General features: G+C 35.6%; 1 long non-coding RNA gene and 1 pseudogene across 1 annotated transcript; both read right to left on the bottom strand.

Moving 5' to 3' along the window:
• Positions 1-16,901: 16,901 nt before the first annotated feature.
• Positions 16,902-18,474, bottom strand: LOC137016967 (uncharacterized). Its single transcript, XR_010894528.1, has 3 exons — positions 18,285-18,474; positions 17,300-17,344; positions 16,902-17,183 (listed from the first exon to the last, which is right to left on the bottom strand). It is a non-coding gene; the product is annotated as an uncharacterized lncRNA (long non-coding RNA).
• A 15,568-nt stretch (positions 18,475-34,042) lies between these two features.
• LOC137018209 (5S ribosomal RNA) lies at positions 34,043-34,159 on the bottom strand (annotated as a pseudogene).
• Positions 34,160-61,134: the final 26,975 nt, after the last annotated feature.

Here is a 61,134-nt window from a genome sequence, read left to right as displayed (position 1 = left end):
CCAAGACCTGGTCACCTCATCGTGTACTTCCGGGAAGAAAGGCATTGGGGCGGGACGCTGGATTTGACCAGCGCGACCCCCCGCCAAGTACCAATCGTCCAACCGAGATGGGCCGGGACAGGGTGGAGGGTTCCACTCAAGCCCGACGCACAAGGTGGCCCGGGAGAGCACAGCCGTGAGCTCGGGATCCGACTCGGGCAACGCTACCGTCCCGGGCGGCAGCGCGTCCGAATCCTCCCCCGAGGACTCAGGCTCACCTTCCGATGCAGCGATCAACATCCGATCCGCCGCCAGCACACCAAAGGTAACGGCTGGACAGTCCGTAGAGGGCCCAGCGGAAACCAACGTTGGCACGATGGGTTGCGGTGCTGATGAGGCGGCAGGGGCCCGAGGAGCGTTTCCGCTCGGCGGGGAAGCCCTGACCGTAATCCTCCGGTCACCCTTCCTATACAGCGCCGTACCGTCATTCCGGTTCCCGGGGCCGGAAAAAACGGTCGTACGCGGCATAGGAGAGGGGACCCCCGCTTCCTGAGACTTCAGGAAGGAGAGTCTCGACCTCAGCATCGCGATAGTCATGTTCCCGCAATGGGAACATGAACCATCCACAAAAGCTGCTTCAGCGTGCAGAATGCCCAAACACGAGATGCAACGATTGTGCCCATCAGCAGGGACCAGGGAACGACCGCACCCATTAACGCACAGACGAAATGACATACTGTCAGGGTTCGTCTGTAAAGCTCTTTTAGAAGGGGAAGTCAACTCACTCGTGCTGAAGCACCCAGGGAGCGACGCGATGTGTCAGGTACACCACTCCCTGACACATCGAGGAACTGGCCCAAATCGCTACACACACACACTCTTTGTGTTGCTGTGAAAACAGCAGTTTTAGAGCTTATAGCTCAGCTCCTCGGACACTCGCGACCTCGCTGAACGTGCCCTCTTCACCAGCACTGAAGCTCGCTGTAATCCTCTTCTGAGGCAATGTTTTAGAATAAAACAAACGAAGAAAGGAGTCTTCTAAAACAGGACACCAGTGAATGGCTCCGAATCGAAAGACAGAGTGCGATTGCATCTGCTTCCTATTTATATACACCTGTCGGGGGCGGTGCGCATTATGCAAATATCGCACGCCAATTCCATTGGCTTGTTTTAGTTTACACGAAGATGATAGGGCTCTCTAAGCGATATCCCCAATTCGTCGGTCACTACTGACGTACGTCGAACGTGACCGACTGAAAGGGAATAAACATTTTTGGCTCTTGGCCTGTGATGTTGAAGATGTTCATCCATTAGGGAATACAAGTGGAAAGATAAATATGATTAATCATCTTCTGTTTCTTCTCAGAGAAGGATTCGGTGTTAGTATTAAATAAACAAAAAAACTAAAAAGATAAACTAACCAGTTGTGTAATATTACATTAAAATTAGACAAGTTTATACAGTGCCTTATGGTGGGGTAAGTTAAAATGCTGGCTCAAATTACCCCACAGCATTTGGCTCACTTTGCAGCCATTTTGGAAAAAAAAAAAAAATATCTAGCTAAATAATTGGCATGATTTTATAGATTGCTAAATCACCATAGATGCATTTGCAAAGATTGCATTGCTGTAACAGCATTACATCTGTTTAAATTTACCCTGATAAACCAAAAACTATTTTTAAAGCAAATGGCGTCTTCCACTCCTCCCACGTGCTTCACAGAGGGGCAGAAATTGTGGGTGGTTCCAAAGATGTAAGGTCACATGACAATATGGCTAAGCTAATGGAGAATGGAAACACATTTCTGACAATGATGGCGTTTCCAGGTGCAATTTTCCTGCTCCTGGGTACCAAAATAAAGGGGGCCTATATATATATATATATATATATATATATATATATATATATATATATATATATATGCTATATAATAAGCTTGTATTTCCCATCATTCACAAATCTTGAAAGTTTCTGTATAATAACTAATGCTGTAAATGTGCAGGTTCCTATCATTAAAACTTACTTATATTTTGTTAATTTAACATAAATTGGCTGTAATTTTTGCTATTTCTACTTAATTTAGAGATTGATCAAAGAAGTTGTCAGATTGGATTTGTAAAATAAAAATTAAAACTGCAAATATACAAACATCTGTTTTTGAATTAATGCACTTTTTGCATTTTTATAAATCATTTCTTAGTTATTGTACAAAATATATATATATATATATATATATATATATATATATATATATATATATATATATATATATATATATATTTTTTTTTTTTTAAAGTAACTTACAGTAGACAGAATTATTATAAAATAACTTTATAGAAACCCTAAATTTACAGAGTTTAACCAGAAAGTTAGTTTAATATACTGTATTTTTATATGGTTGTTTTCTGTAATTTAAGGGAATCCAAACTTTGCTGCCAGGCTTTTTTTCAGGTTTTTTTAGTGTACATAAAAAGATTCAAGAATGAGCGCATGTATTTCTATAAACACATTTAGATGTCCGCATCAATAGAAATTTACAAAAGTGATTTTATACACATAGAAAGCACATTAAATGCAAGTAAAATGTCTACGTTTAAGGTCTCAAATAAGTTTTAGGGGAATAAAATGGCAAAATGTTTTTCAAATAATGTTCCATCGTCATTTAGTGTAATATTTTGTAAAAATTAAAACAACTTATTCTGACCTGTACATATTAAAAAGAATAAGTGAGCATTGCATTTTAAATTAGTAAACAATTATTTGGTAAAACCTTGGATAGTGGCAAAGTTTAAAAATGTAAAATTACTAGTAATTATAATTTGGGATAAAAGTAATTAGTCAAGTCACCTTTATTTATATAGCGCGTTTTACAATGCAGATGGTGTCAAAGCAGCTTTACATTGATAACTGGTATATAATTTTTTCTCTTAAAGAATAGTGTCAATGCAGGCAGATCAAAGCACTGTTGAATAAATGTCAAGAATACTGTTGAATATCAAATGTCAAGTCAAATGTCAATTAGTCTTTAATATGGCATGAATAGATTTATGTTGTAAATATCCCTGACAAGACTGTTATACTGAATGACATTTTAGTGGGTGTCTGTAAAAAAAAAAAAAAAAAAAGGTTTCTGTAAATCATGGTAAAAAATTAAACAACCCATTCTGATGTACTGAAAACAACAACTAAAAGATTATATATATATATATATATACACACACACACACTAGATTTTTAGTTGTTTTTTATTATTAGCTATTATATGCATTTATGACACTTTTTCAGTATTTCATAAATAGTAGAAGGTTTTTGTCAAACCGCACACTTAAGTGTCGAGATAAGCGGAGACTAGCGGAGCGTCAAAAGAGTCACATGGTGTTTTTCACTTTCCTTCAAGAATACTGTTTGATAAAATTATTAACCTGCTAATCATAAAAAAAAAAAACTTTTCAAGATCAGAGCCAAACTATATTTACATTATTAAATATATTTCATAACTTAAGCGAATCCTTTGCCACAATAACTGAAGAAAGAAGAATAAATGAAACTTCACCTGGAGCGGCTGATTTGGAGAAGCGCGTTCTCGTGCAGCTTTTAGTTCACGAGCTCACCTCTCATTTAGTGTAATGCTGTTCTCGAAGGCTCGAACCCGAGACTCGGAGTCGGCTCGATAATCTGCCGGTACCGAGAAGAACAGAGGAGGAGGAGGAGGAGGGGGAATGCCGGAAGAAATGGGGCGGTGCTGCAATACTCTCGCAAGGATGATTGGCAGGACTAAATGATTATGATTGCCCAGCTAGAAATTTTTTTTCTAAAAATGTTCTGAGAACATTATCATGTATTGTTGATGTATCATTATCAACAAATGTTTAGCGATAACATTCTTAGAACATTATTCCCTAACGTTCTTATAATGTTTTTAGCAGGTAGTTTTATTTTAATTCCCAGAATGTTCTCCTTAAAGGTAGGATAACATTCTCTAAAACATTCTAAAACTGTTTAGTCATAACATTGTTAGAACATTATTTCCCAATGTTTTTATAAAGTTTGTAGTGGGAAATTTTATTTTTGTTCTTAGAATGTTCTTCTAAAAAGGTAAGATAACATTCTCTACAAAACACTCTAAAAACGTTTTGCGATGACCTTCTATAAATGTTTAGTCATAACATTAGAACATTATCCCCTAACATTCTTATAGTTATTTAACAGGAAGTTTTATTTTTGTTCCCAGAATGTTCTCCTAAATATTCAAAAAAGAAAAAAGAAAGAAAGAAAAAGCTTAGCTATAACATTGTTAAAACATACAATTTTATTAATCTCAAAAATAAAACAAAATCTAACAGGTCTATAAATGGCATCCACATAAATTATTGGCTTTAGAAACAGTAAATGTCCAACATCACATGTTGAAGAACTCTAAAGTCCAGTGTGTAATCCTGCGTCTGACTGCTGTGTTTGCTCTGAGTGCTCAACACTGTCTTTGCTTGACCTGGTCCTTGAAGAAAAATAATACAGTCGTCCGTATTAATGTTCTAGTTTTCTTGTCTTAGTTTTCCAGCTGCTCTGCCAGTTAGCAGCATTGAGCCGTCTATGTGTGTAGAGCATCTGTGTGTAGAGTTTTTCCTCAGAGCCTATAACAGAGGAGCATACAACAGTGTAAACACAAAATACATATTACATTTTAAGATCGCAAACAATATTGATATTCAATAGATATAATACTTTAAGTATCTAATCTGTTTGCTATTTAAAACACATCTACTTAATCCATTTAGTTAATAACACAACTACAAACTTTGATGTTGGCTTGAAAAGCATGAACCTCGAACCGAGACTCGAACTCGAGTCAACTTGTGCAGAGCTGCAGCAGAACGCTGCCAACAATTCTATTGCTACAACATAGCTAGTTTTCATCAGTTATTTTGTCTATGGATCGTTACATCTCTTACAGATTTCTGCTTTTCTTTTCATTTAGATACAGATAAAGTAGCACTGTATTTGAATGCATCAGCGAGAGCAACTGTGTGTGTGAATTAATCCTACCAGTGTAGCATCTCTTTGCTAATAGTGAAGTTGTAGGTTTTAGTTACTTTAAAAGCAGAAAGAAAAATATAAGCCATAACTTTCAGTTTCTACACTGTTTTGTTATTTTTAAGTTATAGGACAGTTGACCAGTTTCTGTGCTCCTGGAGGTTTCCGTTTGCAATCTGCACGTTATATATGAGCTACAGTTTGTGCGCATGGACGCTTGTTTCCACTATGGAATAAGAACAAATATAAACTGCTGACATTTTCTCGCAATTGGGAGTTACAATGTCAATGTCATTGTGCAATGTTTTTTTTTCTCACAATTGCTTTTTTTTTTTGGCTGACTTTTCTCAGAATTGTGAGATAAAAAGTTGCAACTGCAAGTTCTCAATACTGTGTCACTACCTGATGATCCACGACTGTTTGTGTGTTTTGTGATGGTTGTTCATGAGTCTCTTGTTTGTTCTGAGCAGTTAAACTGAGCTCTGTTCTTCAGAAAAATCCTCCAGCTCCTGCAGATTCATCAGTTTTCAGCATCTTCTGCATATTTGAACCCTTTCCAGCAGTGACTGTATGATTTTGAGATTCATCTTTTCACACTGAGAACAACTAAGGTACTTAAACTCAACTATTAAAAAAGTTTCAAACATTCACTGATGCTCCAGAAGGAAAACCCGATGCATTAAGAGTCAGGGGTCTGGGAATATTGGGCAGTTTTAACTGTTAAAACTGTTAAACAAGGGACTCATGAACAATCATCACCAAAAAAAAAAAAAAAAAAAAAAAACATCCGGGTAACGACACAGTATTAAGAACCAAAGGTTCCCAAAATTTTGAACAGGGTTATTTTCATAAATTCAGCTATTTATTTTCTTGTGGACTATATGTAAACATCTTTTTATGTAAAATATCTTACTCAGGACAGTACTAAATAAAAAATAACATGCAATTTGTATGATCGCTCTTATTCTGTTAAAATTATTCACATTTTCACAAATTCTGCAAAGGGTTGCCCAACTTAACACTGACAACTGTTAAGTCTGATCAGTTACAAATGATAGCACTGAACTGTTTGGTGCTTGAAAATGACACCAAGCTTTATTAACCCAAGCCATCCTAGGTGTATATGAAGTAAAATATCTAGCTTTGGCCAGACCACTAGATATTTTACTTCATAACTTGTTAAATATGGATATTTTTCTTACACAAATGCATCGCTTCACACTTCAGAAGGCCTTCATTAACCGCACATTGTTTGTCATTAAAGTGCATATTGCAGGTTAAACATTTTTTTTTAGATGAATATATAACCTTGTACAAAAATACCATATAAAAGGGTACTGCAGGGTTTAAACATGTTTTGCAGGACATAAGGGCATGAATTTAGTAGATAAAGTGACAGTCTCTGTAAAAAATGCTTTTTTTTTCAGCGTCGCGTCATATTACGTCACTCAAGGGAGTCGATCGCCGAGCTCTGTGTTGATTCAGTGCAGAGTAGGCTGGTATTCAGTGACAGCGGTCGTGAATTAGTGTGTTTTCGGTAGTTTTTGTATTCTATTTATCATCGTCATGGTAAATTATTGTGTTTGTGGAGGTTGCACAAACTTCAGCCTGTCAGGACATCGAGTCCAGAGGTTTAATAACAAGGACGCTGCTATCTTCTGTGCCGGGGTGTGTTTTGTGAAGGTGAAGAGACGGGACTTCACTTCTGCATCTGCTTCGATAAACACGTTTATTATAGACCGGAGGATTATCATCCTGGCGATATGATGGAGTTCAACATTGTAATACTTCTGTAAATGATTATATTAAATGAATAACTTACACTATGCTTCTTCACCATTTTTACTTGAATCAATTTCAACACTGATGAATACAAATTATGTACACATACAGTCTCACACTTACACAAAACAGTTTTGAATTATGTGCTGGTAATGTAAATACTCCAATTTCATTCATGCCATGTATATACTGTAAACATATATACATTCAAGTTCACACAACTACATAATCATGGCGTCATATACATCCTCACACTATCAGTGAATGGGCACGGAATAAACTCATAACACAGAATTAATGAATAAAGGATAACATTACATGAAACACATACACTACGGACCCACTTTATATTAAGTGGTCTTAACTACTATGTACTTACATGTAAATTAATCATTTGATGCAATGCACTTATTGTGTACATACATGTTTTTACATTGTACTTATATTTTAAAAACACCTGCATGTAATTACATCTGTAATTAATTTCTGTAATTACATTTATACACTGTTGACCCATCCCTTACACCTTACCCCTACCCTTAAACCTACCCATACCACCAAACCTGTCCCTAACCTTACCCGTATCCACCTCAATAGCTGCAAATGTGTTTTGCAATTCAATATGAACCCAATAAGTACATTGTACTTATTTTTTGATGTAAGTACATAGTAGTTAAGGCCACTTAATATAAAGTGGGACCAACACTACTATGTTCGGCCGCCGGCGGGAGACATGATCACGGATCCGTCAGAGATGCAGCTTGATGAACACGTGAATTGTGCACCGTAAATCTTTATTATTATTATTATTATTATTATTATTATTATTATTATTTTATTATTTCATTTGATAACTACCAAATCAGTCGTGATGAGAAACCACTATATCACGTAACTTAAGTGTGGACGGATATTAACGCGTGTGACATAGGCTAGGCCTGATCAAGGTTTATTAGATTCTGTTAGTAATCAATAACGTTACTCCTAGATGACCAATAGCTTTGCTATTGCCTGAATCATGATAATAATCTGTACAATATTGTGATCTGAGCACATATCGTTAGCTAAGCTAACATCGGTCGCTGCCCTGTTCTCCACTGCTTCTCCTCACACAACAGCTCAATTTGTCTATTTTGACCATTATTTTGTCTAATCCTGGTCTGTCCCTGCTCTCTTAAACACATAGCAGGCTAATTGTATGGCTGTGGTTTGTGATACGAGTATGAATAAAAATTTACAATTTCCTCAGCGTCCGAACTGTCATTGCGATCCATTGTTTTCCTATTGTTTATATTGATCGCACTCCCTTGAGTTACGTCACTTCCGATTTGGCATTTTTCAGATGTGGAAGTAAAATTCTCTCACAAAAAAACGACTCCAGAAGCCTATGTAGCGTTTTTATATGTGTTTTTTCAAGAACATCTATTCAATACATTATTTTTCTATACATTGAATCACTGATGCTCTAACCTGCAATATGCCCTTTAAGTGCTGCTGTTTTGTGCTGTAGAAGACGTGGATCAACTTGCCAGATGGCATTCTGGATTTTTGCGTTCGCGTACGGTGGCTCTGAATTGTCAAAACGTCTCTCAAAATGCATGCCACGGATGCAAAAAATGCAGAAAATCGAACCTGATCTGAATATTTTTTTGACGGACGAAAGTTTCGGAGGCAGTGTGCAAACGCAATTGACGTAACGTGAGGTCGAATTTATTTTTTTATTTTAAGTTTCACATGCAAATTTTGGACTCAGTGTGCAAAGGCCTTTAAGCTTGGGCTAATTTTCATTTGAAAGTGAACTAATCCTTTAAGGGTTAAAAAATTTAGTCTCGGAGGAAAACATAATAATAATATTATTAATGATAATAATAATAATAATAATAATGTTCAAATAGGTTAACAATATGTTGCATTTCATAAACCAACATAATTTTGTTCTTGAAAATATTAGTAAATAATTACTACAAACTGTTTCTAAAGGACATTTTATTAAGATTTACAACAAAACTTACAAAACCACTTACCCATATCCTCCCATTCACTTCTGCAGGTACATTTTTGCCAGATTGTGTCCTTCACAATGGCTGTCTGTCAGCCCCAAAGTACCTAAAAAAAATTAAAACATATCTTTCCCATTTCAACATATCTTTATGAATTACCTAAATATTATTATTTAAGTTCAAAAGAAATAATCAGATTAACACTTTTAAGTAGCAAATGCACAGTATCCGTATTCATATAGAACACAATATTGCATAACGACGGATTGACGGAAGACTTTTTGTTGCATCATCAGTGTCCATATTTAAGTAGGCCGTTTGGATTCTGGATGAAAACAAATCTAAAAGTTAGCTGTTATTCTAAAGCAGTATACACCCACAATTAATGTAATTGTCATGATAAGAAAGATCTAACGGATTTTAGTGTATACGTAAAGGATAAACGAAAGATGTAAACTGAAAAAGACATTTAAAAACTTACATTCCAGTATTTATTGTTGAGGGCAGAGTTCCGTTGACCAGGAGACAGTTGTGTTGTTCGGGCCACAAACTGTCCCAGCGGGTAAAACATCCTCCATCACAACTCTATATCTGCCGCGACTCTGTTTGTGAACGAGTCCGTACTCGCTTTTTCCGTCAAAAAGACAATCAGACCAGGGACATTTTGCGCCAATTTCTTCAACTACCATTCGCGCTGTTCGTCAATTTCAAATGTTCCTACGTCACGAGAAAAGCACGCTGTGATTGGTGGATTTACGCGTCGATTTGCCATGGCCCAATCAGCGCCTCTCGTCTCCTGTAAACACCCAGTAGATTGTCATATTTTAAAATAAGCACTTTTTAACGAGGCTGAGTTGAAAATGTTCTCTAACCTTGTAATCAAATATAAACTGTAGCTACATTTGTTTGTTGCAAATTTACAGAAAATGCCATTGAGATGTTAATATTGTTAATAAAGATATTAAAGGGATAATTCACCCAAAAATAAAAATGTCATTATTTACACACCCTCAAGTTGTTCCAAACCTGTATAAATGTATTTGTCCTGTTCAACACAAAATAAGATATTCTGAAGAATGTGGGAAACTGAACAGTTCTGGGGCACCATTGACTTCCATAGTATTAGTCCCAAAGCAACCTTGGTTACAAACATTCCTCAAAATATCTTCTTTGTACAACAGAAACTTGAGGTAGGTAAATGATGACAGAATTTAATTTTTTTTGGGGTGAACTATCCCTTTAATATTGCTTGCCAACTGAAAACAAAGTTTCCCCATTTAGGCTACAGTTAATACAATCTTTTTAAAACAAATGACATTAATTATACATAAATTTCCCTTAGTAAAAAGTAAATTGAGTAAGACAGTGTAAAAGGTGCGAGTGTGGATTAGTAATCTGGTCCCCAGGTATCAAGGAGAAAAAATGTTGGCCCTCGTCAACATCAAAGTTGCCCATCCCTGCCCTATGGTAAACACGTTCACGCAACAGTTCAGCCAAATATGAGACTTTCCCTTCCCCCAGAATTCATCTCACTTCTGCAGTCAAGCCAGTGTTCAGCTAAAATAATGCATTTCATCTTTTGTTTCTTATTATATTTTGTATCGTGTTATATGTTGTTTCTTTTGAGTTCAGCCCAATGCTGTTTCACACAATGGTGTTAAAACATGATGCCAGCCAGACCTAGAACCAAAACAGAAGTGCCAGATGTAATGATGATCTGGCCCAAACTTCATCACAATCTGGAATAATATCCACATTTTACAAATGTTGTTTTGATAATGTTACTCCTTTATTATGGAACATTGTGGCAATATTGTATATTCTCCATTCTTACATAAACCAAGCTAACCATGTCTTGAACATTGGGGGGAAGTTTCTTTCTTTCTTTCTTTTTCTTTTTTCTTTTAATAAAGCGTAAAGAAACAAAACAGTGAAGGAAATTGTTGCTAATACAATGCTATATCAGTTATGTACAATAATAATTGAAGACTTCAGATGCAAAAGCCTTTAAGTGCCATTTGAAATTTTCTTATATAAAACAAGCATGTTTATCAAGCTTATTACACTTTAATGGCAATGAAAAGGACCTATTAATTGCCATTAAAGTGAAATTTACTGAACCTAAACATACAAGCTTGACAAAAATGCTAATTTAAGAAGAAAATTTCAGATGCCACTTGCACAGGCTTTTGCATCTGAACTCTTCAATTGTAGAAAAAAAGAAAACATTAAATTGTGCAGAAATTAATTTCAATAGTACATTGAGAACTCAAGTTTAATAATACAATATAATGTTAGTTCTGAGATTGTTCAATTTAAGGAATGAATAATAGTGAATATTTATAAAAAATTAGTGAATATTTACAACTTTGAATAATCTGTTACCTCAATAACATCCTCAATAACATCCTCAAAATGTTGCAGGTGAAATGTTCTAGTTTTGTTAATATGTCAATTTACACAGAACATTTCATCACCTCAAACCTCAATCATGTTCTTATAGTGTTTTCCTAATGTTGCTGAGAGAATGTTCTTCCTTTGTTTTATTGAAACATTGTGCGAATGTTATATTTACAACATTATATAATATGTTACCTCAATAACATCCTCAAAATGATGCAGGTGAAATGTTCTATCATGGTTAATACGTCACATTAGAAGAACATTTTATACAGAACATTTCATCACCTCAAACCTCAATCATGTTCTTATAGCGTTCTCCTAATGTTGCTGAGAGAATGTTCTTCCTTTGTTTTATTGAAACATTGTGCGAATGTTTTATTGACAACATTATATAATATGTTACCTCAATAACATCCTCAAAATGTCGCAGGTTAAATGTTCTAGATTTGTTAATACGTCACATTAGAAGAACATTTTACACAGAACATTTCATCGCCTCAAACCTCAATCATGTTCTTATAGTGTTTTCCTAATGTTGCTGAGAGAATGTTCTTCATGTGTTTTATTGAAACATTGTGCGAATGTTATATTTACAACATTATATAATATGTTACCTCAATAACATCCTCAAAACATCCTCAAAATGTTGCAGGTGAAATGTTCTATCGTGGTTAATACGTCACATTAGAAGAACATTTTATACAGAACATTTCATCACCTCAAACCACAGTGTTGTTCTTATAGCGTTTTCCTAATGTTGCTGAGAGAATGTTCTTCATTTGTTTTATTGAAACATTGTGCGAATGTTATATTTACAACATTATATAATGTTACCTCAATAACATCCTCAAAACATCCTCAAAATGTTGCAGGTAAAATGTTCTATCGTGGTTAATACGTCACATTAGAAGAACATTTTATACAGAACATTTCATCACCTCAAACCACAGTGTTGTTCTTATAGCGTTTTCCTAATGTTGCTGAGAGAATGTTCTTCCTTTGTTTTATTGAAACATTGTGCGAATGTTTTATTGACAACATTATATAATGTTACCTCAATAACATCCTCAAAATGTCGCAGGTTAAATGTTCTAGATTTGTTAATACGTCACATTAGAAGAACATTTTACACAGAACATTTCATCGCCTCAAACCTCAATCATGTTCTTATAGTGTTTTCCTAATGTTGCTGAGAGAATGTTCTTCCTTTGTTTTATTGAAACATTGTGCGAATGTTATATTTACAATATTATATAATATGTTACCTCAATAACATCCTCAAAACATCCTCAAAATGTTCAGGTAAAATGTTCTATCGTGGTTAATACGTCACATTAGAAGAACATTTTATACAGAACATTTCATCACCTCAAACCACAGTGTTGTTCTTATAGCGTTTTCCTAATGTTGCTGAGAGAATGTTCTTCCTTTGTTTTATTGAAACATTGTGCGAATGTTATATTGACAACATTATATAATGTTACCTCAACAACATCCTCAAGACATCCTCAAAATGTTGCAGGGAAAATGTTCTAGATTTGTTTGCACTTAACATTATAGGAACATTTTCTGAATTTAAAAACATTCTTAAAACATTTTTGGAACATTGCATTCAAATGTTTTCTTTAAAACATTAAAAAACCTTTACAGAATGTTAGCCAAAGTTCTGAGAACGTTCCCTGCTAGCTGGGTGATTGCACCAAATGCAAAAATGTGAATGCATAATAAACTGTCAAACTGTGGTTTTCCTGTAGCTGTCCAGAGCGTTCTGAAGTGATATTTTCATTTTCATGTCATCAACACCTGTAAGTAATCACGAACAGGACAGCTATAAATCTCTCATCATGTGAAAGTAGGTCATCACATAAACTCCGTCATTAAAATTCAATGGAGTGTTTGAAACATTAGCTTTCTCAAACAAACGAAAAAAAAAAAAAAAAAAAAATCAAAAAGGAATAGGCCTATAATAAGATAAAAACACAGAAGGTCGCTGGAGCTTCAACAAGCTTCATTATTCATCAATTACACACATCGTTTCTCCAAGATCTGCATCTCCATGATCGATCACTGAAATCTTTTACCGAGACCTGTTTCATCTGAGAGTTTGAAGTGATGGAGAACTGAAACACGTTTCTGTCGATCATGGTGTTTCCAGATGCTCATCTTTTCCAGCTCCAGTTTTCCCTGATCCAGGGCCTGGTGTATAAACGTTGCGCACGCACAAAAAAGACACTGAAATGTGCTTATGCAATTTTCCACCCACATATCGGGGTTTATAAAAAAATGAATAAACTTGACATAAATGTGAAAACTGCCTACACTTAATGCGTTCACACTCTTCTATTGGAGTGGGCGAAGTCATGAAGTAAACTGAATTATTTAAACTCCGTTTACATTTTGATAACAAAAAAAGACGTGCAAACGTGCAAATCAAAAAGTTTTATTTTTTAAATGTTTTATCAGATAATTGTATTCACACTTAAAAAAAATATCCTTAAACATATTTAGAGGTGAATTAAGTTTGGTTTCTTGCCATGAATTAAAAAACTTCAGCCAAACACATGATACATTTTTTAAACGTATACTTTTCAAGATGTTTCATTTAAACATGAAACAAGTTTATATTATAATGAAGGAATGTGTGACATAGGCTATCTGTAAACTGAGCCAAAACACCTTGTTTGGTAACATTTGGGTGTTTGGGACAGCACATATTTATCTTTAATTCAATACACAATAAATCATATAGAATTTTGCGTTGGTTGCTAAAGTACAAATAAAAACAGATTCCAGTTAAATGTGCACAAAATAACTGATCTTACAATCTGTCAGTCAGTCATATTTATTTATTTAAAAACTTCAGCTGTTGGTCAAAGTTATCTTCAGAGTTTAAGCAAATAGAGTAATTAAAATTAGGACACAATCACAGACAACTATGTACAAAATATTAACAATGCACCTGCTTCTGACCATATAAAATAATAAATAAGAGATGAGTTTTAAGTAGAGACTTAAATTCTTCATATTGATGCAGTTTTAATGTAAAGTGACAGATTATTAAAGAATGACAAGAATTATGGTAAAAAGAAACGAAGGGAGCTGTTGTCGAGGAGGGAAGTTTTCAGCTGTTTAAGGAGTGTGAGATTTGACTCATCAGCACATGTGAGAGTCCAAGAAACGAAGAAGATGATCTTGCGAGACTGACAAATGATATTCATGGTTATATTCAAATCAAGTGGTTTATTTTGTTTAAAAATCTCATGAATGTGAAGGTGGTGAGGGGGACTTTTACCACACGGGGAAAATACACACAGATACAAATGCTTCAGCTAAATAATGTTTTTGATGATGTCTAAGGTAATACTTTTTCAAAACAATCACTTTATAAAAGTTTGCCTTACTTTGTTTATTTTGATAAATTAAATAGCCTAATTCATTTTTGTTCAATAAATATACTGTCATTAAAATATAAAAAACAAAAATATAGAAACAAAATTTTAAAAAGTAAAGATTCTGAAAGCATTAAGGAGATCCCATAATACTTTAATATAGATTTACATTATACAATAAATATATTTTATTATATGATATTATTAATATCATATTTTTAAATATGACGGTTTGATTATAAATAGGGTTTGATGCATGATATTTCCATCTGAATATAATCACATCATGTAAACAAATAAGTCAGTCAGCTGATTATTATCATGTTAATTATTGTGCATTTTACCCCAAACACCATACATTTACATATTCTACTGTTATTGAAAAACTGCCGCTTTAATTACCTTGAACAAAACGGAAAAACATTAAGATCTTAATTGGTCTCAAAGTATAGGCAATGATTATAGCAATTCTCATTTGGTACTCAAGTCTACATTAATATATATATATATATATATATATATATATATATATATATATATATATATATATATATATATATATATATATATATATATATATATACATAAGACCTCAGAATCATCTTTGCGCTGCTGCCCGCGATCACATCAAGATCAGACAAATTTCCACTACATATGCTATTTTAGTTCCCTCACTCTACAACTAATTCTTTAAACTTAATGGTATTCAGAACAGAACAAGAATGAAAAATATAATATATAAACGTCAAGTAAAAAATAATTAATTTAAAGGTAAACTGAAACAGAAAACGCGTTATATCCTACCTCTCTCATTTGGCACAAATCCAAATGTTTCCATATTCACGATGTATTGGATTCTAAACTATATGTATTATTTAAAGGCTTTGATTATACACAGACTATTTAAAATGAGCAGTGCAACTTTTTATATATTTGGTTGACTGTATGTTATTTTGACAATGAACAGACTGCGATGTTTCGCGTGAGGCGCCGGCGCGATAACTTGAATTTTCTTATAAAAATGGCAAAAAAAAAAAGAAAGAAAAAGAAAAGAGATTTATGCTCATAAGAATAACAACATTCGAATCTGTGAAGGGTTAACTAGGCTTATTATTTTTGTACACTCATAATAAAAACAAAACATTGTTTGTAAAATAAAGAAAACAAAAACAATTTTCTGCATCTCGGTTTCCTGTCCGTGAAATTTCTTCTCAAAAATAAAGCAAAACTCAGGATATAGTCTATTACTTGTAGCAGTTTTTCTTTCATTTATTTTGTTAATATGTTAATTATTTAAGTGAAATATATAGCATAAGGCTGTTTATTCCTTTTATATTCCGTTCACACTTCTGAAAAAAGCCCAGCTTCAGGAGGCGTGCTGTGGTTAGAGATAAAGAGACACAGCACGGGTCTGCAAGATGAACATCATTATAAATAAAAAGGGAACAAAAACGTGCGTGTTGTTATTGAGCTAGGTAAAAGCATTGTAAGCTTAAATTGATCCTAAATTGATCGTAGCTCCATTTCGATCAACTTAGGTTTACGATGCTTTTGGGAAACGCTGCCCTGGACAATGACATCCCTTTTTTTCTCCAGTGCTGATATAGATAAATTAACTAATTGTTGATTCTTACAACTGAATGAATCTATACTGAATTTACTTAAGCTGGACAAAATTATTCACCAGTTATCACTGTAAAGCTGCTTTGACACAATCTGTATTGTAAAAACCGCTATAAATAAAGGTGACTTGACTTGATTTACAGGTGCTGGTCATATAATTAGAATATCATCAAAAAGTTGATTTATTTCACTAATTCCATTCAAAAAGTGAAACTTGTATATTATATTCATTCATTACACACAGACTGATATATTTCAAATGTTTATTTCTTTTAATTTTGATGATTATAACTGACAACTAAGGAAAATCCCAAATTCAGTATCTCAGAAAATTAACATATTAGTTAAGACCAATACAAAGAAAGGATTTTTAGAAATCTTGGCCAACTGAACAGTATGAACATGAAAAGTATGAGCATGTACAGCACTCAATACTCCTTTTGCCTGAATTACTGCAGCAATGCAGCGTGGCATGGAGTCGATCAGTCTGTGGCGCTGCTCAGGTGTTATGAGAGCCCAGGTTGCTCTGATAGTGGCCTTCAGCTCTTCTGCATTGTTGGGTCTGGCATATTTGCGTAAAAAAAAAAAAAAAAAAAAAAAAAAAAAAAAACCGAAATTTGCTGTCTTGATGCTGTTTCCATCCAGTTGGCCTTTTAACGATAAAATGGTGTGCGTGATGGCGTCATCCCTAAAAAATGCATTGTCTCACACCTTTCTTATATTGCTGAAAAATAAAATCTGTCGGAGCCATATATCGCAAATTTGTAGCTTTATTTTGCATCCCAAATATTTGTAAAATATACAGAATAATGAGACAATTGAAATTCGCCAGTACTGCTTATTTATATAAGGCGCGAGTGCATATTAAAAATCACCCGTGATGTTGATTTAATGCTGTTGATCATCATCTGGACACTGAATCGTTTCAGATTCCTGCAGTGAACGAGGATCAGCAGATACGACCTTCACCAGATCCCTGCATGAAACACATTCAGATTAATCTAATTCAGCTATATTTTACATTATCATTTATCTAATTCATCTCTGAAATGAAAATCAGTTCAAGTCTTTTTCTCAGTTTGATTCATTCACCTGTTTTGGATCATCCTCACGCTGACAGATGAACCGTGCTTCCGTCTGAAAACATCAGAATATTGTTAAGAAGGATTCATCCAATCGGAGTGCTGTTTACTGAATGACGTCACGTGTCAGTGCCTCACGGTCAGCAAGAGAGTCAAGAATGCTCCGATGCAGAATTTATGTCCTTTTACTTGAGTAGTGAACTTATGTGAGCGAGTTAATAACCAGAATGTAAGTTGTTTATTACTCATATTATCCTGTGATCTGTTCGATGTGTTTGAAGGAGGATTTGTGTACTTTATTGATTTACCACGAGTTCGTTTGTTCGCCATCGCGGCAATCCAATTAGCGCATATAGTGTTAAAGTTCACTTGTTATACCTAAAGTCTGAGGATCATTACAGTGCGAGTAATATCTCTGGATGGTGATTTATATTTGTGTATATTACGTTATCTCTAGTGTCTTTATCTGCCTGTACTGACACGTTAAAATGGCGTCTTTCATATCTAATGCCATGTGTGGGCTTTCATTATCTTGTGGACAAATTACTGCAACAACTTTAATCATGTAACCTGGATTGTTGCCTATGTGAATTATTGATTTAGCTGTATATCTAATATTTATTGTTGTTCTTTGATATTTTCAGACTACTACTGGTTTCTATGTGGTTTTGTTTTGGAACCTTCAGAAAAGTCGATTTTTCCTTTTAACCTTTTTTTTTTTTACTTTTTTTTTTTTTTTTAACAACATTTTGAAGGTTTTTTTAATAGAAAATGTGAAAATAACTCAATTTTTTAAAAAAAAAATGCTCATTGCGACTCATTTTGCCAGCACAGGTCACATAAATTCATAGAAACCTGTTGTGACAGGTTATATAGACATAAAATAATCTAGTAAAATGAATGAAAATGTGATTGATGATGACCTGAGCTCTTGTGAACTAGAGTCAGACGTGAAGACTGAAGAACAATGTTAGGAAAGATCAGTCTGGACTCACCTGAAGATCCTTTTACGCAGCATGAAACAGATGATGATGATGAAGATGATGATGAAGACAGGAAACAGCCACCACAACTGATCTACACAAGTGATCAAATATCAAATCATCTGATCAATAACAATGATGAATCAATATTGAAGTTGAAAGGATTTAAAGCTCTTGATGTTTTACCTGAGAGCTGGAGAGATGGAGTCACTTCATCCACAACATCTTTAAAACACACAATGATCACAAATATCAGACAATATGATATAAAACAAAGACCTGTTCACATTCAACTGGATTGAGTCTGAATCAGATCTGAATCAGTGCTTTATTAGTGAATCAGACAAACGTTTATCAGCTGAAACTCACCTGAGTTTGGAGTCGCTGCAGTTTCATTCCTCACTGAAAAACACATTCACAATCATCATGATTCCTTACAGAAGATCCACTTCAACACAGAGTTTGATCTGAATCAGGACAGATTCACTTCAGTTTGATCTGAATCAGGGCAGATTCACTTCAACACAGTTTGATCTGAATCAGGACAGATTCACTTCAACACAGAGTTTGATCTGAATCAGGACAGATTCACTTCAACACAGAGTTTGGTCTGAATCAGAACAGATTCACTTCAACACAGAGTTTGATCTGAATCAGGACAGATTCACTTCAACACAGAGTTTGATCTGAATCAGGACAGATTCAATTCAACACAGAGTTTGATCTGAAAAAGGACAGATTCAATTCAACACATAGTTTGATCTGAATCAGGACAGATTCACTTCAACAGAGTTTGATCTGAATCAAGACAGATTCACTTCAGCACAGAGTCTGATCTGAATCAGGACAGATTAACTTCAATACAGAGTTTGATCTGAATCAGGACAGTTTGATGTGTTTTACTGAAGTGTCTCTCACCTCTGAACATGGTCTCCATTCTCAACTGAAATGAAAGAAAGAAGCATCAGAGAAGCTTTTATAGAGTTCATGAAGGATTAAATATGAAAACAGATGAATGAGGAGAGAGATTGAGTTGATTTACTCGTGATTCATCACAGATGATCTCATGATTCAGATTCACACAGTCAGAAGTGACGAGACGATCAGATGATACAGATGTCGCAGGATCACTCAGTTTGTGTGGATCTGATGGATGTGCTAACAGATGCCCGTCCTGAACAAATCAAACACAAGACAATCAGATAATGTCTTTGTGTAACTGTGTGTGTGTGTGTGTGTGTGTGTTTCATAGTGTAGTTTGAGGACAGAAACACACATTTACCTCTGAATACCAGCTCTGCTCACAGTCATCACTGGTTTGATTCAGTATATTAGACAGAAGTATGTATTCAAACCCTCCTTCAGTCTGAATCTCTCCACATTTTCTGTTGAATGTGTTCATGCTTCAGTGCTGAAAACAAGAGAAATGTTTTAACCAAAGAGCTAAATGACTGCAATATTTTAATATTGTATGACAAGTGTTGAAGAACAAACATTAATGCAAATGTGGAAAAGATGTAGTGGTCTGCATTTAAACCAAATAACTCTTAAAATATGTTTTCAACAAATAACAATCTTTTTCTCTCACAAAGCACCACATTTTAGAATAAAGTCCTATTAAATCTAACAAAACAATGACATTAAGAATATGAGATTAATGTGTGTATGTATGACACAAGCGAGCGCTACTGATGAATTAACTAATGAAATACTGTAACTAATGAAAGAATAGACCTTTTCTGAAAAATCTAGAAAAAATTAACAATAACAAAAAAAAAAAAATGCAAATACAAATACTATAAATATCACGAAAAATGATATTCGAACTCGCATTAAGTTCTTTTTACATTCAATAGTCCTAAAGCAGATAATCAGCAGCTGATTATCATTGTCATTCTTTGTATGTTGTTCCAGCCGCGACTCCACAGAAACACAAACTGTTTGTAAAATATAATCGTCCCATATCGCCGCTGCGGCTGGTTAAGTAAATTTCAAATCTCTGGTTCAACTGAGTCTTGTGTGTTCTTGCCGACACGCCAGTGCGGATACAAATCCACATCCTCCAACACAAATACAGTCCTTACCCAATACTCCTGAATACTTATTATTCGATACTATGAATTGTAGAAACTCTGATTAACACGCAAAATATACATTTTGTCGCGTGACGTGAGAATTTGCAAAGTCATGTCCGTGGACTCCGTCCATTCTTTTAGTATAGTGGATTTTTGTCCACATTTTGTTTAGATATAATATTGATTACTTGGGACTGTCGGTGTTGTATGATGTTACCCAATGAAGTGTTACCCAATAAAAGGTAATACAGTGGACAATAGCAAACATAGCTGGTATTTTATGCACATATTCCTACAGATGTCAAGAGTTTTTTACAAACAATTTAAAAGAATACTATTTGTAAGAAAAAAAAAAGTAGTTGATCATTAGCTGAGAAGTCATTGAGAACAGTGTTTGACAGCTATAGACTCACTGTAATCAAATTATACGTTAATATACGCAAATTATATGTCAAATTATTTCTGTTATATATATATATATATATATATATATATATATATATATATATATATATATATATATATATATATATATATATATATGTCAGATTTAAAGTTAAGAATTGTGTGACCCAGGAAAATGCCAAGAAAAAAAAAAAAGTTATTTTAAATGTTAGATGGCTTTGAAGTGAGCTAGTTGGCTCTAGTTTTTTTGTCCCCCAAAACTTTTAATTTAACACTTCACATGGACATTGGGTCTCATTATCGGTCATGTTTGTATTTTTGGGAAAAGGAAAACTTTTTTCTTCACACTTTCAAATGCCAAATCCTAATTATAGAATGACCCATAAATGCATAAATGCATAAATACACAAACGGCTTCCGTTGTGCAAGGAAGTGAGTCAGAGTCCTTCCTGTGAGTCTGTGATTGAGAAATTCAGTTTATGGTTTAATTTGTCATTTTCATTCTCATGTCATGAACAGGTCTAATTGTTCGAGAAGACAACAGCACATGTCCATAATACAAACATAATGAAAAAAAGATCGGATATTAAATAAAAGCAGATTTTACTCATTTACTAAAAACTTGAAGAATTAATTTGAAACATTTGCTATGGTTACAAAATGTTCAGTGATATTTTCCAAAGATTTTTTTCTCTATATAGATCTGATATGGCTGCTAGTAAGTTGTCATGCTGCATATGTGGAAACTTTTAACCCACGCGTGTGACAACTAGCCCCGCGCTCGCTCCCTACACTATTGTCTAATGAAAGGCCGTAGTTCAGGTCAGGATCCACACGTTCCCGTTTTGCATTACTGGAAATAAACTGCATAATAAAATAAACTCTCTAAAATCCATACAAAAGCCGCCCCTTGAGAAAAGCACACAGTTTCATCAAATGCTAGCGAGTCACGAACAACCAGACTAATGAACACCGGCACAGCCTCACTACATTATTATTATTATTCACACATTACTTCCAGTTTATTTAATATGCATTAGTATTGCTCTGTTTACTTTATATGCCATTGCTCACCTCCTGTTAATAACATCATCTTATTTCCAGTTAGTATGTCACTTAACGGACACTTGTGATAAGCATATCAGCTCCCATGTGCAAGTGACAAATAAACGCTATTGATTTGACTACAGATCCAGATTCATGAGATTTGATCACACCAGAGTTAAACATCGATGCCATTTTTGCATTTTGCATGTATATTAGCTACACGTCTCAAAGCAGAGCGCATTACACATCGCTTACCTGTGATCGGATCTGAGGTGAAGTGATGTGTGTCGATGTCAGCAGAATGATGAAGATATGAATGAGTCGCGGCCCCTCAGCGCATCGTCTTGCGGTTTTCTCAGTCCTACATCTATTCATAGCACGAGTTGCTTTCTTTTTTTCTCTCTTGTGCAGCTGTGAGGTGAAGTCAGCTAAAATGGGCCACGTTTTGGTGAATGACTTATAATACCATCAGATAAGCTATGCATGCGATCTAATGATATTTTTTATAAATTAGCATGGGACTCGTATGTTTTTTTTTTATTTGAAAAAGAATAAATTGTATGTGTCTTATGCTTGTCAACTATCTGTCAAACGTGTTAACTAGAACAGTTATAGGTCTTAACGTTGTACACTGAAAAAAATATGCGTTGGATTTACTTAAAATAGGTGCATCTCAATAAATTAGAATGTCGTGGAAAAGTTCATTTATTTCAGTAATTAAACTCAGATTGTGGAACTTGTGTTTTAAATAAATTGAATGCACACAGACCGAAGTATTTTAAATCTTTGGTTCTTTTAATTGTGATGATTTTGGCTCACATTTAACAAAAACCCACCAATTCACTATCTGAAAAAATTCATAAGATCAATAAAAAAGGATATTTTAAACAGAAATATCAGGCTTCTGAAAAATATGTTCATTTCTATGCACTCAATACTTAGTTGGGGCTCCTTTTGCCTGAATTACTGCAGCAATGCGGCGTGGCATGGAGGCGATCAGCCTGTGGCTCTGCTCAGGTGTAATGAAGCCCAGGTTGCTCTGATAATGCAGCTCATCTGCATTGTTGGGTCTCTCATCTTCCTCTCACAGATTCTCTATGGGCTTCAGGTCAGGCGAGTTTGCTGGCCAATCAAGCACAGTAACACCATGGTCAAATACGAATACGTTAAATACGAATTAAATACTGTTTAAAGGAAAAGACTGAGATTTATTCTAAAACACGATGCTTTTTTACCAATGTAAAGTGACGGCACAGTGTCTCATATTTTCCTAATGTTACGTAGGCTACAGTTAAACGTGGAATCACGTGGATGGGAATATAATTCATATTAAAAAATGCATATTCATATACGCACAATCATCGCTGACTGGGTTTATAAAGGCAATGTTGCGCAGTTTCTGGCGTACGCTGGGTTTTAGGTGTGTACCATGGTGCCACGGGTAACTTTTTAGGTCTGGTACAAATATGATATACAAAAATACAGAGGCTACAGATCCATGTGGCTTGTCTGTATGGGCAAAATATACATCCAAAAACAGACCTCTAAATAAGCTGAAACAATAATAAATTGTAAATGTGTTCAGCATTCTTCAACAAATATTTTTCGGATTTTCTAGAAAAAAAAAATTCTGAAACTCATTTTGCATGTGCTCTGTGGAGATCCCTCTCTGCATGACAAAAGACAAGCTTTTGAATCATACTTGGTAAAGTTTTTCTACAAAAACTCATTTTTGAGGTATATATATATATATATATATATATATATATATATATATATATATATATATATATATATATATATATATATATATATATATATATATTTTTTTTTTTTTTTAATCTACAGTATTTACCTCATACTGTCTTAACCATTAATGTCTATGAAATTAAATCGGTCTTGTTTTTATGACCATTCTGTTGTCTAACATTTGATATTTTTGTCAAATATTGGCTTTGTTGTTTCTAGCTAGCAGGGTAACCTGTCAGGGGGTGGTAAAGTCGGGGGCAGTTATTATAACACTTCATTAAAATGAACCCATCGAAACAGTGTCCAGCTTAGAAAGGACATCAAAATAGATTGATAGATTCCAATAATTTAAGAAAAGTGTTTTTTCCTCTCAATCCGGGGATCCAGGCCCTGTACACTCTCTGTTGTAATGGATATTAAATAGTTTTAACTATATCTATATTCTCTGGAGTTTATTGAGGTCATTGGTATTTATATGAAGGTATTACATGTGTGGTTACGCGTAAAAGACAGACAGTAGCTTATTACTACAGTAAATTAATGCATATTTAATATTATTAATACAAAGAGTCAGGGGCGGATCTAGAAAAGAAAAATTACAGCTTATTTCTGCATTTTCGGGCAAAATGATCGCCCCCCATTCACTGCATGGTTTCGTCCTGTCCCGTTTTCGTTCCCAACCCAGAGCCGTTAAATGGCTCTTGCCACAACAAATTCATACAATATCCCCGCATTATTTGCAGCTTGTAGCCTATTTTTGTCTCATTTTTCCCGGAGGGGAAGCAATATTAGCTAATCATCCTTTGTTTGACTGTACAGTCTCTCGTATGAATATGAATAAAATGAGCAGAGATGTTCTTCTCAACATGTTTATATAAGCAGGATTGCCACACCCGCAAAATGGCCGGTGACTTTTTTTTTTTTTTTTTTTTTTACAGGCCCAAACTATTTTTATCCGCTCACCGTGAAACAAAAACAGTCAGTTATGACACTAATATTTTAGATACTAGTGAAAATTCACAATCCTCTATTCCAACTTCAATACCATGGCTTAAACTACTAGCTTAACTACTATAATAATGTATAATAATACTATAAAATATAGTAATACTATAACTAACTACCATAATTTAATAATTCTATATATTTTTAAAGACAAGTAGTAAAAAAAGAGCAAATATTTAAATTGCAAGCAATAACAAAAATAAATACTCACCATCATATGGGTTTCATATCATAGCTTGTTTTCTGTGAAAAAAACTTGTATAGGACCAGTTTCACAGACAGGGCTTGTTATATTAGGGTAATTAAGTAGCTTTTTATAAATTTTCACTTGAAAAAAACATTACTGGTGTGCATCTCGAGACAAAACAATGGCTCTGACATATATTAAGATGTGTTAGTACATTTCTTTTAGGTAAAACAGCTCAAAGATGCATTTAGTCTGGGAATAGCTTAAGTAAGCAAGCACATTTTATTTATATAGCACTTTTCTAAACAAGTTAATGCAATACAAAGTGCTTGACAAGGAACCAATAGACACAGCAATTAATAAAATTAAAAAGAACAATTAAAAAGTAAAATAGACCCATTTAAATACATAATAAGAATAGAATTTATAAAAATCAAAATATTAAATATAAAATACAACATTAAAAACAAAGAAAAACACAAAGTATAAAAAAGTTGTATAAGATTTTATAGGAAGGCCAGATTAAAAAAAGATTTGTTTTTAATTTAGATTTAAAGCTATTAATGTTTTCAGCACATCTTATGTTCTCTGGAAGGTTGTTCCAGAGGTGAGGAGCACAACAGCTAAAAGCAGCATCACCGAATGTTTTAGTTCTACTATGAGGTACATTCAGAAGAAAAGAATCAGAAGATCTAAGAGTCCTTCTCGGTTCATATACTGTAATCATATTTGAAACATAGTCTGGAGAAAGTTTGTGCAATGCCTTATAAACTAATAAAACTAATAATTAAAATCTATAACCAGTGTAATGATGTTAATACTGGTATAATATGATGTCTCTTTTTGCCTTTTGTCAATATTCGAGCAGCAGTGTTTTGGATTAGTTGTAATTAGTTAATTGTATTCTTTGGTAGACCAGTGAGAAGGGCATTACAATAATCAAGCCTGCTAGTTATTTTCACAGTTCCCTTGTCTCCCGGACTCCATTTCCCATCATCCTCCTGTCTCCACACCTGCACTCACTTCCCTCGTCATCTCCTCAGCTTCACGGATTACCCTCACCTGTTCCTGATCGTCAGCACACCCTTTATAACGGACTCACTCCCTTCACTCCCTGTCGGATCTTGTTGTTGTTTAAATGTACCCGTGTGTCATCTCCTGCGTTTCTTTATTAAATACCTTAAAGGGGTGGTTGAATGCGATTTCACTTTTTTAACCCTAGTTAGTGTGTAATGTTGCTGCTTGAGCATAAACAGTATCTGCAAAGTTACAGCGCTGAAAGTTCAATGCAAACGGAGATATTGTCTTTTAAAGTTATGGCAGTTTAATGCCTACAAAAACGGCTGGTTTGGACTACAACGAGCTTCTTCCCGGGTTGGTGACATCATAAACCGTGCAAAACACGCCCCCGGGAACACGCAACAAAGTGGGCGAGGCCATGTCGCGCGGCATAATGGAAGCGGAAGAGTTGTTTACACCGAACGCGAGCGGCGCGATGCGTCAAAAGATATAGAACCCATTATTATCTGTGATATTTTCTACACTGATGCGGCGCTGAAGACAGCTTCCACAATCTACACGAGTTCAATGCTGGATTTGCACAAAGGCTTTTACTGAAAGATGGAGCAGTTCCCACTTTAAAAACAGAAGCTGCTGTTTATTGGCTTCAAACTGTATGTACGTTTTATTTTTTGTTTTAAACGTAATGTTATAGTTCTGTTGCTATTTTTAATGCATCAAGGACATATACAAAGAGCAACTCGTTTTTGTTAGCCAGTAAGCTAAGTTCTAGTGCAACAAACACCAACAAACGTCTATGTTCATAGACAAACAGTTGTTCATGCTATAAATTAAACGCCGCCTTTACAAAAATGCGACTACTCAGTCATGTATTCGGCTACAGTAAAGCTTTAATCGGGATAAAACTGTATATTGAAAGCTAACAAACAGCAGTGACAGCATCTAAACACTTTGACACAAATACTGAATGAAATACCATTCATAAACGTCCTTTAAAAGACACGATTGTAGAGGTTCTGCTTTACTCTCTTCATCTGGGTCTGATTCGGCTCAATTTGATACAGCAATATAGACGCCATTATTTACATTTCCAGCTTAGCGCGTAACTACGAATGGTAAGGGGCGTGGCGTTTCCAGGCGCTTCAGCGAATCATGATACACTGGGCCAGCTACAAACCTGCTGACCAATCTGAGCACACTGCGTATTTAGGAGGGAGTGGCTTAATAGAAGCAGGAAGTCAAACGAGTTGTTCATATGACAGTGGAAACAGAGGTGTAGAATAAAGGTAAAATATATGAAAAATACAGCGTTTTCAAAAAAACGAAGCATTAAGACATGTTAAACTGTGCCCCCAAAACACAATCAAGCCTAGAAAAAAAACACTGAACCACCCCTTTCACTGTGGATATCCGTTTACGTCTTGTCTCTACTACACCAGCGTACTGTAACAGAAGATCCGACCAAACTGCTGGATATCCACAAGTGGAAAATGGGTATTTACCTGCTACCTGTGCCCCCGAAGACCCTCCAGGCGGAGGACCGGCTATGCCGTCTGCGGCAGAATGGCGGACCGTTGGAGAGGTATGTGGAGGAGTTTCTGGAGGTCTCCTATTTGGTGGGTTGGACTGATGCCTGCCTCAATGCTGTTTTTCTGATGGGACTGGACAAGGACGTGATTCGCTATTGTGAACCTTCCTGTGTTTTCTCCCTAGTTGATTCCATAAATTTGATTCTCTTTTTAAATGGTTCCAATTTCGAAGTAAACGAAGTTGAAAAGAACCAGTGTGTTCCTTGTCCAGCCCCATCGGAAACTCACCAGGCATCACCAGCTCACCACACCCCGGAGCCCTGCACATACTGCTTCAACGGTACCGTCCATGCCAGCGCTTCAGTCTCCGCCGAGCCAGCTCCAGCCTCCAGCGAGCCCGCTCCAGTACCAGAGGGGCTGTTAATTGTTTATGAGGGCATGTCTTGGACTCCGGATCCAGGCCCCTCTCCTGCCGCCGCGGAGTCAGTAGCTCCAGCCGCCGCCGAGCCAGTAGCTCCAGCCGCCGCCGAGCCAGTAGCTCGATAGCAAGTAGCTCCTGGTTGCCGATGTCGTAGTTCCTCTCCGCCGGGTTGAGTTTGTGGGAGAAGGCGGCACATGGATGGAGTCTACTTGGTTTCCCCTGCTGCTGGGACAAGACCGCTCCCACTCCTGTGGCTGAAGCGTCAAACTCAAAGACGAAAGGGAGTTCTGGATCAGGGTGAACAAGCGGCCGTGAAGGCGTGTTTCAGGTCCTCGAATGCTTGCTTTGCTGCCGGGTGCCAGGACAGAGACTTGGGCTTGACGCGGAGCATGTTGGTGAGTGGAGAAGTGATGGTACTGTAGTTCTTGATGAATCTGCGGTAGAAATTGGCGAATCCTAAGAATCGTTGCAGTTCTTTTACAGTTTTGGGAAGTGGCCAGTCCGTGATGGCAGATACCTTCCCCTCGTCCATGCGGACGCCACTGCGGTCAATGGTGTATCCCAAGAACTGCACTGAGGGCTGGTGGAAAGTACATTTTTCTGCCTTTAGGAACAGACTGTGGTCCCTCAGGCATTGGAGGACCTCCGCAATGTGTCGGCGATGTTCGACCTGGCTCCGGGAGTAGATGAGTATATCATCGATATAGACAATCACGAACTTGTGGAGAAACTCCAGGAGCACCTCATGCATAAAATCCTGAAATACGGAGGGGGCGTTGACGAGTCCATACGGCATGACGCAATATTCACAGTGTCCAGTAGGGGTCACAAAAGCCGTCTTCCATTCGTCCCCCTCACATATTCGGTTGTATGCGCTGCGGAGGTCCAACTTAGTGAACACAGTGGCGCCGCGGATATGTTCCAGCGCAGATGGGACGAGGGGAAGCGGATACCGAAATTTGACTGTGATCTTGTTTAGTGCTCTGTAATCAATGCAAGGCCGCAAGCCTCCGTCCTTCTTGGCAACAAAGAAGAAGCTGGATGCAGCAGGGGAAGTAGATGGGCGGATGTAACCTTGTGATAGAGCCTCAGTGATGTATTCTTCCATGGCCTTCTCCTCCGGGATGGACAGGGAATATAGTTTCCCTCTGGGCACTGGCTCACCAGGTATGAGATCGATTGCACAGTCCCATGGCCGATGGGGAGGCAGCTTGGAGGCTTTCTTCAGACAGAAGACGTCACTGAAGTGGGAATAACAGTCGGGTATGTCGATAGATCGTTTTTCTACTGGACTTTCAATGGATTTCTACTGGACTTTCCAGCTGACCCAGAGTCGATGAAGGCATTAACTGGAATGCAAAAGTCAGCAGCAGTAAGGTTGGCGATAATAGTGCGTGGATTTTTATGATTTATTGCAGGAAGGATGACACTCACTATAGATCGCACAGGGCAAGTGGGGCATTCAGCTCTGAAATGCCCAGGATGACCACAATACAAGCAGAGACCCTGGGTCAGCCTCCTCTGTCGCTCAGCGGATGAAAGGCGGGATCGCTCAATCTGCATTTCTTGGCTGGCTGGTTCTGGAGAACTGACGGATTCAGGCTGGCGGAGGAAAGATGGAAATAGTTGCTGGTCTTGGTGCTCTTCGATGCACAGCTGCATACGAGTGGTGAATCTTATGGAGAGCTGGATGAACTTCTCAAGGCTGGTGGATTCCTCGTATGCAGCGAGATACAACTGCACGCATGGATCCAGACCCTGACGATATCTGGAGATCAGAGCCTGTTCATTCCAACCACTTGCAGCCGCTAGGGTTCTGAACTGTAAAGCATAATCAGACACAGATAAAACACCTTGCCTAAGTTTACACAGTCTCACACCTATGGAGGAATCCCATGATGGTTTCCCAAAAACCTCTTTGAAATGATTCACAAAACTGGAGAAACAAAGTTGTCATAAGAAGAAGGTTTTAGGACAACTTTGATTAAAGGTTTTGATCCGCTTTAAAAGAGATTCTCTCTGTCAGCCTGACTATTTCCCTACATTTATGACATGTAAACCCCTTGTCGCTGACAGAGAAAGCTATACTATGCATGTGACAAGCTGAACACAATACAATACTAGGAGAGGATGACATGACTCACTGTGTTTGTAGACTGATCCGACTTACCACAGCTGATGATGAACAGGCTTTATAGGCTTTGCACTTTGCTACTATTCACAATTATTGTCTTGCAGCTTGATACCTGCACCAAAATTACTTAAACTTAAAAAGGTAAGTACATAACACCAGCACTTCTTTAAACACAGTACTGCACACTTTAAAAGTCTCTTTTCAGCAAATGGCGTAGAGAATAGTACAGTCGTGAATTAAAGTGGGCCAGTCTAAGGCATGAAACTCCAGGGCTGAAAGAGTCCCACTCCAGCCCTGCTTATATTGCTAAAAAAAAAAAAAAAAAATCTGCTTGAGCCATTATCATACATAATTTTGCATATATCGCAAATTTGTAACTTTATTTTGCATGCCAAATATTTGTAAAATGCACAGAGTAATGAGACAACTGAAATTTGCCAGAAGCCCACTGCTTATTTAGGCCTATTCAAGGCGCTGTAAGGCGAGTGCATATGAATAATGAGTCATGATGTTGATTTAAAGCATCAGATCATTCCTGCTGTGAACCAGGATCATCAGAGTCGAATTTCACCAGATCCCTGCATGAAACACATTCAGATTCAGGTAAGATTCATCTGTAGCTGTAGGTTACTTCATTTATCTAATTCATCGCTGAAAATCAGTTCAAGTTTTTTTCTCAGTTTGATTAACTCACCTGTCCTGGATCATCCTCACGCTGACAGACGAACCGCGCTTCCATCTGAAAACAACAGCATTTTGTAAGAAGGATTCATCCAATCAGAGTGCTGTTTACTGAATGACGTCACGTCAGTGATTGCCTCGCAGTCAGCAAGAGACAAGAATGCTCTGATGCAGAATTTATCTCCTTTTACTTGAGTAGTGAACTTCTGTGAGCGAGTTAATGACTAGATTTGTGTACTTTATTGATTTACCACAAGCTCATTTGTTGGCTATTGCGGCAATCCAATTCTTTGATATTTTCAGACCACTACTCACTGTTACCACTCCTGGTTTTAACTGAATTACCAGTAAACTTCAAACTCTGGTTCAACTGAGTCTTATGTGTTCATGCCGACACACCAGTGCGGATATAAATCCGGCTCCTCCAACACAAATACAGTCCTTATCCAGTACTCTAGAATACTTATTATTGGATACTATGGTTATAGGTGATTTTGTTTTGGAACCTTCAGAAAACTTTAGATTTTTCTCAAAATTGACTTTGCTGACTCTATAGACTTTGATAGATTTTATGTTGGTCTCAGCATTGAAGGAAAGTGGACAGAGGCTCCTTTGTCTTCTGTGGAAGCTATCTGTTAACATATGGTTTTCTTTATGTACCGGAACCATTTCCATATAAGGAACAAGGCTCTACTAGGATAGAATGGGAGACAGGGAATGGTCCCTTGCAAGGAACTCCTGGATAGTTAACCGGGAGATGACCATATTTAGACTTGTTTTTCTATATGTATCACATTCCTATACCATGAGCTATATGATGTATTCTTTCTCTCATTGGCTGAACCTATACTACACCCCTTGTACTCTTTCTATATATTCTCTCTTTTCTTATCAATAAAATGAGATTATATTCTCCCTCAGCGCTGAGTGTTTGCTCATTCAATTGCAAATTAAGAGGTCTGGGATGAGGCACGAATTAGGAGCAAAAACCTAACAGACTTCAAACAGGTGTAGCTCAGTTTTTTTTTTTTTTTTTTTTTTTTTTTCTTCAACTCATTCAACATTTTGAAGGTTTTTTTTTAATAGAAAATGTGAAAATAACAATAAATCATTTTTGAAAATATGCTCATTGCAACTCGTTTTGCCAGCACGGGTCACATATATAAATTCATAGAAACCTGTTCCACAATATGACAGATTTATGAAATAATCTAATAAAATGAATGAAAATGTGATTGATGATGACCAGAGCTCTTGTGAACTAGTGTCAGACGTAAAGACTGAAGAACAATGTTAGGAAAGATCAGCCTGGACTCACCTGAAGATCCTTTTACGCAGCATGAAACAGATGAAGATGGTGAAGATAATGACAAGAACAGAAATCCACCACAACTGATCTATAGATGCCATAGACAATAAAATCATGAATACATAAACCAGTGAAATAATCTGATCACTAACAATGATGAATCAATATTAGAGTTAAAAGGGTTTAAAGCTCTTGATGTTTTACCTGAGAGCTTGAGAGACAGAGTCACTTCATCCAGAACATCTGTAAAACACAAAATTATCACAAATATCAGATATAATATGACAGAAAACAAAGGCCTGTTCATATTCAAACTGGATTGAGTCTGAATCAGTGTTTTATTAGTGAATTAGACAAACATTCATCAGCTGAATCTAACCTGAGTTTGGAGTCACTGCAGTTTCATTCCTCACTGAAAAACACATTCGCAATCATTGTGATTCACTCACAGAAGATTCACTTCAACACAGAGTTTGATCTGAATCAGGACAGATTCACTTTAACAGAGTTTGATCTGAATCAGGACAGATTCACTTCAACACAGAGTCTGATCTGAATCAGGGCAGATTCACTTCAACGCAGAGTTTGATCTGAATCAGCACAGATTCACTTCAGCACAGAGTCTGATCTGAATCAGGACAGATTCACTTCAACGCAGAGTTTGATCTGAATCAGGACAGATTCACTTCAGCACAGACTCTGATCTGAATCAGGACAGATTCACTTCAACGCAGAGTTTGATCTGAATCAGGACAGATTCACTTCAACACAGTTTGATCTGAATCAGGACAGATTCACTTTAACAGAGTTTGATCTGAATCGGGACAGATTCACTTCAACACAGTTTGATCTGAATCAGGACAGATTCACTTCAACGGTTTGATCTGAATCAGGACAGATTCACTTCAACACAGAGTTTGATCTGAATCAGGACAGATTCACTTCAACAGAGTTTGATCTGAATCAGGACAGAGTCTGATCTGAATCAGGACAGATTCACTTCAACAGAGTTTGATCTGAATCAGGACAGATTCACTTCAACACAGAGTTTGATCTGAATCAGGACAGATTCACTTCAACAGAGTTTGATCTGAATCAGGACAGAGTCTGATCTGAATCAGGACAGATTCACTTCAACAGAGTTTGATCTGTATCAGGACAGATTGATGTGTTTTACTGAAGTGTCTCTCACCTCTGAACACGGTCTCCATTCTCAACTGAAATGAAAGACAGAAGAGTTAGATTTATTCATGGTCAACTTTCATATTTAAGTTCATGAAGGATTAAATATGAAAACAGATGAATTATTAAGTTGATTTACTTCATCAGTAGAATGACAGATCATCTCATAATTCAGATTCACACAGTCAGAAGTGACGAGACGATCAGATGATACAGATGTCGCAGGATACATCAGTTTGTGTGGATCTGATGGATCTGCTAACAGACGCCCGTCCTGAACAAATCAATCACAAGACAATCAGATCATGTCTTTGTGTAAGTGTGTGTGTGTGTGTGTGTGTGTGTCATGGTGTAGTTTGAGGACAGAAACACACACTCACCTCTGAATACCAGCTCTGCTCACAGTCGTCACTGGTTTGATTCAGTATATTAGACAGAAGTCTGTATTCAAACCCTTCTTTAGTCTGAATCTCTCCACATTTTCTGTTGAATGTGTTCATGCTTCAGTGCTGAAAACAAGAGAAATGTTTTAACCAAAGAACCAAATGACTGCAATATGAATGAATGAATGAGGCATTTATATAGCGCTTTCATATGTACTACTGTACACCCAAAGCACTTTACAATCATATCAGGGGTCTCTCCTCATCCACCACCAGTGTGCAGCATCCACTTGGATGATGCGACGGCAGCCACAGTACAACGGCGCCAGTGCGCTCACCACACACCAGCTGTAGGTGGAGAGGAGAGAGTGAAAGAGCCAATTCAATGGATGGGGATTATTAGGAGGCCGTGATTGGTACGGGCCTATGGAGGGAATTTGGCCAGGACACCGGGGTTACACCCCTACTCTTTACGAGAAGTGCCATGGGATTTTTAATGACCACAGAGAGTCAGGACCTCGGTTTAACGTCTCATCCGAAGGACGGTGCTTGTTACAGTACAGTGTCCCCGTCACTATACTGGGCCGTTAGGACCCACACAGACCACAGGGTGAGCACCCCCTGCTGGCCTTACCAACACCTCTTCCAGCAGCTACCTGGTTTTCCCAGGAGGTCTCCCATCCAGGTACTAACCAGGCTCAGCCCTGCTTAGCTTCAGTGGGCAACCGGTCTTGGGCTGCAGGGTGATATGGCTGCTGGCATTAATATATGTTAATATATTAATATTGTATGACAAGTGTTGAAGAACAAACATTAATGCAAATGTGGAAAAGCTGCTGTAGTGATGTGCATTTAAACCAGTGAAAATAACTCTTACAATATGATGTTTTCAACAAATAACCTCAATTTCAATCTTTTCCTCTCACAAAGCATCACATTTTAGAAGAAAGTCATATTAAATGTAACAAAACTATGACATAAAATATTAATAATAATGACATTATTTGTATATGTTCGACACAAGAGTGTAGACCTCTACTGCAAAATATGTAAAAACTTTAACGATAACAAAAAAAAAAAAAAAAGCAAATACAAACACTTGTGTTAGTTACAAATGAGTGAACCTTAATAAATTAAACAAAACATTCATAATAAATTGTCCAACAAACAGGTACAGTAGAAGAAATACTAGTTTTCTCTGTCTTATAATATCCTGATATCTGAAACTATCAAAGCATTAAGACTGATGCTGAGCATAAAAGTGCAGCAACTTTATATGGGGGTAGGATTGCAGCAAAATTCTAAATAAATAGATTATGATCCACAAATAAATGTAAAGATATTCACAAAAAATAGTCGTATCCACAAATGAATAGAATGAGATCCACAATTAACTATATGTTAGGAGTTTCACAAAATAGACCCTAGTGGTCAGAACAGTGTAAATGCAACAAAACTCAGGCCAAACATGCATAAAAACACCTTTTACAAATCTATTGCAAACGTTTTATTGAAAGTAAAATCAATCAAATGCAATTAACTAATAAGATTAAATATAGAGTGTCTGTTCTTTTATCAATTTTCAGGGCTTGTTTCTCTGTTCTATGGCTCAAGCTAAACAGGCCAATTAGAGCTCTTAATAACTACCATTATTCATTTTAATTACATTGAACCCTGCGGTACACCACAAGAGAGTTGAGTAGGTGATGAAGAGAAGTTACCTATTCTAACAGTGAAGCTTCTATTCGTCAAATAAGATTTAAACCAACTGAGGACAGAATGCCCACAGAACTTTCCAGAACAGTTATATTCATATTATTCCACAGAAGAGTTTTATGTGGTGAGAAATTGTGGATGTAACACAATTTCCATGCAAGAAGAGCTTGCTGATGGAAATTAGTTTAACCGGGAGTTTATTATAATTACATTTTAAGATAAAAGGTAGGCCTCCAATTTTATTAAATATATAATTAGAAATAAAAAACCATAAAGAATTTGGATTTATTAGACATCTTTTAAGCCAGTTTATTTTAAACACATTAATAATGTTATGAAAATTTAGCACTTCTAGTCCTCCATCACTTCTACAGTTGGAAATTACTGCTTTTTTAAGTTTATGAGACTTGTTTTTTTTTTGATTTTCCTACGCCTACGACGAAGAGAGAGCTTAGGCGTTTTTTAGGCATGACCGGCTACTATAGAAGTTTCTGTAGGAACTTTTCAGATGTGGCGAATCCTCTTACAGGTTTACTCCGTAAAGGGATCTCTTTTGAGTGGACTCCTACATGTCAGTTTGCCTTTGAGGCATTGAAGACTCTGTTGTGTAGCGCACCTGTACTTTCTGCCCCACGCTTTGACAAAGCGTTCAAGTTAGATGTTGATGCCAGCGGCACAGGTGCTGGTGCAGTTTTAATTCAGACTGATGATGCTGGAATAGACCACCCGATTAGTTTTTTTTCCAAGAAATTTCTCAAACACCAACTAAATTATAGTACTATAGAGAAGGAAGCTCTCGCGTTGTTACTTGCAATTCAACATTTTGAAGTGTACATTGGGTCCAGTGCACAACCAGTTTCTGTGTATACTGACCACAATCCTTTGGTTTTCCTTCAACGCATGTCAAATGCAAATCACAGGCTCATGCGTTGGGCACTAATTTGTCAAGGGTTTAATCTGAGTATCCAGCACAAAAGAGGGGTTGAAAATGTGATTGCTGACACTCTTTCACGTATCCATTCCTAAAAACCTATGGTTTTTATTTTTAAGGGTGAGGGTGTTACGTCCAATGTCTTGTTTAAGTGTTTTTGTGCAGGAGAAGGTGTGGCCTGCGCAGAGGTCCTGATTGGTCTGGGCCCAATTGACTGATTCCTGCTCCCGTGATATAAGGACCACCCCAAACACCTTATGGGGCCGACTTTGTGCCATTTTGTTTGTTGCTTTGCTTTGTGTTCTTTTGTGTTTATGTGTGCTTTGTAGAATTTGTTACTTTGTAATTTTTAGTTACTTTGTAATTTTCTTTGATGCTTTTTTTCTTTTTTCTTTTTTGTTTGTTTGTTTTAGGAAATTTAGAGGGTATTTAAATTAGTTACTTTTGTTTGTTATTTTGGCCTGGTCCACTCCTGAATTTAATCCCTTTGTTTGTTTATTTTCATTATATTGTGTTAATAAATCTACCTTTGTTGAAAACTTTATCATCGAGTGAGCACACATTCATTTATGTTACTGCTGGCCCTAGATGGTCGTAACAATATAAAGTCAAGGAAAGTTTTATTGACACCTTTAGCAGTAACATCAGTCACATATAAAGAAAGTGAAGGACACACGAAGTGAGAGAGACCTTCTGCTTTAGAGAGAAGAACCCTACCATAGAGAGATAAATCTCTTTGTAACCAAAGATTAAAAATATTTTGGGTTTTCTTAATCCGACAAGAAAAGTTGCTGTCTGGCTACTAAATTTTTAGTTAAATAAATACCTAAATACTTTATTGTGTCTTTGACTGGAATACCATCAATTAACGTGTTGTCGCAATCATGCAGAGACATTATCTCACATTTGGACATATTTAAAGCTGCAGTAGGTAACTTTTGTAAAAATTTATTTTTTACATATTTGTTAAACCTGTCATTATGTCCTGACAGTAGAATATGAGACAGATAATCTGTGAAAAAAATCAAGCTCCTCTGGCTCCTCCCAGTGGTCCTATTGCCATTTGCAGAAACACACCGCTCCCGGTAAGAAACAACCAATCAGAGCCAGGAGGAGTGTCTTAGCAGTGTCAATCAAGCTCGTGCGCGCGCTGATCACACTCCTGTCATGCAGCACAGCCATAGTGCACAGCGCGTACAGGCGTTCAAATTCAAGATTACTGATGTGCCGCAGCTTTGCTTATGGAGGACAAACAATCCAGTTTCGTACGTATAATACGCCATAAAGTGCGTATCATATATGCACGCGAAAAACTGCAAGGTTACAAACTCGTACTATTGATACGCATATGCAGTTTTAAGATTTTTTCAGGCGAGAATGTGCTGGTTTAAAGCTCAAATTTGTGGTTTATTGATAAAGATTGCGCCTTTCTGAAAATTTGATCTGACGTTGTCGGAGTTGTGAGATCCAGGCGATCACCGGACTCTCAGCGCTCATGTGCCCAGCCGAGAGCAGCCTTACCTCGGCTAGTCCTTCTGACGTTTGCCGCTGGCTCCGTTTTGGCTGAGGGCAACATGACGTTTCATTAATGTATTTATGGCTATTTAACTTTTGTATATTAAAGCGCTGATTTTGTACGCTTGACTGAATTGTTTGCTTTATTTCTTATTGTATATTTTTATACCTTTAATAATGGCTATTATTGATCATTAAAACTGACATTTAACAAAAAGAGAAGGTTGTTTTATGTTATAGCCTATTTCATGTCATTACAGTGAAGATAATCAGAGTATGCACAAATAGTACTACATTTTACGAAAAGAGGCAGGGTTGTTTAATATTTCGTTTTGTTATAAATATATTCAGACATTGCAGAAAATCAATCACCAGTTGCCTGAGGCTATTAATATGTTTTTGTTTGTTTCTTTAAATAAAATGAAAAGAGGCAGAGTGGTTTAATAACAAATTTTGTTTTATTCTTGGCTAAACTATACATACAGAGATAACCGGAGAAGCCAGCGCGAGCTGAGTGACGTTATCAAGTACGCTGCTATTCCATTTGAAGATTCACCGGACTTGTGTTCTCCCGTCCACGGGAGTTCGTTCTCCGGAGTCGAACTTGCCAAGTCCTAACTACCAAGGACAAGAGTCCGAACTTAGTGAACTTGGTTTTGTCAAAACTCTAGCCGCATAACATACAGATAAAATGTCACGCACTGTGGAAAGCAACTATTGAAACTTACTAATTCACTGGCTTGTCATGTTGCTGAAATAATGTACTTATTTAGCATTACATATCGATAGAATAATTACTTGCATACTGTAACGGTAGTTACCGTTATATTATCTTACTATCTAGTTATTACTTATAGAAATAGTGCAACGTCATATAGTTACATTACATGTATTGCAAAATACGTAATGTTTTGAGGACCAAGTTTGAAGTCAAAGTATGGGCAGGCCATAGTCATGTAAATCATATTGTTGATGTTTCGTCCGTACCAGTGAATGTGCTATAACTGTTTATCCGCCGTCACTTATCTGCGCGTTCACAGCAGGCTCCGTTGTGATGGGGGAGGAGCTGTGGAGGGAGGGCTGTAGCGCAGCAGAGAGCAAGGGGGAGTGACCTGTGAGTTGTGCTTGTTCAAATTTTCAGGCTAAGTCAACGTTTTCTAAAAACTCCCTACTGCAGCTTTAACTTTAAACCAGAAGCACACGAGAACTTTTTAACTATCTGAATGCCATTAGAGATTTGACTTTTATCTTTTAAAAAAAGAGTGGTGTCATCAGCCAGCTGCGAAATTTTGATTTCCCTATTGAAGATGGAGATACCTTTTAAGTTCTGATTGTGCATAATACTCAATGATAATAGCTCAGTAACCAAAATAAATAAAAAGGTGAAATCGGGCAACCCTGTCTGACACCACACATTATAGCAAATCTTTGGGAGGTGTGCATATTGACTATGATGGAACTACTTATTCCTTTATAAAACATTTCAATCATGTTAACAAAAGAGTCCCCAAAACCAAACAGTTTGAGAGATTGCAGGAGAAATCCATGTTCAATGGTGTCGAAAGCCTTGTAAAAATCTAAGAAAAGAATAATGGCTTTAGAGTGCACAAAATCAGCATAATCCAGTAAATCTAAAACAAGTCTTATATTATTGCTAATATGCCTACCTTTGACAAAACCTGACTGCGTTTCCGCAATAATTTGATTGAGCTTAAGTTTCAATCTATCCAAGATCTTATAATCAACTGTTAAGAGTGTAATTGGTCGCCAATTATCAATTAAGAGAGAATCTTTTTCAGTATTTGGAATAAGAGAAATTATACCCCGTTTCATTGATGTAGTCATTTCCTTCTGAGCAACATGCAACATGCATTCATTCTTCTTACATGCAAAGCAGAGGGGATTTTATCAAGTCCCAAAAATGGACATAAAATTTAACAGAAAATCCGCCAACACCGGGGGATTTCCCCTTCTTCATAGAGAAGAGAGCAGATCTAATTTCCCAATTGTTAAAGTAGACTCACAAAGGTCTTTAAAGTCATTATCAGTGGAAGGAAATATTTTTTAATTGTAATTTTTTTTTTTTTTTTAATTGTCATAAAAGCTTGTGATAAAATTAGAAATTAGGTTAGAATCAGTGCATTTAACACCATTAATATTTAGAGCTGTCAATTATATTTAGAGCTGTCAATGAATTCCTCCTGCAATTAAATAATAACTGGAATTAGTCTCTCCTTCCTCTAGCCATTTGGCTTTTGACCTAATAAAGACCCCTCTAGCCAAATCCAAGTAAGCTTGATTAATTTGTAAACTTAATTCTCTCAAAAGCAGTTCTTCCTCCTGAGTTAATGCTTTTTGCAGCAAAGCATTTATTTTATTTAGGAGTTCATGTATTTTTTAATTTGTAGAGGCTTTTAAATCTTTACTTCTTCTAATGGCGATCTGCCTAGCCTTATATTTAAAAATTCCCATTTCGCTTTATAACCATCACTAAAATTATTAGAAAATATATCCGAAAACAAGGTCTTAATACCATCATTGAAAGAAGCATCTTTTAGGAGAGAAATATTAAATTTCCAATAACCACGTAACTTTGGGGTTTTATCAGTGTTGCTACACAATTTTAGATTTATTTGTTTATGATCTGAGAGGGGCGCAAAGGAGTGAGAAACATCTATAACAAATTGAAGAGCTGAGGAAGAGATCAAGAAGAGGTCAATTCTCAATTGGATACTATTAGACCAGGTAAATTCCTGCATCTCGGGGTGAAAAAAACGCCATGTATCTGTAAGAGAAAATTCTGCGCATAATGATAAAATGTTAATATCCAAATGCAATTGTTGCTTCTGGGAGGAAATCTGTCAAAGGTATCATCTACACATTCATTAAAATCCCCACCCAAAATCACATAAGAGTCTGGGTACTTAGTAAGTACTTCTTTCAATTTAGAGGTTATCTGAGGAATTACACCCGTAAATATTACAAATAGTAAAGATTTAGTTATCCTGCTGAAGCTATAAGATAATCCACCTGCCTTCGTCAGAAGACTCCACTCCTAGTATGTGCCCTTTAAACTTGTGCAACAAAATGGAGACTCCAGCAGAATGACTAGAGCCATGGCTACAGTAAATTATATTTCACCCATTGATTTTTCAAAAATTTTACAGCCATTTCGCACGAGTGTGTTTCCTGAAGAAGAATTATACCCAACTCACTGCTTTTACAAACTAAAAAAAAACAGCTTTCCTCTTTACTGCGTCACGTAAACCCCTTACATTTAAGGATATAACAGAAAAAGAATTAAACTTAAAATCCATTAAAGACAGAAAACAATTCTATGCCTCTTATATCTGAACAAATACAAACAAATTCTATTTTTTTGAAATAGGAACAATATGCCCAGGGGAATAATAGGAGCGAACAGTAGCCTAAGAGTCAATTAGATAAATTGACAAAAACATATTTTGTTTGAAAAATATGGCTTCTTTTTAAAATAAATTTTAATTTTTAATATAAAAATACTCATGTGGCTCAATTTTCCCCAGGTTAGGGGTAAGTTGATCTGAGTCAGTGGGTAAATTGCACCATCTGACCATCAAACTGAATCTGAATCAAACCCATGTGACATTGGAAAGATAATTTACCTCTTTTAAAAACTAAATTAATCATCAAATTTCCTTTTCTTAAAGCTCAAACAACATTAAACCAACCAAATGAAGGTGAAATTTCAATATCTTCAATTGTTTGCATTTCTGAATCAAAATGTCAAACACCAAAGCTGTAACAGAGTTTGTTCTGTGAAATTAAATAAAAACTAAATCACAGTGAATGCATAAATATCACTGAAACTAATAAACATTTTAGGGTCTTGGTCTGCGATGTTGAAGATGTTCAACAAGTGTACAAGTGGAAAGATAAATATGATTAATCATCTTCTGGTTCTTCTCAGAGAAGGATTTGCTGTTAGTACCAAATAAACTCAAAAAATAAAAAGATAAACTAGCCAGTTGTGTAATATCACATTGAAATTACACCAGTTTATACTTCAGAGATTTAATCTAAATTCATTGCCTTATGGTGGGGTAAGTTAAAATGCTGGCTAAATTTATCCCACAGCATTTGACTCAATTTGCCCCATAGCAGCCATTTTGGAAGAAAATAGCTAGCTAAATAATTTGCATGATTTTACACATTGCTAAATCACCAATATAGATCATATACATTACATCTGTTTAAGTTTACGCTGATAAACCAAAAACCATTTTTAAAGTTCATGGTGTCCTCCACTCCTCCAACATGCTTCTTTCACAGTGTGGCAGAAATGGTGGGTGGTTCCAAGTTATAAGATCACAGACGATACGGCTGAGATAATGGAGGATTGACACCTTTCTACTGAGAATGGTGTTTCCAGGTGCTTTACACACATACAGGGGTGCCGCTAAGGGGAGGAAGTTAGGACAATTCTAAGGGCCCATGCACTTTAGGTAATCTGTTAGAATAGATTTTTTACTAAAGATTTATATTACAGCTGTGGCATGTTGTAGCTATAGTTTCTAACTGTGTTGATAGGTTTTATTACAAATGCTATTAAAAGAAAGAAAGATAAAATGGTCTTACCTGTAATTATATCCTTATTGTAACAAATGCTATAGTTAACAATTACAACAACTGTTATTTTAAGGCAGAGTACAAGTTAGAAAGAGCTTTAAAATATGGACCTTTTGAATTTTTGACTAAACAATTGTTTTTTTATAAGAATGTATGAATATGAACATTTGATTACTGTATTTTTCTATTACATTTGAATAATAATCATCTGCTAGGGCTAGCTACAGAGGTCTCTGACTAAATACTGATACCTAGTGGTCACAAGCAATAGCAAAAGTAATAGGTCATGATTATTAAATTGCAGACAAAGATTTTGGATAGCTAGGTGGACTTGTTTGGTGTGGAATGGCTGCGGTAGGGGCCCAACCTCATATTCTTTCATAGGGCCCAAAATTACTAATGACGTCCCTGCACACATACACACACACATTTATATATATATATATATATATATATATATATATATATATATATATATATATGTGTGTGTGTGTGTGTGTGTGTGTGTGTTCCTTTTATTAAATTCTGTAGGCTACTTATTAAATTTACTTATAAAATGTGTATATTTTATTAAATTCTGTAGGCTATTATTAAATTTACTTATACAATTTGTATATTTTATTAAATTCTGTAGGCTACTTATTAAATTTACTTATACAATTTGTATATTTTATTAAATTTTGTAGGCTACTTATGTTTTGTTAATTTAACGTAAATTGGCTGTAAATATTCCTATTTCCTTATTGCTAGTACTTAACTTAGAGATTGGTCAAAGAAGTTCTGAGATTGGATCTGTAAAATAAAAATTAAAACTGTAAACATACAAATGTCTGTTTTTGAATGAACGAACTTGTTGCATTTTTATAAATCGTTTGTTAGTTATTGTTCATGGAAAAACTATATTTTAAAAGTAACTTACTGTAGACAGAAAGAATTATAAAATAACTTTATGAAACCTTAAATTTACAGTTTAACCTGAAAGTTAGTTGTTTTTTTATGTAATTTGACATTATCATTTTTAATTTAAGGGAATCCAAACTTTGCTGCAAGACTTTTTTCAGTTTTTAGTGTACATAAAAAGACTGAAGAATTAGTGCATGTATTTCTATACATGCTTTAACGTTATTAATCTAGAAGGAATCACATGAGTAACCTGAATCTCTAGAAGACATCAATACATCAAAATGTGCAATAGCTTATAAAGGAAAAATAATGTAACAATCAATCCTCAATTTTAATAAACACATATGAGTGTTGTCATTATACACACACCTCTGCATCAACATACATTTACAAAAGTGATTTCATATACATAGAAAGCACATTAAATGCAAGTAAAACATCTTTTATAAGGTTTCCAGTAGGTTTTAGGGGAATAAAATGTCAAAATGTGGGTGAAATGTTCCATTGCTCATTCAGTGTAACACTTTTATTTATGTAATATTTTTAAACTACATACTTATTTCGACCTGTAATATGCACATGGCATGCAGGGGGAAAAAAAAGTGTGATCACGATTTGGCCTACAATTATTATTTATTTATTTATTGTTTTTTGATGCATGTCATGGTCAGGGCTCCATAGATAGTGGCACAGTTTAAAAAAAAATAAAATTACAAGTAATTAGCAAATGGGGTAAAAGTAATTCGTTTTTAATATCACACACACACACACATATACATATATATATACATATACACATATATACATATACACATATACATATATACATATATACACGTATATATATATATACATACATACATACATACATACATATACACACACACACACACACACACACACACACACCTATACACACAAATATACACACACAAATATATACACACACACACATAGTGTGTTATTACTATAATTATTATTGGTCATTATATGCATTTAAGACACTTTTTAAGTATTTCATAAAGAGTAGTAGAGGGTTTTGTCAAACCGCGCAGACGTTTCGAGCGGAAGAGAAGCCACATGGTGTTTTTTTTTTTTTTTTGCCAAACAATATTTACATGTAGATATTATATTTCATACCTTAAGCGGCTCCTTCGCCACAGTTACAGAAGAGAGAAGAAAGAAACCGCAGAAGCTTCACCTTTACCTGAAGCGGCTGATTTGGAGAAGCGCGTTCTCGAGCAGCTTTTGCTTCACGAGCTCGCCTCTCATTCAGTCTAATGCTGAACGAACTTGACTTGCTGTCCTCGAAGACTCGAACCCTCGAGATTAGCGGTATGAGATGAATAGAAGATGCGGAGGAGAAGGAGGGGGGGAGGGGGGGGGGGTACTGTGAGAACTGGGGCGGTGCTGCTTATACTCTCGCAAGAATGATTGACAGGACTAAATGAATAGGCTCCTCCCGAATCTACTTGTGGAACTTTACCCGGCGACAGACTATGATTGGTCAAATGATGAAAAAGAGGGAGGAGTCAAATGCAAAAATGTGAATGCATGATAAACTGTCAAAATGTGGTTTTCCTGTAGCTGTCATATAATAGGCTACACACTTTTTCGCGTGCATGAGATATAGCCTACGCACTTTGCGTAACTGACTCTGATATTATAGCCTACACTGCTGGATTCTACGAAGCCCGGCACGTTACCTATCGGAGAAAAAAGAACGGTATTGTCGCAAACCTGTCGTTCAACCACGTTGGTGAATGACGTCACGCAGGTGGTCAGTAATAACTTCTTTAAATGAATCCGTTTGAGATCAAATTAATGCTGGATTCTTTGCTATAAATTACAGACATGACATTAGAGGACTGATTCTCATTTACCTCAGTTTTGTATTTTTTTTTTTATTTCCAGACTGAATTAAATGCTTGTTCTGACGTACTAGAGCACGTACGCACATGCGCACTCTTAAAAAACTGTGCTTTATTTCTCTTGACAAACAAAAATATATAAATGGCATTTATATACGAAATAAAAGATATACACTGTGCTTAATGTCAGGTTGCTTATTTTGCTCAAGATAAGGATTTATTAAGTCCACACATGTCATAAAAACAGGAAACTATCTAACCACAGCTCGAGAGCTGTCCTTCCAACCACACAAGTCTGTGATGCAGTTTGCGAATGTTCGTTTGAACTATATGGTTTCAGGAAACACCAAATCTTTGAACTATGTTAGTAACTTCCATTCAGATTTCATTTGAGAATTTCCATTATTTTTATCTTTTAAATTCCATTTTGGGCAAAAAAAACTTAGTATAATAAAATCACCAAAACAAGTCTTCATGTTAAGAATGAAATAGTACACAAACATTTCTAAAACTGTAAAAAGTTTTTTTTTTTTAATAAAGCATTCATTAATTATTTTATGATAGGCATACTGTCTTAAGTGCATTCATTTATAGTCATAAATTAAAAATAATTGACAAATAAATACATTTAAAAAATAAATACAATAAATAATAATTGTTGTTATTATTATTATTATTATTAGCCTATTGTTGCATTTAGGCTACATGCATTTAGAAGAAGAAAAGAGGAACAAAGACATTAAAAGTCAGTCATAATACACAATGCCAGGTTTATTAGGCAATAATAATAATAAAGTGCTAAGATTATCACAAATAAACAAGATTTTCTTATTAAATCGTTGTTTTCGCTACTCGTTGATAGAGAATCACTGCAGTTAATATAATTTGATGAATAATACACAATAAAACGATAAGATTAGTTAACACGTACCTGGCCCAGGTGAAAATTAAAAAAAGAAAAAAAAAATTCTACAACTTTAGGGTATATTATACTACAATATACACTACAGTTTACTGTATAGTAAAAACTAAAGTATACTACAGTATTTATGACAGTTCATCAGTTCACTAGTAAATACTACAGTATGCTGTAGCATTCATTAACAAAGTGTTGTAAATACTATACAGTTTACTACAATTTACTATAGTATGGTTCAAAAACACTATAGTATTTTTTCACCTGGGAGAGTTTGCTGTTCTTCTTCTAAAATGAATCCGTGAGTACAGTTTTTACAAACCCGTGGGAACAGATTAGCGAAAGCGTGCGCACGGATTATGAATTTGTGGGAACGGATTTAAAAACCGTCGGCACGGATTGTTATATTGCTATAGGTGACGTGCCGGGCTCTGTAGTACTCGGTGGTTGACTTGCACGTTTTATTTTTTCAATATTTTGTCAGATAATTGTATTTACACTGAAATCTAGTTCCATTAAAGCACCCTAAAATATTTAGGGGTGAATTAAGGGTGACCAGGGACATTCTTGCCATGATTTAAGAACATTAGCCAAACATAATACATTTCTGTAAGATGTTACCATATCCATTTAAACAGGAAACAAGTTTATATTATAATGACATTATGCTTGACATATCCTTGTATGTAAAACACTTTTTTTTTTACATCACATCTTACTGATTTATAAGCATATTTATTACACAAGTTATTTACTTTGATATCATTTCATATGCAAGATATTCATCATTATATTATTATTATTATTATTATTATTATTATTATTATGAGTCCATGTTTAATTCTGTTCAACTTTATTTCTCATTGTTTATAAATTCATAGCGTCCAGTACCTACAAGTCCAAAAGTCACTGAAAATGTAAACAAGAAAAAAAAAATGGTTTTGTCCCAAAATTATGCATAATGGCTCCGTAATTGACGCGCGTTGTGTATTTGGCCTGTCCAACACAATCTCACACTAATTCGTTACGGTTTGGCGAATTGTTGACTAATAATTCCCGTAAAATTAGGCAACTGGTGGACAATGTCATGCCAGAAAATTACCCGTAGATTTTCAGTTTTCATTGTTTACAGGTCACACACACACACACACACACACACACACACACACACACACACACACACACTTATTCAAATCTCTCAAAAAAAAAAGGTTTTGCATGTTTTAATAAAATGTTATTTAATAAATCTAGATTAGCTGATGGAAACATCTGCTGATAAACATTGATTCGTTTATCAAAAGTCAAAGCAGAATCAAAAGTAACACCTACATTTCTTGTATATGCAGGTTACCACACAGAGGTCCTAGTTTACTGGAAACCATCTCTGTAGAAGCAGGGGCAAAGAATTAAGACTTCCTCCTTTCTGAAGGAGGTTGACTGACATCCAATGCTGAACATCTCTCAGACAATCAAATAAACACTGTAAACTAGAAACATCCTTTGGATGTAAAAGAACGAGCATCATCTGTGGTGTAAGACATGCTAAATAAAATTGAGCCCTGTGGAACCCCATTCAAAACTGATGAGATGACAAATAGTTTCCAGTTTCCACCGAAAATCTAGCATTCATGTGCGGCCATATTCACATTCGTATACAAAATAGAACAGTTTCCCCCCTTGCATAAACCAAATTTATCCAACAGTAAATGACTTAAAAACAATTATTGTAGCAAATTTACATAATGGAATGTGCAAATATAAATTCTGAAATATAAATATGGCTCTTAAAACATGGCTCTTATCAGAGCATAGTTAATTGATGTGATTGGTTGCAAGGTAGTTTGTGACATAAACAACATTGATTTTGTCTTAAAGCATATTAAAAACACCACGTAGACACATAAACAACATTACAAACTTGATTTTCACCACAGAGGAACACTTTAAATATATTATCATATTCCTGTCCTGAATTAAATCAAATAATCGGGATTAGTAACAAAAGCCATCTTTGGATTCACACAGATTTTACCTGCACAACTCTCACGAGCTTGACTGTTACATTTATAAACGAATACATAAATATTTACTCATCTCATACTGTAAGATGATTCTTTCAGAAACAAAAGTCCAGCCATGTTCGCGCGCATCATTTACTTAAATACTAGGGAACAATATACTATACTATAATATACTATACTAGTAATATAATATACTAGTGTGTACAATTAAGTAAGGAACGAAAAATTATATTGTGTGCACGATTTATTTAAAACAATGGAACAAATTATATTGTGACACGATTCAGTAAAACAAGAGAACATGTTGTGCGCAGTATTTAGTGAGAGAACAAATTATTATATAGGCTACTAGTGTGTACAATTTAGCAAACTAGGGAACGAATAATATCTTGCGCACGATTTAGTAAAATGAGACAACAAATTATCATATGCGTACAATTTAGCAAAACTATGGAACAAATTATTATAATGTGCGCAGGAATCAGATAAATAAATGATTCATGCAATCGTTTGCAAATGTTTGTCAAAGTGTTGTGCAGGATAGAAGGGCACTAAAACAGTGCAGTAGTTTGTAGTCGAACTCATTTTTACGTTAAACAGTGAGGATTTGTGTGCGACCACAGACTGCTTCTCGACGATAGAAACTCCCGTAGACATTCAAAGCGAAGCGATAAAGCGTCATTTTAAAGGGACAATCATGCATTATAAAATGAAGCTCTGATGAGATTAAGCCTATTAAATCATGCATTAATACTGTACAATCTCTGCTGTTCGCAGGTGTGCTGTTGGTGTCGTGCACAGACAGACGGATTTTCGTGCTCTATATTGTGAAAAATATCAGACAATAATTTACACTGCAAAAATAAAGTCTATCTGTTTCCATTAAAAATATAACATTCCTAAAATATGTATTTATGTTTAGGCTTACCTTAAAAACGGCACAAATTTGATTTGTTTAACGTAAACACTAATTAAATACAATTAAATACTGTTTAATGGAAAAGGTTGAGAATAACTTCTCTGAAAACTTTCTCTGAACAGTATTTTATACAATTTTGATTTATTTATTCTAAAACAACATGATTTTTATCAATGCAAACTAAAGTGAGGGCACAGTACCTGATATTTTCCTAATGTTTCGTAGGCTACAGTTAAAAGTGGAATCACGTGGATGGGAATTATAATATATTATTATTACAAAAACTATAATGTAATCAGGGAGAAGAAAACTTCATATATATCATTTATTTATACAAATAAATCAATAAATACAACAAAATACATATGACAAAAGTTCCCCCCGCAAAAAGATATTAATAACCAGCCAACCCTCTCTGAATCCCAACACAAGCCAGCTTCTTTACAGAGAACAATTTGAGAGAAAAAGTAAAGTAAATCACATTAACAACCCCAAAAATCATTAAATAAATACAACACTCAAAAAAACACTCAGATAATTACACTGCAAGCATAAACCACATGCAAAAAAATGGTTCATGTGTGTTAAAGCATCAATCTGATTTAAGGAACATAGAGATTGGCTGCAACACGAGGCTGATACAAGTAAAGAGAGAGAAAAAAAAATACAAAAAAAGTCTGCTAGCCAGTCCAGTTCATACAACAATCACCAACTGTAATTACGCTGGAGGCATACAGCGCACACATGCAAGGACGGGCTAGCGAGAAGAAAAAAAACAAAACAAAAGAAAAAAAAAAACAAAAAACAAAAAAAACCCACATATACAAACATAGGAGGAACAGCGATCAACTAAACCTAATATGAAAACAAACAAAATACACAATTAACAATACCCAAAATAATCACACTATTCTTTAATATCATTAAAAATAATAAAATCAAATCACTTGATTATAAATATTCTCTCCGATTACCTGCAACTCAGCCATGAATCAAACACAGCCATGAACCGATATCCGAGGAGGGCGTGACCAGCGGCAGCTAAATCCACGATGTTTACACCTACATTAAAAACATCAAACCCTCTAATGAAACACCACTTTGTAGAGATAAACATAGATATTTATTTACCCAAACAGTGTCCATACACATGCCAACACGGAAGCGGTACCAGGCAGCACATCTGCATTTAAATCTGCATTAAAAACATAGCGCCCTGATTTAATAAAGCAAGGCTTTGTGAACATAAAGCAAAGTTAGCATCCACTTAATGCCGAGTTCAGACTGCACGATTTTCACAGTAGTCGGGTCCCTGTTCTTTTCACACTGCATGACTATCTTGGCCAGCATTCAGTCGCTGCTGTGTTCAAACTGCACGATGGATAGGCGACAGAAGATTTCACACTGCATGACTTTACAATAGGAAGAATCGCCCACAACTCTGTCTGGCACACAAACTCCGTTTCACAACCAAACACGCGCGAGACTTGACAAGGAAACAACGCGATATCACGCGCTCAGGACCGGAGTTCTCATGTGAGACTGGCCCTGCGTTTCAATCAGCTCCCTAGTTCCCTAGGTAGTGAATCAGTATATAATGAAAGTGAATGTGGCTGATACCCTCATCAGTGCCCTGACTACTGAACTAGGGAGCTGATTGAGACACACGGTGGGATTATTATTAAAAATAGTAGCCCGCAAGAAGCTTGAAATACGAATTGCCTGTGCGCGAAAACAACATAAATAAAAGAAGAATATGGAGGAGGAAATAGTTGGGGAGACTGTGGATTGTGTGTTCTGCAACGACATGTGCTGCTGTTGCGGATGGTCAAGCAAATGTTTGTGCTTTGGTTCTGTTTGATAGAATTGTAATGTTTATCTGAAACGAAGCCATGTTTGCTGATATTGTGGTCTATAACTCCTCCCCGAACTCCCCGCTGCTCTGTATCTTGCTCTCTCATTGGCTGTCGGTCATCGCCGATGTAGTTTTCAGTCAGGCTAAGCTTGGCCACCCTGCTCACAACTGCTGTTTCTGTATACCTTTTTGTTGACAAGTATTTCGTTTATTTAAAGGCAGAACCGTTTCTTTAAGACCACGAAAAAAAGGGAGACTTTTCAGACGCGCACTTAAACCTCGCCTCAGCGCAAGGGCAAGTCAAACGCGCGCGGAAATGATACAGGTGCCGAATGAGCTTCAGCAGAACAACAGTGAACGGCGAACATTATAGCTTACATAAATATTTCTCAACTGGTGGGTTGCAAGACGCGCACTTTTCAATCACGCGCAAATACGGCGCGCTGTATATTACTTAAAAAATAAAGCGCAAAATACGAGCATGCAACGTCGTAGTTCTGTCGTCTATTAAGTCATGCCTGTGATTTCGGGCATTTGTCGGCGATTTCTTAAAACCTGTCGGCGAGCCAAAATCGGGGCTAAAATCGTGCAGTCTGAACTCGGCTTTAGCCTACCTGCTCATTCAGACCATATCTGTGCACAAACACGACTACGAGGCAACGCGCTTCCACACAAAAAGATCGGACCCCATCACTACATACCCTTCTAGGTGCCTGCTTAAAAACCCAATAATTACCTACCTGGCCACGCCCTCAATAGTTGTAATCATCTCGCCGGCTACATTAGTAAAGGGTCATTGTACAGAAACGTCCACTTTTATGTCCCTAGACTTTACAGAACTATTACACTTGAAAAACACTTTAGGATTACAATTTTTTTATATTTTAATATGAAACAATATGATATTTGAACAATTAAACCTTCTTGAGCCATCAATGTGGCATTATTTGTTTTTTAATTAATTATAAAAATTCCAAGCGCCACAGAAGTGCTCGTCCCCACAGTCATGTACAGAGGGAAAGTGCTTTATTTTGAGCTCAGAAACAGGTTTTCTACCATTTCAAATACAATAATGTATGCATAACTATCAAATAAATGACATAAAAAAAACAAATGCTGAATAAATATTATAAAATATATAATGAATGTAGTGGTCCCCTGGTGTTGTGTCACTGGTGTTACCTTTAACAAATCTCTTATTTTGAAAAAAAAAAAAAAAAAATCACACTGATGGCACTTGACTTCCTTCTTCCTGTTTCCTGAAGATCCATGAAGAAAGACACGCTGGGTGCTTCTCAATATCCCTCCTCATCTCCTCGCTCCTCCGTCCTCCATCCTATGACCCGGAAAACAATCGAGCTCAGCCATCTTGAAGGACATCTCAATTCTCTAATTGCACAGCGAGGAGGCGAGGAACGAGGAGTGAGGAGGCTTCCTGAGGAGTCATGAGCGAGGATACACAGCTGCATCCTTTGCGGAAGTCTTTCTCATTGAGAAACGTGACGCACGCATAAATTCTCCTCCCCCTTCTTATCTGTCACAATAATTTAAATGTATGCTTTACTTTTACAGATTAAATAAACTTTATATCTCATATTTCAACTGGGCATCTTGCTTTATTAATATTTATTATATTTTTTTAAATAACCAAACTTTAACAACATGTGGGTAGATCCCTCGAGCGCAGCTGATGACGCTTTGAAGTGACGCTAAAGGGAGCGAGGATTTATCATTTCACTTGATTCAATTCCTCCGTCCTCTCGTCTTTTCCTTGCGTCCTTCCCTGGCATCCTGGAGGGGTGGAGCTAAGACGCGAGGAAAGGAAGCAAGGAAAGGAAACGAGGATGCACAAATAAGAATTGAGAAGCACCCATGTAAAGTCCTCTATCTCTTTTCAATTATCAGAAACTTTAATTAGAAAATCATAATTTCACATGAAGCTTTTAGTTGAAGTCACTGGTGTGACCTACTTTATTGTTAGGGAATTATTAAAAAACTGGAATACAAATGGATTAAACTACTTGATTTAGTGAATATATCATGATTGACAACATGTGGTTTGATTCCTTGCAGCAGCCATTGTGTAAAACGCATTTTTTATGAAAACTGTCACTGGTGTTACCCGTTTATAGATAAACTTGATTTAAAGCTATTCATTTAGTTCTTTTGCATAAAATAGCACTAAGATTACATGATTATAACTTTTCTTTCTCGTTGTTAATCCTCCTTTGGGCAGATATGACTAAATTAAGGGTATATGGCCAAATTCAGTGCAGCGACTTTACAGCATATTTTACAGACAGTTTTAAAATGTTGTTTATAATCTTTTACTGACTGCTTTCACTAAGTGTCAATGATAGTCTTTGATTTTATGCCAAATGTAAAAATTTAGTCCAATCTACTTAATTATAGTTGAAGAATAAGGATTTTTGGTCCTAGTCACCTGTGATTCATTTTGTCTCTGGTAGTTTTTGTCTGTCACATTAATTAAAATGTGTCATATGTGACATGACAATAATTTTACATCCATTGAATTCTGCTAAACTCAAGAATTATGATTTAAAGGATTGCATCATTACTTTTTTATAACTGTTTTTCAAATATTTTCATTGTTATAGCAAATACATGGTTGCGCAACTGAATTAACATCATTCAATCACACTTTTAACAAACCTGATTAAAATAAAAAACACATAATCCCCTTATTTTTGCATTATCATTATTATTCTGTAACTCTGACTGCATGTGCAGAAAAAATTGAGAAATAATAATATTTCATAAAAACGTTTGAAAATGCCAGAGAAGTAAGGTAACAGTGACAAAAATGGGTACATGCAGTCTTTAAATAAATGTACAAATCATTAAGCTGTAATTTATGTGTATTCATAAAGTCCAAGTGTAATATAATAATGTGGTCTAAGTTTAAATGTTAGAAAAATAAATACATTTTAAGACATTTTGTCATACCAAAAGTGGACGTTTCTGTAGAATGACCCTAAAACTAAAGGTTGTTTCAGGGAGGAGACGGGATTCACAAACGCACAATCTTCCGCTGACTGGGTTTATAAGGGAATATGTTGCGCAGGTTCTGCCGTACGCAGAGTTTTATAACTGCACACGTTTAGGAAGAAAGTTTTATAGGACATGAGGCCTCTGTGTTTCACGTTTCTGTTTTATATCGCGAAACAATATTTTCCAGTTTCTATATACGACGATTTCGCTCGACTGAGTGTGATCGTTACATGACTTTATTTGTAATGTTCTCATTATTGCATTCTTGTTCACAATATTGTTTCAGACCCTGGCTTTAGCTTTAGGTTGTGATTGAATTCATTTTTAATTTTTTTTTTTTTTTTTTGGTCCCTTTCGTTTCATGCATTAGAATTTTTTTTATCATTAGGCTATTATTATTATTATTATTGAACTCTAATGCTGAGCTAAAATACTGTCTGTCTTTTAGTATTTTGTTTTCTTTTGGGAGCTTAATGATCAGTTGTTTCGGTGGTTTTAAGAGCTGGATTGATTTTGAGAGCATGGGTTAAAATCGCTTACAATTTTTCTGCATTATTCTGTGATGAAAATACAGTTATTAATATTGTAAAAATCCATGAAAACTTAATCCAAAACAAAATTCCACTTGACATCTCTGTCGCCCTAACTTCTGAAACGAGGCCACGCCCCTGTTGGAGTCTATGACGTGTTTCCACCATACGGTGTCTTGGTGAATTCGGAACCACATTGTAGCATTCTACTGTTTCTGTCGTAGAAACACATTGTAAAAGTAGTAAGATAAGAATATATTCTAGTATGCGGTTCCGAATTCAGACGCTGTTACAAACATTGGGTCTCAAATCTGTGCGTGATCTGGTCTCCCTCGGTAGATATCGTGTTTAGGGGAGGAGAAAAGGAAATGCGGGGGCACCGCGTTAAGTGATAAATACTTCATAACACAAAGTATTATAAAAATGATCTATTCAGAGACAGCTGAAACAAGTGTGGAATTAACTTTAACTTTCTGGCCCATGAAGCAAAAGAAAAAAAAGCTGTTGTAGGGTCATTCTACAGAAACGTCTACTTTGGGTATGACAAAATGTATTCCTTTTTCTAATGTTTAAACTTAGACCACATTATTATATTACACTTTGACTTTATGAATACACATAAATGACAGCTTAATGATTATTATTATTATTTTTTTTGTACATTTATTTAAAGACTGCATGTCCCCTTTTTTGTCACTGTTACCTTACTTCTCTGGCATTTTAAACATGAAATATTATTATTTCTCAATTTTTTTCTGCACATGCAGTCAGAGTTACAGAATAATAATGATAATGCAAAAAATAAGGAGATTGTGTGTTATTTATTTTAATCAGGGTAGTAAAAAGTGTGATTGAATAATGGTAATTCATTTACACAACAATGTATTTGCTATAACAATGAAAATATTTGAAAAACAGTTATAAAAAAGTAATAATGCAATTCTTTAAATCTTAATTCTTGAGTGTAGAAGAATTCAATGGATTTATAAATTATAAAATTATTATCATGTCACATATGACACATTTTATTTAATGTGACAGACAAAAAAACAGTACCGGTTAACTATACATAACTACATAACTATACAGTGACGCATACATAAGACCAAAGATCCTTCTTCAACTAGAATTAAGTAGATGAGACTAAATTTTTACATTTGGTGTACAAACAAAGACTTATCATTGACACTTAGTGAAAGCAGACAGTAAAAGATCATAAAAAACATTTTAAAAATGTCTGTAAAATACACTGTCTGTAAAGTCGCTGCACTGAATTTAGCCATATCTGACCAAAGGAGGATTTTATGCAAAATAACTTAATGAATAGCTTTGAATAAAGTTTATCTATAAACGGGTAACACCAGTGACATTTTTCATGAAAAAATGCATTTTACAAAATGGCTGCTGCAAGGTATCAATCAACGTTGTCATCATGATATATTCACTAAATCAAATAATTTAATCCATTTGTATTCTATTTTTTTTTATTCCCTAACAATGAAGTAGGTCACAATATGAAATTATGATTTAATTAAAATTTCTTATAACTGAAAAGAAATAGTGGACTTTCCATTGGCCTTTCTTCGTGGATCTTCAGAAAATAGAAAAAGGAAGTCAAGTGATGTCATCAGTGTGATTATTTATTTCAAAATAAGAGATTTTTGTTAAAGGTAACACCAGTGACACAACACCAGGGGACTACTACATTCATTATATTTTATAATAATATTTATTTGGCATTTTTATGTCATTTACATTATATATTTGATAGTTATGCATACATTATTGAATTTGAAATGGTAGAAAATGTTTGTTTTTCTGAGCTGTTTGTGAGCTCAAAACTGTACCGGAAAGATCGTATTTACGAGCTGAACGCACATGAACGCCACCACAATGTCGTAAATACCAGTGGGAAGCTCGGGATTTTCTTTAAGCCCAGATCTGTAACTTGGGTAAAGTTGGTTTTATATTCGCACATTCGGACACCCGTATTCAATAGTCTTGTTAATCACACTACATTGGACATTCAGTGGACATTCACAAGTAAATATGCCATTAAAACAATACTTGCCTATTTTGATCGACTGTGAAAAATGTTGTAAGTTGACAATCGTTGGTTGTCAATATGTCGCTGCTTAAAATTTGCAAACATTAATTTATTGCACATTTATTGGAAAGTCTGAATTTATCAGAAGTCCGAATGTGCGAATATAAAACCAACTCTACCGAAGTAGATCTGTACGAGTTGGGGGCGTGTCAGTGAGAATCATGGCGAAATACCACAATACTAAAGGTATTTAGCAGTGACATTGTCAGGCGTTTCTATTTACAATGAAGTAAGCTGATTCCCAGCAAAGAATATGATAGCATCATAATATAAAAATGTAATATGTAACAATAAAGTTTACAATGGCTTCATAAATTAATTACAAAACATAAAACACAACCATTGCACATTCTTTGCTCTACATTTTCAGAAAGTAGAAGTGTTGTTACTTGTGTAATTAATTTAGAGAAGGCACACCGCCATCATCCGACGAAAGTGACTTGAACGCACCTACCTCATAAATACGAACTTCCTAGGAGGACTTGAACGCACCATTTCACAACAACAAAACAACTTACAATCAGCAAGCGTGTCTCTGCTGTCCCTCCTTTCCATGTGTTCAATGATAAATTTCTCTCTATTTTCCACTGTTTCCTTCAATCTTCTGCAGTACTTCTTGAAACTTTCCACGTGTGTTTCATCCAGATCCTCCAGTTCATCTCCACATGTGAACAGAATCATGATGTGAATCCAATAAACATATAATCCAGGATCTGTTGCTGGTTGAGGAGAACTGAAGATCAGCATCTGGAGGATCAGTCACCTGCTTCTCACACATCTGTGCTTTACTGACTCTTTACTTAAACTTTATTTACACAGAAAGTACAATCATTCTGTGTGAAGTTGAGTGCAGAATTTCGATTGTTCGCTGAAAATCTTATTTTGAGTCACTGCTGGTGAAGGCGCGCTTGTCATTCAAACGGATTAGTCACGCGATCACAGTAAGGAAGCACGCGAGAGCCAATGAAATGTGTGCTTTTTAAAGCGGGAAATTTTGAACTTTAACTAGAGCGAGATTCTAGTTGACTCAGCAGAGGAAATGAAAAAGCTGATCTTGCAAAACTGACAGTTGGTCTTTCTATAGAAATGCTTTTTTTCTTATAAAATGAAACAATAAGTGTACACTTTCTTGAGCCATCAAAGTGGCAATATACCACTGTGCTCCTCTCACAGTCATGTACATTTACTGAAAAAACTGAGAAATTATATTTAATAAAAACGTATAGCCTAATATTGCCTAATATTAAAAATTCCAAACACCACAGAAGTGCTAGTCCCCACAGTCATGTACAGAGGGAAAGTGCTTTATTTTGAGCTCAGAAACAGGCTTTTCTACCATTTCAAATACAATAATGTATGCATAACTATCAAATATATAATGTAAATTAAAATAAAAACATAAAAATGCCAAATAAATATAATAAAATATATAATGAATGTAGTGGTCCCCTGGTGTTGTGTCACTGTTTTGTTTTTGTTTTTTTTGCAGAAAGAAACAAGTACAACAAGGCAATACATAATCTTAAGAAAATCCAATAGAGCAGAGCACAACAAAAAATAAGAGTAAAACGAGGGAGAAAGAAGAAAAGAAAAAGAGAAAATAATTACACATCAGGGTCTTCTAGTTTAAATTTCCTCAATAAGCTAAGTAGTTTTCTTCCTGTTATGCATTTTAACAACCTTAAAGATTTACAATACAACCAAAATTCTTTTTGAAAGACAAAAAATGTTTTTTTTTTCTTAAGGCACTTACATTTGTGAATGAAAAATTTACCCAAAATAAGAAAATGATTTAGCAAAAACTGAATCTGTATATCTTCCATAATAATACCAAAAATGATATCATTTTTAGAAAACTGAGAATTCACCTTAATAGGAACTTTAAGCCACTCATACACATCAGACCAAAACGATATACTAAATATACATTAAAAAAAAAGATGTACAGTCGTTTCAATGTCAGAATTACAGAAAGTACAATTATTGTGGTCAATATTAAATCTATGTCTAAGGAATTCTGACGACGGATATATATCATTAAACATTTTAAAGTGTACTTCCTAGGCTTTGGGGAAAGAGAGATATAAAGTTCTTAATTTATGAATGGAGTTCTTGGGAAAACGTTATTTCGACTGGCTTGATTTGGAAATTCAGCTGTTTTATTGACATTTTCTGTGGTTGATTATGAGACATGATTCATTTCAGTAAGTTGTTCTGTATCTTTCAACATTCCTTCTGATCTTCATGTTTCACCTCTATAAAATCTATCCAAATATATATAAATTCATACTCTGAGAGAATTGGTTGACACCTAAGTGTAGCTACTCTGACCTAATAATTATAGTCCGCTGACCCCGTGTTGCCAAGTCCCCGATTTTTTCGTGGAATTGGGCTACTTTAACAGTGTTGCTGTGGGCTATTTTTCATGTCTGCAGGTTGAAGTAATCACAAATAACAAAATATTTAGACCATGGAATGCGGATTTTACCAGGAACTTTTACCACGGTTATTGTGTTGGTTCCAATGTGAGGACTTTTATTTTGCCGTGTTTCCACAACCTCATGGCGCAGCGAATGCTCGTCTTACAGTATGTTTATGTTGCATCTGAGTCAATCCTCTTTCTAAACCCTGATGAAAGCATTGGTTTTTTACTCGGTTCAATGGCCGGCGTTTCTGCCCATGTTAAACTGCACTGCATGTTGATTTATTAAAGTAGTAAGATGCTCATATTCTGGCTCTTGAACAGAGTTTGGCTTGTGTTTATCTATGATTCATTGCATCATTTGTCTACAGTATGACTGATTCATATTACTTCACTTTGTTATGAGTTTATACATTTTGACCACAGTCTCGTTTCATTTCCCCTTTTGTTGCATTCAGACTTAATTTAGACACACTTGTTGGAGGCCCAAGTTTTGGAGAAATTTAGTTTTCTCCACCACAAAAAAAAAAAAAAGAAAAATTAATCCAAAGCATTGAGTTGAGTTTCACCAAGAAACACAGAGATGAAAACAGCGTAGACACACTGTAAAAAATGACCGTGATTTTAACAGTAAAAGACTGTAAAAATGCTGCGGTGAAAAACTGTCAATTGGTTTACAGAAAGTTTCCGTACTATATACAGTGAATAACTGTAATAGATCTAACGGTACATTTAATGTAATTTTACGGTAAAATACCGTTAAATTCACAGTTTTTGGAAGTGAAAAATAACAATTCATTGTAAAATTTACAGTGAAAAACCGTAAATTGACATTCCCACAATTCCCTGCGTGACACTTCACATTTGATATATTTTCGTTGAAATAACTCTGTTTCTTCTTAGTTTTTCTCATTTTTTTCTAATCAGTTATGTACATTAGGGTTTTATGTTACATCTAATGTTGTCAAATTAATGTTTATTGCATTTTTAAAATTTCATGCATGTTACCATGATGGTGTTTAGTGTGTGTGTGAATGACACTGTGTGCACCTTCTAGTGATGGGAAGTTCGGATCATTTTACCGACTCGGACTTTTGAGTCTCGTTCAACAAAATGAACAAATCTTTTTTCGAGTCATTTCGTTCATTTCAGCAAAATGTAATGAAAATGTTACGTGTTACTTCCCCAACACATCTACTACTTATGCAAACGTTGATCCCACTACAAACAATACAAAACTACAATGCTATAAGATTCAGAAATGATTAATTCATTACCTGGGTCTTCAGTTTATGACAAGCTGATTAAGCTCACCTCACCTCTTGTCTGACAAGTCTTTGGGTTTAAGTCATTCCTTAATGACGTGACAGGCAGTCCCATGCTAAACCAATGCAGACTGAGCCGGAAAGAGAATTAATTAGTTCTCTTCATGAGTACTTCGGGTTTTTGAGTCGTTCCTTAATCACGTGACAGACCCATACGCTAAGCCAATGCATTCTGAGCCGGAAAGAGAATTGATTAGTTCTCTTCATGAGTCTTTCGGGTTTTGATTCGTTCCTTAAACACGTGACAGACCCATACACTAAGCCAATGCATTCTGAGCCGGAAAGAGAATTGATTAGTTCATTTCATGAGTCTTTCGGGTTTTGAGTCGTTCCTTAAACACGTAACAGACCCAAACGCTATTTCTGACATTTCTGTCACTGTTTTTGTTACTGTTTCTTGAGGATCTGTGGTGTGTTATTATAAATAAATAAAGCCCTGTTATAAATAAAATATTGATTAATTTATCTTTTTGACTGTCTATCTGTAAATAAACACTAGGCTATATAATAATATAATAATCCAAGCCTACAATACAAAGTATTTATAGCCTAGTTTGTTCATTTTTACTCCAATTTTGAGTTTGCTGGTATAATAATTGCTTTTCCTAGGCAGACTTGACATATTGGTCTAATATATGTATAAGAAGATAGCTCCAAAAGGACATAATGACATAAATTAAAAGCAAATAACATTTTGAATTTGAATTATTAATGTTAGTTTAAAACATCAAGGTTATGATAACTTCAGCTTTAACAGTTGTAACACAAACTCAAACAAAACTGGAGAGTTAACGTTATTTACTAATAAATATAATGTGCTTGGGTCACACAGCATAGTGTATGGTATGTCACGTGATTAAGGAACGACTCAAAAACCCGAAAGACTCATGAAATGAACTAATCAATTCTCTTTCCGGCTCAGAATGCATTGGTTTAGTGTATGGGTCTGTCACGTGATTAAGGAACGACTCAAAATCCCGAAAGACTCATAAAAAGAACTAATCAATTCTCTTTCCGGCTCAGAATGCATTGGCTTAGCGTATGGGTCTGTCACGTGATTAAGGAACGACTCAAAAACCCGAAA

This window comes from Chanodichthys erythropterus, chromosome 3, assembly GCF_024489055.1.
Source record: "Chanodichthys erythropterus isolate Z2021 chromosome 3, ASM2448905v1, whole genome shotgun sequence".
Classification (NCBI taxonomy): Eukaryota; Metazoa; Chordata; class Actinopteri; order Cypriniformes; family Xenocyprididae; genus Chanodichthys; species Chanodichthys erythropterus.
This window is presented reverse-complemented; position numbering and strand designations above follow the sequence as displayed.